The sequence below is a fragment of the Chlorocebus sabaeus genome, chromosome 13, assembly GCF_047675955.1.
Source record: "Chlorocebus sabaeus isolate Y175 chromosome 13, mChlSab1.0.hap1, whole genome shotgun sequence".
NCBI lineage: Eukaryota > Metazoa > Chordata > Mammalia > Primates > Cercopithecidae > Chlorocebus > Chlorocebus sabaeus.
Window position 1 is genome coordinate 79,129,245 of NC_132916.1, and position 71,127 is coordinate 79,200,371.

Here is a 71,127-nt window from a genome sequence, read left to right on the forward strand (position 1 = left end):
CTCAGGCTGGAGCCAAGAAAGATGCGTCCAATGTCAGAGAGATTCTAAGCATGAGAAGGATTCCATGCACTGTTGCTGGCTCTGAGATGTGGGGGCCATGAGCAAGACTGGAGAGGGGCCTCTAGGAGTTAGGGAAGGGCTGCAGCTGACAGCCAGCAGGGAAGCTGGGACCTCAGTCCCACAGGTCCAAGGACTGGATTCTGCAAGCAACCTGAATGCACTTGGAAGCAGATGCTTCCCAGAACCTCCCAATCAGAGCCCAGCGGGTGGACACCTTGATTTTGACCTTGAGGACTGGGAGCAGAGTAATCAGTCATGCCATCTCAGGCTTGTGACCTAGAGGACTGTGAAATAATAAAGATGTACTGATTTAAGCAGGTAAGTATGTGGCAATTTGTTATGACTGCAGCAGAAAAGATAGCTTCCTATTTAAATGAGAATTTGACTGGATATAAATTTCTAGGCTCAAGTTCTTTTCCTTCATATTTTAGAAACAATACTCCATTGTTATCTTGCAACCAGGGTTGCTGTTGTGTAGTCTGTTGGTCAAGTGTTTCCTTCTTCCTTCCATTGTTTCTCTGGAGTAAGTTGAGAAAGGGAGCCAGAAGCCTTAGCTTCTTTCCTGTCTTCATCCAGTGGATTTGTACCATTCCAGGCTGTTAATCACAGCCTTAAGGAGGTAGAAAATGGGTTGACTTTAACCTAGCTTTTCACAGATGCACTTGTAGATTGGAAAAGCTTATTGTTTTTCTCTTATTCGACTAGTGCTAGTCTCCTCCTATCTTTTATAAATATTAAACTTATAGAGATGTAATTTACTGACAATATTCCTTTCTGAACTTATGAGCTTAAAGTCTCTTATATTTAGGAGTATATTGAAACATGTAGCCTTTTGGCCATATTATAAGGCGTGTTCCCAGGCTATAAACGTTAAACAGATGAATGATACTACTTCAGTCATATATCATCTTACCAACCTGTCAATTCTGTAGAAAATCATGTTTCTAGCATTACTTACTTCAGGTTTTCAGAAGAGAAAAACAACGTTTTCACTGAACATTGGCTTTTAGACAAAATAAATGCTAGAACTATGTTAAATTCATTTACTTCCTATCATTTCTATATAGATTTCATAAAATTGGCCCACAGTCTTAAATTTATTATAATTATGATGGATATATTTAGTAAAATACTCCATCCCTTTCAGTTTATTAGAAGCACTAATGAATTCTAGGTTTAAATAATAAATAGCACATTGTAGAACAGTAGTACTGTTTAAAAACTGAACTCAGTTGAATTAATCAGACATGACGATATTTTTATGATTTTAACAGAAGCTTAATGAACAATGTTGAATAGATTTAAACACTTTTTAAATAATATATCTAAATGGTGTGAATTATGGTAACACTGCCTTTGAGAACAAATCATCAATTTTGGATTTAACATACAGGATGGCATCCTAGGAAAACGTTAAAAAGTCAGGAAATTTGTACCTTTAAGAGTGGAATTGACTAATGAAAACATACATTACCAGAGTCACCTCCTGGGATGCCTAGATATTTACTTATGTTGCGAGCATTTTCCTGCCTAGAAACAGCAAAACTGACTGTTTAGCTCTAACTGGCAGGCCCCACATGCCATAGCAACAACAGAGCAAGAAAACCAGGAAAATGTTTTGCTCAATGATTTTTTTCATTTTTAAAAAGCTATTGAAACATAGTAAGCATAGTTATTTTTAAATCCCTGCCTGATAATTCTAATTTATTTATTTATTATTAATTTTTTTTTTTGAGACAGAATCTCACTCGGTGGCCAGGGCTGAAGTGCAGTGGCATGATCTTGGCTCACTGCAACCTCCACTTCCTGGGTTCCATTGATTCTCATGCCTCAGCCTCCTGAGTAGCTGGGACTATAGGCGTGAACCACCATACCCAGTTAATTTTCGTATTTTTAGTAGAGAAGGGGTTTCATCATGTTGGTCAGGATGGTCTCCAACTCCCGACCTCAGGTGGTCCACCCGCCTGGGGCTCCCAAAGTGCTGGGATTACAGGGGTGAGCCACCGTGCCCAGCCAGATAATTCTAAAATCTAAAGCTACAAAGTCTAACCCAGCAGTTACTAGCTACATGAGGCTATTGAGAGCTTGCAATACAACTAGTTTAAATTGAGAAGTACTGTCAGTATATGGTGCACACCAAATTTCAAAGGTTTACTATAAAAATGTGAAATGTCTCATTATTCATTTTTCCATTGATGATATGTTGAAATAATAATTGTGGTTATAAATATTCAGTTAAAACATACTGAGTTAAAAATGTTGTAAAAATATATTTCACCAGTTTCTTTTTATTTTTTCAATGTGTTCACTAGAATATTTAAAATTCCCTGTGTGGCTCATACTTGTGGCTTGCATTTTATTTCTATCAGAGTGCTGATCTAGAGGTTCCATGTATTTTCTGTCTCTGTTGCACATTTCAGTTGGTTCTTGTTGTTGCTATCTTACTTCCCTATGTGATTGGTTATCTTTGTCTACATTCTGGATACAGTGTTTTAAAAATTGCTGTTGACAGAATATAAAGTGTAGGATGGGCTGGGCATAGTGGCAACCAGGGCGAGTCATTCTGCCAGGCTTGGGAACTGTGCTACTCAGGAAACTTTTCTTATCACCGACCCCAATCCTGTCCCAGATGGGAGAAGCAGTGAGTGCTGTGCCTAGGCTCCCTGCCTTCCCAGTGCTCCCAGCATCACACCAGCTCCTCCCCAGTTGTTGTGGGGTCCCGACTCTCCATGTTCACCATACTCCCAAAATTGGCTCCCCATCTTCACTGCCCACCAAGCATCATCCCAGGCCCTCCAGGGTGACTGCCTGACCAGGTGGGGGTTGGGTGAAGAGGCAGAGATCAAGACAAGACACCTGGTCCAGTTTGACTTTAGGTTCCTCTCTGAAATGCGACTGCATTCCACATCCTGTTCCTCCAGCAACCTCAGCTGGGAGGATGTGTAGGACTGTGTAGAATCTTGGCGGGTGATGACCAATTCCTGCAACCATGGCTTTTCAGCTACATTGATTTTTCCTAAAACGGACAAAGAGACTGGCAACAAGTTATGGAAATACTGTTTTCCTTACTAACAATAGAGATGTGTACATGTATCAATGATGGTTTTTAAAACAAGTATAAGCCCATAGGCACTCTGCTGAATGCAAACTCTATCTCAAAATAACACACTTCGAAGATGTTCCAATACCCCCACATACAGATACTTTTCCTTTTTATCTCTGCATGACATTACATAGAATGACTGCCTCATGACAAATGTAACCAACGTCTGTGTGTGAAGATCCAGATGGTCTCCAGTCAGTTACTTTTAGAAAAATGAAATGCTGCGGGAACTGTGCTTGCATGAATCTCAATTTAATTGTGTGGAATAGATTTGCAGACACAGAATTGCTGTGCAAATTAATGCACCGTTAAAGCCTCTCATGTCACAGGATGGCATTGCAGGCGACACTCTTGTCTGTGATTGTGAAGACCCAGCTTGGGCAGAGGATGGTGAAATATTCACTATAAAGGGAGGGGAAACTGAAGGACAGGGTGACAGGTTTCATCAAGAGTAAAAAATATCCAAGTCTGAATTAAGAATATCTATACATACGCATTTGAAATGGTATAAAGACTCCCTGGAAAGATTCAAAGAATCCAATAATGTCTCATTCTGGGCTGTGGCTAATGAGAGTGGACCCAAGCAGGGGCGGGGGAGCCTTTCACACATGACTTTTCATGGTTTCGATCCTGAAACAGGTGAAAATATGTAGGTGAAGAAGTAAGAAAGAGTGGGGCCGGGAGCCCCAGGGAGGGTCACCGGATGGACTCGCCTGATCTGTTGTGGGCCCCGAGGGTCCTGGGACGGGAACACGAGCAGGGGCGTGCGGGGCTGCCTCAGTGAGGAGGCACTGGTTCTAGATATCTACCAAACGGTGTTGTCACAGGGGGGATATTATAGGCGATTGCTGATTTCAACCACAGATGACTTTGGGGGAAAGTTCCGTTCCTGGGAGTTTCAGTTTCCACCCCTCCGCGTCCTCTCTGGCTTCTGCGGGCTCCGCCCAGGGCGTCTGCTTCCCTGGAGCTCCGGACCCAGGTCCCGCCCTGTGGAGACCCCGGAGTGGGTGCCCCGCTGCCGGCCGATACCCCCGGGCCTCCGGGTCCACAGTGTCCGGAAAAAAAACGGCCTTTCAAAGACCTGGGATGACTCGCTGGTCGCGGCAACGGACCCGAGGTTCCCGTGTCAGAAGAATCAAGGAAATGCGGGGCCTGGTGGGGAGAGGAGCACGAGGTTCCTGCTTCATCCTCGCCGGGACTTTGTCACCGGCTCAGTGTGTAGACCTCACCGTCCCGCTCGAATCCATGGGGCTCCGACAGTGTGGGCCCCGCGAGGACCCCCGTCCTCCTTGCCCTGGGGCTGCTACTAGGTCCTGAGTGTCCAGGGTCCGGAAGGGGCGTCAAGTTGTCGCCTCCTGGATCCCGCCGCTCGCGGTCCAGGGCTCCTGGTTTATACGCTGGGCTGGGGACCCGGAGCATGGATGTCGTGGGGCGGAGAAAACCTTGGGATGGTTGGAAATGAAGGATGGGAGGGAGAACCAGAGAAAGGGAGAGGAAGGAAGCAGGTAGGGCCATAGAACAAAGGGAAACCTCTGCCAGGAAAATGGGAAGAGGATGACACACGCATAACCCCACACTCCACCAACTCTCCCTCTCCTGCTCTCTGCCTTGTAAGGAACGCAGGCCCCACCCCCTCCAGCCTCACTGTGTTCGGGGTCACCCGTTCCAGCGGGGTGAGGCGTCCCCTTGTGGGTGCGGTTGGCATTTCCCTGAGGGCTGTGGACACTGAGCACCTTTTCCTGGGTTCACTGCCATTTGCATTCTTCTAATGCCAGTGGGCAAGGGGAGGTCCCCAAACGCTGGTGGGACCGCGACTCCAGCCGGTGCGGGGCTGTTGGCAGCGCATGGGGAAGTGAATTCGAAGACCAGTAGGAAAATAGAGAAAGGATGGAGATTTATTGTGAAAGGAAAAGTAAATACTCAAATAAAGGGAGTGCAGGGGAACTCAAGAGAGAGGCAGGGCCAAGGGGGCTTGGGGCTGCCACCTTTCTGGGTTTCTTCAACCAAGGGGTGTAATACTCATGAAAATTCCTGGAAGGACAGGTTTTCTCAGAACTCTGGTGCCTCGAATTTTTATACCAAATATGAGTATTCTCAGAACTGCTAGGGTGCTGACTAGTATGTTAGTCAGCATGTAATGAGGTCCTACGTGAAATCTGGGTCAAATCCAGGGCCATGTTGGGTCCACTCATTCTTAGCCTGGTCCACACGCTGTTTTTCAGCATCTTATCAGCCCACAGCCGCTGCAGATATTTCAACAGATTCCTTTTGCTCGTCACCTGAAACTGCTGCCTAAAATTTTCTGTTCTTTTGAGACCACCGTGCAGTTTACCTGTCTCACATTGGAGAAATGTCTATTCAAATTCCTTGCATATATTTAAATTGGCTTACTTCACTTTATAATATTGAGTTGCAAGAGTTCTTTATATATTCAGAATAACAATCCCTTACCAGATATATGATTTTCAATTATTTTCTCATTCTGGAAGTTTTTTTTTTTTTTTTTTTTTTTTTTTTTTTTTTTTTTTTTTACCTTCTAAATGGAGTCCTTTTTGAAGCACAAAAGTTTTACATTTGCATGAAATGAAATTAAACTACTTTTTATTGTGCTATTTGTGCTACTGACTTCAGGGAAGGAGGGGTGGGCAGGAAGCCCCCTAGAGTCCCTGTCTCCCTCCACAGCAACTCAACCAGAAAATCCATTCACCATTCATACAGGCATGTTACCACACACACACACACGCACACACACACAAAGACATGCAGGCACAGTCTCTCACACACACTCACACCACGCAGGCACACACACTCTCACACACACACACACACACATACACAAATGCATGCAGAAATACAGACACAACCATGCACATACATGGACACATACAAAGACATACAGAAACACACGGGAGAAACACGCGTGTCATCTTGAGAGTTGTCATCCTGCCCACGCACCTTTCACCTGGCCAGCTGTCTCCCAGTTCATGAAGGAGTTCTGAAGCCCTCAAGCAGGCAGTCACTGTGTGATCTGAAACACTCAGACAGCTCTTCACTCTGACCTATCTTCCTGGTCCCCCCGGGATGAAGCAGCGTCCTGTTGGTTTTCACTGTAGCAGAAGAGAATTCTTCCCCGGAGCAGAACTGCTGGGCCACCAGAGAGCACCCCTCTGCTCTTTGCCCTCAGGGCATCTTGATCTGCAGGGCAGAAGGAACTGCCTCAATCCTCAAAAATGAACTCTTTATGGATTTCTCTTCCACCATGATGCCAGCGTCTCTTGTCTTCTCTGTAGCCCTTGGCTGTGGATCCCAAGCTGTGTGCCAAGGAGCTCAGGGCACAAACTCGCTGTGAGCAAACCCTCTGGGCTTACTGAACTATTTGCAAGATGAGCAGTGCCGTCTGCTGGAAAACACTAGAAAGTACCAGTCTAAGGTATTTTATAGTTTCGACATCAGACTATGCACCATTACAAGTTACAGGTGTGCGCCACCATGCCTGGCTAATGTTTGTATTTTTAGTAGAGACGGAGTTTCACCATGTTGGTCAGACTGGTCTCAAACTCCTGACCTCGTGATCTGCCCACCGCGGCTTCCCAAAGAGCATTTTTTCATGTTTGCTGGCCACTTGCAGGTCTTCTTTTGAAAAGTGTCTGTTCACATTCTTTGTTTATTTTTTACTTGGGATTTTGTTCTTGCTTGTTGAGTTGTTTAAGTTCCGTGTAGATTCTGGATATTAGAGCTTTGCCAGATGCATAGATTGCAGATATTTCTCCCACTCTATAGGCTGTTTACTGTGTTGCTAATTTTTTTTTTTTTTTTTTTTTTTTTTTAACTGTGGAGAAGCTCTTTAGTTTAATGAGGTCCCATTTGTCAATTTTTGGTTTTTGTTGCAAGTGCTTTTGGTGTCTTCTTCATGATATCTTTGTCAGGCCCTATGTCCAAAGTGGCATTTCCTAGCTTATCTTCCAGGATTTTTATAGTTTTAGGACTTACATTTAAACCTTTAATTCACATTGAGTTATTTTACATATATGGTGAAAGGTAGAGGTTCAGTTTCATTCTTCTGCACATGGCTAGCCAGCCAGTTATCCCAGCACCATTTGTTGAATTAGGACTCTTTCCCCATTGCTTGTTTTTGTTGATTTTGTTGAAGGTTAGAAGGTGTGAAGGTTTCTTTCTGAGCTCTATTCTGTTTCACTGATCTAAGTGTCTATTTTTGTACCAGTACCACTCTGTTTTGATCACCGTAGCCTTATATTATAGTTTGAAGTCAGGCAATGTGATGCCTCTAGCTTTGTTCTTTTTGCTTATGATTGTTTTGGCTATTTGGGCTCTTTTTAAATTCCAGATAACTTTTAGATTAGATTTTTCTAATTCTGTGAAAAATGACATTGGTATTGATAGAGATAGTGTTGCATCTATAAATTGCTTTTGGAAGTATGGCCATTTTAACTATGTTGATTCTCCAATCCATGAGCATGAAATATTTTTCCATGTATTTGTGTTGTCTCTGATTTTTTTCAGCCATGTTTTGTAGATTATCTTTTTCCACACAAAATCTGGTAGAATCACTCATTTATTACTCCATATCATGGAGGAAAAATGAAGTAACATTAATCCTCTACTGATTAATACAACAAAATTCCAAACTCAGTAGGTTTTTGGGAAATATAACTTTTTATTTAAATATCAGTACAGAACAATACATTACTAAAGGAAAGTATCATTAATATAAAATTTTTTGTTATTAAATAATTAAACATTTCTCTTTCAAAACATGGAAGGAATCCCTGGAGGTCCGAAGTCTAACATGATTGTTTTACTGACAATATCATTTGCAAGAAAGAGATCATCATTCAAAGAAGTACTTGATTTTCCAAACAAAAGCAGAAGAAAGAAAATGTTGACATATTTTGTTTAGTCAGCCAGAACCTTAAGTGCAAAAATTCCATCAGGTAGTACCAAGAGAAAATTGCAAATATGTTAGGAATAACCACTGGTAAAATCGTTGGCAAAAGGAATCAAGGCAGTGAATGAGCTATTGGGTCCATGGTGTCATCATGATCTGCTGGAGGCCTCTGGACATACACAGTAGGTGGTGGGCAAGTCGCCAGCCAGAAGGGCGAGTTTGATCGAGACCGTGCTCACAGGGGCTTTTTGGTGTCATCTTTAACCTTCAGAGGGGACACAAATGTTGGTTTAACAGGCAGAGAACCCGGATCACTTTTCCAGGGTAATCTTTCCCTGGTCACTCCATGTGTCAGATCCCCCTGCACTAAGGGACCTATTTTTCCCTTGAGCCCCAACGCTGGCGACTGCAGCTTGGACCAACTTCTTTCCTCCTTTGTCACATCACAGAGTCAGCCCAGGCCCTGCACCTGACCAGGGCATGGAGTGGAGGGGCCCACAGGTCTGAAGCTGGTAGTGATGGGCCCGCACCCTCACTCAAGGCCCTCTCTATGATCTGATGAGAGGACCTAAAACATGGCAAGGAGTGGGACAGACATCCAAAGACAGGGTTCTGTATTCCTGTGCCCTTGGCCTTGTGTGGACCTGCAGGCAAACATCATTCTTTCCCCTTCTTCTTGAGCCTCTCCTCACACTGGGAGCAGCACCCATAGCTCTGAAGGTGTCTGTCCCTGTTCTACCTTATCCTTTCCTGGATAGCTGGCCCAGTGGTGCCCGTGGAACCCCAGCAGCAGCTCAGACCCCCCTTCTTCTGAGTCCACTCTGCTCCTGACAGGGCCATCAGCGGGCTCAGGATCTGGGGTGTGTAGGAGGATGATGGCAGGGGAGCTGCCTCAGGGCCCAGACGCAAACCCCACGGGTTCATGTAACTGACTTTTAAAAAATCCTTCTCTTGAGCATCCTCTACTCTTCACCTTCCACCTTAATTCCTGGAACCCAAGCCACTTTCTGTAGGAAGGCAGTCGTGCACTCCCACCTTTTCCATTAGTTGTACCAAGGCTCTCCCAGCCCCCTCCTCCTGGGATTACACCCAGGTCTCTCTCTTAGCCTCAGAGATGGAATCCCCCTTCCCTTGTCACACCTCATGTAAAACTACCATGATGCACCTAACTCAATTAAGAGGACTGCCCATATCTGAATTCCTGCTGCCTGCAGGCTACACACCCTTCCTGAATAGGAACCTGCTCTGAATCATGCCCGAACTTGCTAAACCTCAAGCTCAACAGACTCTGAGCCTTGGTATGGGCTCCTCCATTTCCTTCTGGACTCTGAAGGTGAGACTCCATCAGTACTCAGGGCTGAGCTGCCCAGGTCATTGCCAATAGGTGACACAAGGTCTCATTCACCTGTCTCATGTCAGGATGAGAAGGTCCCAGCCACGGGGAGGGGTAGGACTCTGGGAATTCTCTTTTCCCGTCCTCCCTCCTCACCCACCTGCTCCTTGCTCCACTTGCAATTCTGCCCACAGTACCTGTCACTCTAAATGACTCTCCTCAGATGCCAGCTAGGATGAAGCAGGGGAGGATGATGAGGAGGCAGCAAAGGATGAGGGTGGTGGCCGTGGCCCTGAGTTGGGTTGTGCCTGAGGACATGGTGAGTGGTGCTGAAATGGAAACACAAAAGTGACAACCCTTGTCCAGGCCCCAAATCTGAGGAGACACCTCCTAAGTGCCTGCCACCCCAGGTCATCCTGGAAGGCAAAAGTTTTGTCCCCTCCCTGCTGGCGTGGGGCAGCCGGTGTGACAGTTCCTGGGGTAGGAAGGGAGAGGGGGTGTCCCTTGTCCTCAGGGAGCTCACACAGCTGCTGAGGGAAGCAAGGTGACAGCACACCCCACCCTCCTGCTGTGGTGGAAAAGGAGGTGATGCTCCAGAGTTGGGGAAGGGAGGGTCTCTGGGCTGGCATTGGAGGTGGTTTTGATGGATTTCCAGCAGACAAGGGAAAGGAAAGGAAAAGTGATTATCAAAAGAGGAAACACTAAGGAGAAAGGTCTGAAAACACAGTGACACCTGCAGTTTCAAGGCTGGTGAGAAATCCACAGTGCGCGGAGCAGAAGCAAATGCAATGAATAATAGGAGTCAGGAGGGAGAAGGGAGAGGAGGATGGGAGAGCACAGGCACACCAGCACCCCCAGGAGGAGCGCCCATGAGGGGGTCATTTTAACATAAACGTGTATACTGGGATGACTGAAGCTGAACTCAAGAACTAGTTTCTTGAGATCACCATTTCTGATCTCATTCCAGATCCCCGTTTCTTTTACAGCTGTTACCTCCTGCACTTGGCTCCAGGGTGCTGTCCATGCCCGTCAAGAAGTCCCCAAGCCACCTTGTGCAGTCTCCCATTGAGATGTAACGGAAGGACATGGTCACATCCTTGTCATTCTCCCACTTTTCTTTCATCTTTCTGGCTCCAGGATGAACCGTTGTCCACATTCTGTTCTCTGAGTCAAAGAGGAGGAAGATCTGTCCATCGAAACTGAACTGCCAAGATCCACTGCTGTGTCCTTCGGCTTTCTGCTCACAAGACATCCTGGCCTGCAGGGTGAGGGGTTCTGCCCCCATCAGAGAGAGATCAGCTCTGGTCTTGACAAATTTTATACCCACATCCTGTTCCCCTCACAATTTCCTGGCCTTACTCTCTCTGCCACATCTTGGCCTTGCCTCTAGACCTCTTGAGGGGTGAGATGACCCTCCCTTTTTTTTTTTTTTTTTTTTTTTTTTTTTGAGACAGAGTCTCATTCTGTCACCCAGGCTGGATGGAGTGCAGTGGCTCACTGCAAGCTCCGCCTCCCTGGTTCACACCATTCTCCTGCCTCAGCCTCCCAAGTAGCTGGGACTACAGGTGCCCGCCACCACGCCTGGCTAATTTTTTGTATTTTTAGTACAGATGGGTTTTCACTGTGTTAACCAGGATGGTCTCAATCTCCTGACTTTGTGATCCGCCTGCCTTGGACTCCCAAAATGCTGAGATTACAGGCTTGAGCCACCGCGCCCGGCCTTTTTTTTTTTTTTTTTTCTGAGATAAAGTCTCACTCTGTTGCCCAGGTTGGAGTGCAGTGGCATCACCTCGGCTTTCTGCAGTCTCTGCCTCCTGGGTTCAGGGGATCCTCCTGCCTCAGTCTCCCAAGTAGCTGGGATTACAGGTGTGTACCACCACACCCAGCTAATTTTTGCGTTTTTAGTAGAGACAGTGTTTCACCACGTTGGTCAGGCTGGTCTCAAATTCCTGACCTTGTGATTGGCCCACCTCGGCCTCCCGAAGTGCTGGGATTACAGGCATGAGCCACTGTGCCCAGCCCCCATTTGTATTTTTACGTGAAAACTATAAATGCCTCTAACCTACCACTGTATCTGCTCCCTCCTGTCCTGGGCCATCTGAAACTTACCCTTGGGTGTGTAATTCTCCAGCTGAATGTCAAGTAGTTGCTCTGTGAGCATGTCCACCACCTGTCTCAGTACTGGGTTCTGTGTTTTCCAGGCCTTTGTGACATTTAGTTTCTTCCCCAGGGGACTGACGGGTGTGACTGTCTTGTTGCCACAGTCATAGTGAAGAAAAGTCTTTTTATCTGCCTGGCCTTGAACCGCACACCACTGTGGTCCAGGTCTGAACTTAGGGATGATGGTGATGTCATAGCAAAGAGAGTGAAGGTCTGTGGAGAAAGGCAGGTGAGGGGTGGGTGGGGAGAGAAAGACCCCTAGTTAGCCCCTCCTCCACACTGTGACAATAAGAGGTCACCTCTGGCAGGCTGGGCTGGCCCAGGAAGGAGTGCCCCCTCCAGAACTGTGGTGTCCACAAGATTAAGGCAAGTGCTTGCCCCTCACATGAGGACAAGGAAGAGGAGGAGGAGGAGGAGGTCTCTGCCTGCTGAGAAACCACATGTCCCCAAACATGTCCCACTGCTCCTCTGCCCACATTGGTCAACACATGACCTTGCTAAAGGGGTGCCAGGACTGCTAGTGGAGGAAGGTCCTGGTTGGCAGAGGATCTTCAGCAACAGCCCATGTGGACTGTGGGAGGTGGGAGAGGGTGTGGGGGCTGCCCCTGAGTGTGCTGGTGCATGGTAGGATGGACTGAGGATGGAACCAGTTGGATAAAGAAGAATTAATTATCATGGTCACAAGATTTAACATGTTGGCAAAGCCCCTGGTGATGGCGTGCATCTGCTATGAGGATGCCTTCCTGAAACCCTGGATAAAGGGATGGTCCACGCAGCAAGAAATAGAAAATCTGAATATCTAAGGCAGGTAGTAGAGGGAGGGATCACAGGCTCAGAGAAGTGCCCATGCCAGAAGGGTCTAAGTGTGAAAATCCAGAATAATTTCCATCCACTGTGCTCGTGGGAAACCTGGAGGACTCCTGTTTACCCAGCATATAAAGAAGGCCCCATGAGAAGGCACCAGAATGGAATGAAGCTTAGGGATGCCTATTGCTGAAGACCAGGTTTGGCGGTAGGAGATGCTGTTCCCGAAATGGGCTCCCAGTAGTAATGGGATGAAAAATTCTGAAATTATAGATTCCAGGTGGAGGCTGTCAACTGTCAGGAGCAAGGAGGGTGCAATGATGGAAATGATTAGAGAAGTCACAATGCCAGCTGGGAACCTCAGTTATACAAAGTTATGCCCATGGCTCATAGAACAAAGGAGTCCAAGGTCCAAAAGAGGTGGAAACCCAACCTGGATACTGCTGGATTTAAATAATTACAAGAAACAGATAAAACAAATGATGGATGACCAGGAGGCTGAAAGTAGCCAGTCCTTCAAGAACAAGGCGGCTTTGCCCAATTTGCAGAATGAAGCCACTTCTCAGACCCTGAACCCATGACTAGAAGAAGACACCAGTTTCTAGTGAGGAAGGACCCTTTAACCCCGCAGCAAGTACAATGAGTCCTTGTGACCTTCTACAGAGATATTTATGGCAACTAGAGTTTGCTGTGAAGGGCAATTTTGTAAACATGTAAAGGTGTGCAGGGATATATTCTCCATTTTAACTACTCAACTCTGCTGTTGTAGCTCAAAAGCAGCCATAGACAATCCATGAATGATGAGCGAGGCTGGACATGCCTTAAGTGCCCAATGACCCAACACCCCCTAAGATCCTAGAGGTACATGTGCTTACAATGTCGAATTGGAAAATCACAATGTAGATTCCGTGTGAATGTGCAGAGGCAAGGCAATGCCACTCACAGCAAGGAAATCTCAACATTAAACAGTTGCTTCTGTAGAGTACTGCGCCTTGGCAAAGATGGGACCTTTGGCCATGGAAGGACAGTGACCATCCAGCCCCAGAGCTGCCCATTACTGGTGGGCTTCTCACCCTGTAGGTCATTAGGAAGGTAGGCACGGCAGTGAGAAGACACAGGTGGGTCTCCTGTGATGGGCAGGAGCAGGGCCATTGGGAACCAAGAAACTGCACAAGCAGGTGGCCCCGATCCCCAGGACACCACGTGGCTGTACCCTCTCACCCTCAGATCACACCTGAGGCTTCAGGGAAGGTCCCTGATGGTCCCCATGGACCATAGATGCCACTCAGCAGCAAAGGAGGGGAGAGTAAGCCCCCAGCTATGGGACCCCCACTCCCATCACATCCACACCACCCAGAAGCCACAGGTAAGGTAGGACCGCTCTCCAACTGGCCCCCGAGACATCACTTGGAGATGACACTCTAGGGGATGGGACACTATTCACTGGGACACTGTAATCCCCTCATCTGGGATCAGCAACCTAGGACAGGGTCCAAATCTGGTCCCCCCTCATTTGCGGGTTGCCATTGCCTGCTGTTGCTCTACAAAGGGACAGGACTGGACACAGAGACGGAGAACCCAAGGCCTGCAAAGATCACAGGGCATCCTTCCTCCCTTTCTAAAAAGGCTTTGCTGACCCCTGTCTACACAGTGACTGTTCTCTATGATGCTGGCGCCCAGTAGGAAGAACAGGCGGGTCTGGGCCCCAAGGGCAGAAGTAGGCACCTCTACTCACCAGAGTTCCCAGAGTCTCCTGGAGGGAATGGTGCTTCCCATCCCCCCTGCACAGGTTCTGAGGGAGCTTAGGGTGTGTTTGCTGGGGTGTGTCCTCAGGCAAGAGGCAGAAGGTGCCACATGGTGTAGGAGGTGGTGAGGGCCCCTTCATGGATGGGACACCTCTAGGGTGGCGAGCTGGGCTGAAGTGGGGAGTAAGAGGAAGTGACCTGGGTGGTGGCAGTGGATGGTGAGTGGAGGGGTGGGGGTGTCTGCTGAGCCTCTGGGTGCAGGTGAATGTCTGCAGGAAAATGCAGGGAAACATTCCAGGGCAGGGAGCCCTGGGCGTGCTGGAGGGTTCGTGTGGTGGAGAGCCGGTGAGAGCAGAGCAGGCCTGTGTCCCTGTGGAACCCTGCTTCACCCGTGTCCTGTCCCCAGCTTGAGTTCCAGGGGCTCTGATTTTTCCTTCCCGAGGGCGATGGGGCTGCCAGGTTGCACCAGGGATCCCAGTCCCACCTCGCTCTCTGCAGCCCTCTGGCCCCTCCACCCTCCTGTCAGCCTCCTTTCCACCCTGCTCCTTTTCGCCTCTCCCCTGGCAAGAAGCAGCCTCGGGGAGTGGACCGGGCAGGAAGGAGCCGCCGACCGGAACTGAACGCGGGCTCAGTTCGGGGAGATCTCCCCCGTGCTTCCAGAAGCCTCCCCTCCTCTGAAACCCGCTGCCCCCCAGGTTTGGCCCCCGCCCCACTTAGGCTCCATCCACTAACTCACCGTCTCGCCCAGTCTGGGACCAGCGCGGCAGCAGGAGCAGAAGCTGGAGGCACAGAAGGATCTTGGTAGCGGCGGCAGCTGCCATTGGGGAACCAGAGCGCTGGGGACGAGAGACTTGATGGAAGGGGAGCCTGGAAGATGAATCACCTCAAGGTTGAAAAGTCGGCTTATATATGGGGGCGCTCCATCCACGTTTCCCGCCGTTACAGAGGTTAGAAATACGGTTGTCTGCCCTGCCGGTGTCCCTCCCCTTTCCGGGTGTCCCTCCCCTTTGCCCCAGCCCCCTTCGGATTGGTGTCTGGGTGTCGGCCCGGCCCCTGCCAGGACACGGTTCCTTCCACGACAGATTCATTTAATCATCACAGCATTTTTTTATTGAAGGTGAAGAAACTCGCAGAGGAATATTCAGCGGGGGCGGCGTCTCCCTGTCCCCGCCTGGGCCCGCGACACTCTCCCTCCCCCTGCTTGCGCCGCGGGGTCCTTGGCTCACCAGGCTCTGGGCGCAGCCACAGGCCTGATGGCGTCCCTTCCACTACTTCCCCAGTTCCCAGTGGACGTGATTACAGTCCGGGCTAGGTTTTCTTATTTGTTTATTTATTTAGAGACGGAGTTTCGCTCTTGTTGCCCAGGCTGGAATGCAGTGGCCTGATCTAGGATCACGGCAACCGCTGCCTCCCGGATTCAAGGCATTCTCTGGCCTCAGCTTCCGGAGTAGGTGGGATTACAGGCGCCCTCCGCCACACCCAGAGAATTGTTTGTATTTTTGGTAGAGATGGGGTTTCACTGTGTTGGCCAGGCTGATCTCAAACTCCTGACCTCGGGTGATCCACTGGGCCTCCCAAAGTGCTAGGATTACAGGCGTGAGCCACCGCGCCTGGCCCGGGCTAGGTTTTATTACAGGAACAGCAGGCAGGGTTTCAGAGGTTTAAAACAACATATTGTACACTAAACAATTGGTCAAGATGGTAAATTTTATCTTCTATGTTTTTACCAAAATTAAACAGCTTTAAAAATTATCTTAAATATTTATGTCTTGCTCCTGCTCTGCCCAATGCAGATTGGTCAAAAGAGTCTACTCATTAAAATCGAGGACAACATTGAGGACCTCGTCCCTAAAATCTCAACCTGTGACACACTTGCTGATTTAGAAAGCTCCTCAGAGAGATGGGCCCTGAGCTCCCAGTTCAGCAGGTCCAGGGATGGCGCAGGGGGCTCAGCAGAGCAGGTTCTAGAGAAAGTTCCTAGTGGTTCCCCACTGTCAGCGCATTCCCCCTGGGCCAAGGGTCAGCCACCCTTCAAAGCTGGGCACAAATACCCCCTTCCACGTGTGTCCCCCATCTTCCCACAATACAGAACACCCTCCTGCTTCCTGAGACCTGGATCCACAGTGAGCGCATCCGGATCTCCCTGTGTGAGAATTGCTCATGCAATTTGTGTGTGTGAGCATGTGTGTGACAGAGTCATGCTCTGTCACCAGTCTGGAGTGCAGTGGCATGATCATAATTCACTGAATCCTCAACCTCCTGGGCTCAAGGCTTCCTCCCCACTCAGCATTGGAGAGTGTGGGGCGAGGTAGTCTGAGCCACTTGCTGAGCCGTCCTCTAGTTACTGTTTCCTACGCCCTGGCAGATGGCTCAGTAGTATTCACTCCCGAATTTACCATGCCCTGTGTTAGACTGGTCTGGGGGCCAAGTGGGTCTTGGCTGTAGTGCAACTGGGGTGAGTCATTCTGCCGGGATTAGGAACTGTGTTACTCGGGAAACTTTTCTCATCACCCACCCCAATCCTGTCCCAGATGGGAGGAGCAGTGAGTGCTGTGTCCAGGCTCCCTGCCTTCTCAGTGCTCCCAGCATCACACCCAGCTCCTCCCCAGATGGTGTGGGGTCTGAGCTCTCCATGTTCACCATGCTCCCACCATTGGCTCCCCATCTTCACTGCCCTCCCAGCATCATCCCAGCCCCTCTAGGGTCACTGGCTGACCAGGTGGGAGTTGGGTGAAGAGGCAGAGGTCAGGGCAAGACCCCTGGTCCAGTCTGACTAGGTTTCTCTCTGAAACGTGACTACATTCCACATCCTGCTCCTCTGGCAACCTCAGTTAGGATCATCTGTAGGGCAGTGTAGAATCTGGGCCAGTGATGACCAATTCCTGCCACCATGGCTTTTCAAGTATATTGAGTTTTCCTAAAACGGATAAACAGACTAGCAATAAGTTATGGAAACACTGTTTTCCTTACTAATAATAGAGATGTATTTATGTATTAATTCTGGTTTTTAAAACAAATATAAGCCCATAGGCACTCTACTGAACGCAGATTCTATCTCAACATAGCACACCTTGAAGATCTTCCAATACCCACACATACAGATTCTTTTCCTTTTTATCTTTGCACGACATCACATAGAATGACTGCATCAAAACAAAAGTAACCAGAGTCTGTGTCTGAAGATCCAGATGGTCTCCAGTCGGTTACTTTTACAGAAACGAAGTGCTGCAGAAACTGTGCTTGTATGAATCTCAATTTAATTGTGTAGAACAGATTTCCAGATGCAGAATTGCTGTGCAAAGTAATGCACCTTTAAAGCGTCTCATGTCACGGGATGGCAATGCTGGTGACACTCTTGTCTGTGATTGTGAAGGCCCAGCTTGGGCAGAGGAGGGTGAAACATCCACTGTAGAAGGAGGGGAAACTGGTACAGGCTTCCTGAGGGACAGTGTGACAGTGTTCATCAAGACTCAAAAATATCCAAGTCTGAATTAAGAATATGTATTTATATTCGTTTGAAATGGCGTAAAGACTCCCTGGAAAGATGAGAAGAATCCAATCAACTTTCCTCCTAGGCGTGTGGCCAATGAGAGTGGATGCAGGCAGAGGCGGGGAGCCTTTCACACATGACTTTTCATGGTTTCGATTCCGAAACACGTGAAAATGTGGAGGTGAAGTAGTAAGGAAGAGTGGGGCCGGGAGTCCCATCGACGGTCACAGGGTGGGTTCGCACGATCTGTTTGGGGCCACAAGGGTCTGGGGACACGGAACCCGGGCAGCGGCGTGAGGTTCTGCTGCAGTGACGAGGCACTGGTTCTAGATATTTACCCAACGGTGTTGTCACAGGGAGTATATTATAGGTGATTTCTGATTTCAACCACAGATGACTTTCGGAGAAAATTCGCACAGGGAGTTTCAGTTTCGACTCTGCTGCGTCCTCTCCGGGTTCTGCGCGCTCCTCCCAGGACGCCTGCTCCGCCCGAGCTCCGGACCCGGGTCCCGCCCGGTGGAGACTGCTAAGAGGGTGCCACGCTGCGGGTCGATGCTCCCGGGCCTCCGAACAAAACGGCTTTTGGAAGACCTGGGAGGACTCCTGGTCGCAGCAAGGAACCTGGCAGGAGGAGACAGGAAACGCGGGGCCTGGTGGGGTGAAGAGCGCGAGGTTCCTCCTTCATCCTCGTGGCGACTTTGCCACCGGCTCAGTGTGGAGACGTCACCGTCCGGCTTGGATCCCTGGGGATCCAACAGTGTGGCCGCCGCAAGGATCCCCATCCTCCTTGCCTTGGGGCTGCTGCGGGAGGGCGCCCGGGGCGCACTAGGTCCTGAGTGCCCAGGGTCCAACAGGAGCTTCCCGTTGTTGCCTCCCCGACCCCGCCGCTCGCGGTCCAGGGCCCCTGGTTTCTCCACTGGGCTGGGGGCCCGCAGCAATGACGTCGTGAGGCAGAGAAAACCTTGGGATGGTTAGAAATGAAGAATGGGAGAACCAGAGAAAGGGTGAGGAAGGAAACAGGTAGGGCCAGAGAACAAAGAGAAACCTCCGCCAGGAAAATGGGAGGAGGATGACACACACACAGACCCTACACTACACCAACTCTCCATCTCCTGCTCCCTGCTCTGTAAGGAACGCGGGCCCCACCCATCCACCCTCACTGTGTTTAGGGTCATCCATTCCAGCGGGGTGAGGAGTCCCCTTGTAGGTGCTGTTGGCATTGCCCTGAGGGCTGTGGACACTGAGAACCTCTTCCTGGGTTCACTGCCATTTGGATTCGTCTTCTGATGCCAGTGGGCAATGGGTGGTCCCCAAACTCTGATGAGACCTCGACCCCAGCAGGTGTCGGGCTCTTGACACCGCCTGGGGAAATAAATTCTAGGACCAGTGGGTAAATAGAGAAAGGGCGGAGAGTTCTTTCTAAAAGGAAAAGTACACACTCACAACAAATGCAACCGGTGTCTGTGTCTGAAGATCTAGATGGTCTCCAGTCAGCTACTTTTACAGAAACGAAATGCTGCAGAAACTGTGCTTGTATGAATCTCAATTTAATTGTGTAGAATAGATATCCAGAATCTATTCTACATATTCTTAATTCATTCTTAATACATATTCTTAATTCAGACTTGGATATTTTTGACTCTTGATGAACTCTGTCACACTGTCCCTTAGGAAGCCTGTACCAGTTTCCCCTCCTTCTACAGGAGTGCAGGGGAACTCAAGAGAGAGGCAGGTGCAAGGCGGTTTGGGGCTGCCACCTTTCTGGGTTTCTTTAACCAAGGGATGGAATATTCACGAAAATTCCTGAAAGAAGGTGGAGATTGCTCAGAAGTGTGGCGCCACTCAGTTTTACACCAAATATGGGTGTTCTCAGAATTGTCAGGACGCTGGTGGGTGTGTGTTTAGTATGTGAATGAGTGTATAATAGGGTCCTAGGTGAAACCTAGGTCATACCCAGGGTCATTTTGGGTCCAGTCATTCTTAGCCAGCTTGGTCCATACTCTGTCTTTTAGGGTCTTATTAGCCCACAGCCTCTGCAGATATTTCAACAGATTCCTTTTGCTAGTCAACCTGAAACTGCTGCCTAAAATTTTCTCTTTGGTGGCCACACTGTATTACACCTGTCTCACTTTGGAGAAACATCTTTTCAAATTCTTTGCGTATATTTAATTGTGCTATTTCGCTTTATAATGTTGGGTTGCAAGAGTTCTTTATATATTCAGGATACCAGTCCCTTATTAGATATATGATTTTCAAATGCTTTCTGTCATTCTGTAAGTTTTTAACCTTCCTAATGGAGTCCTTTTTGAAGCACAAAAGTTTACATTTGCATGAAATGAAATTAAACCACTTTTTATTTTGCCATTTGTGCTATTGGCATACAGTACTTAAGAAGCATTTGTAAATTCTGGGGTCACAGAAATTTACTTCTCTGTTTTCTTCTGAGACTTTCATTGTTTCATGTCTTAGGTGGACATCTGCCATTCATCTAGAGCTAGTTTTTGTGTGTGCTGTAAGGAAGGGGTCTGCCTCAGTCTTCTGCATGTGGCATCCAGTTGTCCCAGCACCATTCACTGTAGTGTAGGATGCACCTGCCCCAACCTCCTGTCCCTCCCTCCTGCACTTGGGATCAGAATTGCATCCTGCTGAATGGTTCTCCCAGGGTTTCTCCCAGTGAAATCCCCTCATGTGAATCCCATGTAGGCACCTGCTTCTCAGAGGACCTGGACTAAGGAGTGGATTCACCAGAGGAAATGGTATTTCCTGAGATGGAACATTCTGGGAATACTGACACTCAGCAGACCCTTTAATTCATCAAAAGTGAAAAATCGCATTCTTTGGTCATTTGGGTCCCACAGTTCTTCCATCAATTTAGTTTATTGGGGGTTAAATTTTGTTATTTCTGCTGCAATTGTTGTTGTTTTCTTTGAGATGGGCTCTCATACTGTCGCCCAGGCTCAAGAGATCTTCCTACCTTAGCCTCCTGAGGAGCTGGTACTACAGTAACATGCTACTACACTTGGTTAATTTTTAAAATAATCCATAGAGACAGGGTCTCACCATGTTGCTTGCCGTGGCTGACCTCCAACTTCTAGCCTCAAGTGATCCTCCAACATTGGCCTCCCAAAGTTCTGGGATTACAGGAATGAGCCACCACTCCTAACCCAAAAAGTGATTGCTTTTTAGTTTTTACTTTTCACATGGTTGTATGACATTATGTAGATTAAAATTCTATATAAGTAATTTGTGGAATGTCATATAATAAAATGCTTTATTCAGCCACAGCTTCCTACAAGTAGATGTGGCATTAAAATGTGCATTCGTCAAATCTTGAAGATGTTTCAAATCTTTAGAGTGATTCCGACCTCTCGTTTTGGTTGACACAATAATCCATAAAAACAAGTAAAGCACCCACTCCAATCTGAAAGCTGTAAGGAGGTGAAAGCATTGATAAGTCAAAGTGACAGCCTCTTTTGTAGACAAAATCCTGCCTAAATTTCTCATGCCCCACAAAAGAGGGTCCTGAACTCCCCGCTTCTCCAGTGCTCCATGCAGTCCTTGAAGCACTCTCTGGCTGTCTCCACAAGTGGCTGAACAGCTCCTGCTGGTCTCTGTGGGGCTGCGGAGGCTCCAGGTCCCCTACGCCCAGGGACTGTCATGCTCACCAGGTCCCACCAAGGGTGCACTCCACCGTGGGAGGTGGAGGAGACCAGGTGTAGCTGCTCCTGCCCCTACCCCTCTCCTGACCTGCGAATGTTATTAGGGGGAAGGAGCAGGGATGAGTGGAACCATGGAGGTTGGTGCTGGAAAGAATAGAAATGAAGACCTTTGTTCAATCCTCCAAATTACACAGATTCCTTTCTGAGTTCTAGCAGCCCTTTGGTAGTCTTATGATTGGATTCCTCTGATGTGTTTTAAATCCTATCGTATGGCAGGCACTGTGCTAGGTGCTGGGTTTACATGTGGGTGATGGATGTGTCCAGTCCTTCAGGAACTTAGAATCCAGGGACAGAAACAAACACCTACGTGGCTGCTGCTGCTGATGTGATGTCCTCGAGGTGGTTGGCGGTATGAGAGGGCAGAAGAGGGGGTGACTCTTTCTGCCTGGGGAGTTGCATGGAGGCTTGTTGGGAGGTGGCATTTCACATTATTCTTGTAGGAATTGGAGGAATACAGCGTGGCCAGGTGGGAGGAGAAGACAGGGCACCAGACAGAGGGGCAAGCATGAGGAGGAGGCCTGGGGGTGGAAATATCATAGAACTTTGGGGAGCTGTGAGAAGTCTGCAGTAATGAACCCTCAGTTACTGGGTAGACTCTTTCCACAGGGAGGAGGGAATGTCTGGAGGGAAGATAGGGAAGGAGGGGTGGGCAAGAACCTGTCCTGGGGTCCCTGTCTCCTTTCACAGCAAAGCAATCAGGAAATCAATTCACCATTCATACATATACATATATCATATGCTCCCCCACACAGACACACACACATACACAAGTTCATGCACAAATACAGACACACACACACGTGCACACACGGACATACATAAACACACGGGAGAAACTGGGTATCTTCTCGAGAGTTGTTGTGTCTGTCCCTTCCCGCCCACTCACCTGTCACCTCAGGGGCTGTCTCCCAGCTCAGGGAGGATTTCTGAAGCCATCAAGTAGGATGTCACTGTGTGATGTCACTGTGTGATCTGAAAGACTCAGACACCTCCTCACTCTGACCTTCCTTCCTGGTATCCTTGGTTCTGGGATGAAGCAGAGTCCTGTGGGTTTTCGCTGTAGTAGAAGAGAAACCTCTCCCCTGGGGCAGAACTGCTGCGCCACCAGAGAGCACCCCTCTGCTCTTTGCCCTCAGGGCATCTTGATCTGCAGGGTGGGAGGAACTGCCCCAACCCTCTAAAATGAACTCTTTATTGACCCATCATCCACCATGATGTCACAATTGTGTGCCAAGGAACTCAGGGCACAAACTCACCGTGAGCAAACACTCTGGGCTTTTTGAAATATTTGAAAGATTAGCAGTGCCATCTGCTGGACACCACAGGAAGCACTGGTCCAAAGTATTTTATAGTTTCGGCATTAGACTATGCACCATTGCTTTAGATGACATTGTAGTTTTACAATCTGTGATTCCAACAGTTGCTGTGATTAAAAAAAAAAAAAAAACAAGAACCCCTGCAAAAATAGGTATGAAATAGGAAATGAGGGTGGCTGTGTCCAATCCGCTTCCAAAGTTTGAGAAGTTGTTCATGCCCAGTAGGTACTCATGTCCATTAGTAAACATTTGTGCTTATTTAAGAAAGACATGCACATACTACTTTTTCAATTTATGTGAAATATTTTCTTAAATGGCAATAAAATTGCTAGGTCATAAATATTCATTGTTTGCTCCTGACTACTTAATGAATACATTATTGGGTATTTGTTTTGTTATAGGGTTGTCTTGAAAATGTTACAAAGGCACCTTCTGGATTTTCCTTGGACCACTCCAGTATATTTCGTGGGCTCTGCCTCCTGCGGGAATACTCACCTCCATGAAGCCAGGACACACAGGTTACTTTTTGGGGAATCCTTCCTGTTTAGGCTATTGAGGACCTGGGGACTCCCCTCCCACTCTTCCTCTCCACTACCTTGCTCCTCGCCACCTGAATCATCTGTCACCTTCCTACGTCTGATGCAATGCACCTGCTCATTATGTTCACCTGCTGCCTCCACTGGAGCAGGGATTTTGTCTGTTTTCCTGAGAGAAGTGTCCACAGCACAGCTCACTGTTGGTTCTGAGGCTGTACTAACCCTGTGAGTGAATAAATGAGAGGCAGTGATTGGGGCAGGGGCCTCTTTGTTGTCCATTTATTCACTACACTTTAGATGGTAACTTAGAACATGGTGAGACCAGTATTTCCTGGGCACAATAAATCAGAATATATTGTGACGACAAGAAGTAGAAAGAAATATTAGGTGGAAGAATATGCATTTTCAAGTAGGAGTTGGGAAGAGTGAGAAACCAATCAGGAAAGGGGTAAGTTTGACTTGCTTGTAGATGACACGTGGAGAAATGCAGCCATTTGCAATGGAGACTGGGTGCTGTTAAATTAGTCTGCAATGCTGAGAACATCTCCACTACCTGCCCTTGTCCTCCTCTCTCCTGAGGCTGAATGCAGTTCTTGTGCCTTCAGTGCCAAGGAAGCCACAGTTTCAGGCCAGAGAAGGGCTGGGGTGGACCCTGGAAAAGGAGAGGGTGGGTGTAGAAGGGGATGACTGGGAGCAATGACTTCCGGAGGATAAACAAAAAATGTCACTTCAAAATGAAACAAAAAAGAAGGATATAAAGAACAAGGTGGAAATCATCTGAAATTCCATTATGCACAGTTTAATGTTAGGGTTTTTGTAGAATCATGTGTAATTTTTATAAAACTATGATCACACACCTTACAATTATTTTAAATTACTAGAGTTTATTTTCATAGGGCAGGGTTGGAGTTTATAGTGCAGAGTTCTCTCTTGCCTGAGTCAGTTAAACCCACTTTTTTTTGCCTCATGTCAATTTATTCATTCATTTTTTATGTTTTCATTTTACTTTAAGTTCTTGGACACATGTGCAGAATGTGCAGGTTTGTTACATAAGTATACATCTGCCATGGTGGTTTACTGCACTTATCAACCCGTCATCTAGGTTTCAAGCCCCACATGCATTAGGTATTTGTCCTAATGCTCTCTCTCCCCTTGCCCCCAACCCCCTGACAGGCCCCAGTGTGTGATATTCTCTTCCCTGTGTCCATGTGTTCTCATTGGTCAACTCCCACTTTTAAGTGAGAACATTCAGTGTTCGGTTTTCTGTTCTTGTGTTAGTTTCCTGAGAATGATGGTTTCCAGCTTCTTTCATGTCTCTGCAGAGGACATGAAGTCATTCTTTTGTATGGCTGCATAGTATTGCCTGGCACATATGTGCCACGTTTTCTTTATCCAGTCTATTATTCATGGGCATTCCGGTTGGTTCCAAGTCTTCCCTATTGTAAACAGTGCTGCAATAAACTACCTGTGTATGTGTTCTTATAGTAGAATGATTTATGATCCTTTAGGTATATACCCAGTAATGGAATTGCTGGATGAAATGGTATTACTGGTTCTAGATCCTTGAGGAATAGCCACACTGTCTTCCACAGTGGTTGAAATAATTTACACTCCCACCAACAGTGTAGAAGAGTTCCTATTTCTCCAAATCCTCGCCATCATATTTATTCATTTTTAATTTCAACTTTTTTTTTCTTTTTTTTTTTTTTTTTTTGAGACGGAGTCTCACTCTGCCGCACAGGCTGGAGTGCAGTGGCGCGATCTGGTTCACTGCAAGCTCCGCCTCCCGGGTTCACACCATCTCCTGCCTCAGCCTACTGAGTAGCTGGCACTACAGGCGCCCGCCACCACTCCTGGCTAATTTTTTGTATTTTTAGTAGAGACGAGGTTTCACCGTGTTAGCAGGATGGTCTCGATCTCCTGTCCTCGTGATCTGCTCGCCTCGGCCTCCCAAAATGCTGGGATTACAGGCGTGAGCCACCATGCCCGGCCTGTTAAGGGTTTTTATTATAAAAGGATGCTAAATTTTGTCAAATGCTTTTTCTGTGTCTGTTGAGATGATCGTATAATTTTTATCCTTCATTATATTTATATGGTATGTCACATTTATTGCTTTGCATGTTGAGCCATCCTTGCATCCCAGGGATAAATCCCACTTGATCATGGTGTATGATCCTTTTAATGTGCTGTTGAATTCAGTTTGCTGGTATTTTGTTGAGAATGTTTGCATCTGTGATCACTGGGAATATTGGCCTGTAATTTTCTTTTCCTATATTTTTCTTATCTGGCTTTGGTGTGGGAGTAATTCTAGCTTTGTAAAAGGAGTTTGGAAGTGCTGCCTCCCCTTCAATTTTTTTTGGAAGACTTTGAGAAAAATAGATGTTATTTCTTCTTTAAATGTCTTGTAGAATTTACTCATGAAGCCATCTGACCCTGGCCTTTCCTTCCTGAGGAGATTTTTATTATTATTATTGTTATACTTTAAGTTCTAGGGTACATGTGCACAACGTGCAGGTTTGTTACATATGTATACATAGGTCATGTTGGTGTGCTGCACCCATTAACTCTTCATTTACATTAGGCATATCTCCTAATGCTATCTTTCCCCCCTCCCCCGACCCTACAACAGGCCCCGGTGTGTGATGTTCCCCTTCCTGTGTCCAAGTGTTCGGTGAGGAGATTTTTGATTGTTGATTCAATCTTCTTATTCACTAATCGTCTATTCTGATTTTCTTTCTTCACGATGCAGTCTTGATAGGTTATGTTTCTAGCAATGTATCCATTTATTCTAGGTTATCCAATTTGTAGGCACACAATTGTTTATAGTAGTCTCTTATGATCCTGTGTCTTTCTGTGATACCAATTATAATGACTTTCTTTCATTCATAATTTTAATCATTTGAGTCTTTGTCTTTTTTCATTAATCTAGTCTAGGTCTGTCAATTTTATCTTTTCAAAAAACCAACTCTTAGATTTGTTTATCTCTTCTGTTGTTTTTCATTCTCAAATTCATTTATTTCTGCTCTAATTTTTATTATTTCCTTCATTCTGCTGACTTTGGGCTTAACTTGCTTTTTTTTTTTCTATTTCCTTGGGGTTTAAAGTTACATTATTTGAGATCTTCCTTTTTTCTTTTTTTATTATTTATTTATTAGACTTAATATTCTTCTGAATCTTTTTTCTTAATCTAGGCATTTATTGCTATAAACATCTGTCTTAGTCTGTTTTGTGCTGCTATAACAAAATACCTGAGATTGGGTCATTTATAAATACCATAAATTTATTTTCTCACAATTCTGGAAACTGAGAAGTTTAAGGTCAAGGCACTGGCATTTAGTGTCTGGTGAGGGCCTTCTTGCTGCATCCTCACATGGTGGAAGGCAGAAGGGCAAGCTAGCCGAATGGTACATGGAACCTCTTTTATAAGAGTAGTAATCGTATCAAGGAAGGAGGAACCCTCATGACCTAATCAACTCTTAAAGGCCCACCTCTTAACACTGTCACATTGGTAACACCTGAATTTTAGAGAGAACACACGCAGACAATAGCAGCATCCATCTTAGAACTGCTTTTACTGCATCACATAAGTGTTACCATGTTGTGTTTCCATTTTTGTCTGTCTCAAGATACTTTTTGCTCACCTGGCTTTGTATCCTCTATAAACTGATGATCCTGCCTTCTATGTCTTCATGCAAGAAATCTATGTAAAATATGGACTATGAGAAGGCCAAGGGGAGAGCCTTGAGACACTTCATGAAAGACCTATGCCAACGTTGATATCAATTCATTAATTTGAATCCTCTGACTATGATTATTAGGTACTTATTTATTTATTTATTTATTTATTTATTTATTTATTTTGAGAGAGAATTTCGTTCTTGTTGCCCAGACTGGAGTGCAATGCGTGGTCTTGGCTCACTGCAACCTCTGCTTCCTGGGTTCAAGTGATTCCCCTGCTTCAGCCTCCTGAGAAGCTGGGATTACAGGCATGTGCCACCATGCCTGGTTAATTTTGTATTTTTAGTAGAGACAGGGTTTCTCCATGTTGGTCAGGCTGTTCCAAACTCCTGACCTCAGGTGATCCACCCGCCTTGGCCTCCCAAAGTATTGGGATTACAGGTGTGAGCCACCGTGCCCGGCAATTATTAGGTTATTAATCCACCCAGTTGCCCTTATCCAGCCCATATATTTCCATCTTCTCCACAAACATATCATGCAAAGTTGTCGAAAATCTTGGAGTTGAGGCTATTGTATTCTCATACTTGCCAATTTACAACAGCAATTAAAAAAATAAAAATATACTGGGAAATTTAGCAAGCAATTTAAGGTTCTGATGAGCATTGTTTCTGTTTTTCAGAATTTTCCAAATAAACCCTCAAAAACTGTTGCTGGAATATTGTACAGGATTGATAGTGGACACGCTTATATAGTCTTTGCAAAATAAACAACACTCCCCTCTTGACGTTGGAATAACTTTTGCTCATTTCCGTAGTCTAGACACCTTTGATAATGTCCATCATCTCTCAAAGGTCACAAACAATGGTCCAGTCCTCTCATTTGCAAATTGGTATCTGGGGCTGTCATTCATCTAGATTAGGAAACCTGGGCTCTCCGAGAGCAGTTAGGACTCCCTGATGTTCGTTCCTCCCCTAACTAGTGTTTGTTCTCTCTGGTTAGTCTGAAGATCATTCCCTTCGCCAAAAAAGAAATACTCAATGCCCAAGCACCTACGTTTCCATGGCACCTATAAAATACTGGAAGCTGACAGTATTTCTGATTGAATAGGTGATAGGAAAGGGGTAGGGACCAGACACTGGAGAGGACTGGAGAGAAAGAAAGAAAACTGTTTCTCTTTTCAGATGACATGAATGACTGTGTACATAGTAAAACTTTGTCTGCTAAATCCAACATCTGGATTAGTTCAGAGTTTGTTTTTATTGACTGCTTTTTTCATTGAGTAACATTTTCCTGCTACTTTGCAGGTTGCACTGATTATTTTTGCTTTGTAAAACAAAACAAAACAACTACCCCAAAGCTTAATGGTTTAAAACAACAACTGTTTTATGGGTTCTCATAGATTCTGTGGGTCAGGAAATTTGGAGAGGGCAGAATAAGTATTGTTTGTCTCTGTTCCGTGGCTGGGAAGACCAGAAAGTGGTGACTCGATTCTTGGTGGAATTACATGGACATTCCCTTACTAGCATGTCTGATGCCGGGGTTAGGATGATTTGATATCTAGGCCCACTGGCTTTACTACCAACATGTGGCTTGGTTTTCTCACACCATTGGCCTGAGTGGTCTGACTAACCATCTCCCAAAATGCCTCACATCCCAACACTGTTGCACTGGGGATTAAGTTTCTGACACGTGAATTTTGGGGGACACATCCAGACTATAGCACCCACCAAGAGTCAAGGGGAAAGACAGAGACTCTGCCTCTTGATGGGAAGTGTGTCAAAGAATTGGCAACCATTTCTCAAAACCGCCATATTGTCCAGAGATTTCTCATTATTATATCTTGGCTATCACTGATGACACATTGTAGAAACTCTGGATTCTGTTATTTTCCTCTGAACTGTGTTGATTTTTGTTCCAGTAGGCAATTCAACGACCTGTTAACCATCTTGAACTTTAGAAGGCTTGGTTTTATGCTCTATTAGGTAAATCTGTGGATAGATCAGTTCCTGTGACTTTCTAAATGCAGCCTCAAAACTCTGTCTCCCCTCCTAATCTTGATAGGGATTGATTTTATGCTTTGTTGGATAGATCTCACTCTGGGACATGACCCTTATTTCTAAGCAATGGCCTTAGGATGTTCATGGTGTTAATAAAGTATTAACAACATCTCTCCTCTCTCCTCCCCCAGTGTCCTGCAACACTGCTCTGCCTCTACTGTCTCTGTTTCAACCTCATAGCAGTGGTTCTCTGGTAGGCTTTAGGAGGTCTCACTCTGAGCATGCACCACTTGGCCAAAGACTCCCACGCAGACTTCTGCCCCTCCTCTCCACTTATCAATTCCCTCTTCAGTGACCTGTCCTGCAAATTCCAGCCACTTCAGCTGCCCCAAGCTCTGATCTCTCCCTTCTATGCCTAGTGAGACCCCAGTGCTCTGCTTGGACTTCAGCTCATTGCACCATGGGGAACTGTCTCCAGGCAGACAGTTGTAGGACTCACCATGGGAATTTCCCCTCTCTCAAGGATAGCAGTCTTGCACTGTCTGTTGTCCACTGCCTGACAATAGCTGCCTATTTTCTTCATTCCTGGGATGCAAGGTGGTTTAACATACGCATAGTAATAAATATGATTCACCACATAAGCAGAATTAAAAGCAAAAACCATATGATCTTCTCAATAGATGCAGAAAAAGCTTTCAATAAAATCCAACATACCTTCATGGCAAAAACTCTCAACAAACTAGTCATTGAAGGAACATACCTCAAAATAATAAGAGCCTTCTATGACAAACCCACAGCCAACATCACACTGAATGGGCAAAAGCTGGAAACATTCCCCTTAAGAACAGGAACAAGACAAGGATGCTCACTCTCACCACTTCTATTCAATATAGCACCAGCAGTCATAGCCAGAGCAATCAGGCAACAGAAACAAAGAAAAGACATCCAAATAGGAAAAAAAAATCAAGCTCTCTCTCTTTACTGTTCATATGATAATAACTAGAAAACCTTAAAGAGTCTGCCAAAAGACTCCTAGAATTGATAAATGATTTCAGTAAAGTTTCAGGATACAAAATCAATGTACAAAAATTAGTTATTCTATACACCAATAACGTTCAAGCTGAGAGCCAAATCAAGAATGCAATCCCATTTACAACATACACACACCACTAGGAGTACATCTAACCAAGAAGATGAAAGATCTCTACAGGAATAACCACAAAATCCTGCTGAAAGAAATCATAGATGACACAAGCAAATGGAAGAACATTCCATGCTCATAGGTTGAAAGAATCAGTACCATTAAAGTGGCCATACTGCCCGAAGCAATCTAAAGATTGAATGCTATTCCTATCAAACTTCCAATGTTGTTTTTCACACAATTAGAAGGAAACTATTCTAAAATTCATATGCAACTCAGAAATAGCCCCATTAGCCAAAGCAATCCTAAGAGGAAAAAAAAAAAAAAAAGCAGAGGCATCACATCCCCTGACTTGAAGCTATCCTATAAGACTATAGTAACCAAAACAGCACAGTACTGGTACATAGTGAGAACATGCAGTATTTGGTTTTCTGTTGTTACATTAATTCACTTAGGATAATGGCTGGAACAGAATAGAGAACCCAGAAATAAAGCTGCACATCTGCAGCCATCTGATCTTTGACAAAGTTGACACAAACAAGCAACGGGAAAATGTACTCCCTATTCAATAAATGGTGCTGGGATAGTCGGCTATTTGTATGCAGAAAAATGAACCTGGACCATTAACTTTCACCATATACAAAAATCAACTCAAGATGGATTGAAGATTTTTTTACTTTTTAATTTTTTTGAGGAAACTTGCTCTTGTCACCCAGGCTACAATGCAGTGGCATGATCTCAGCTCACTGCAACATCCGCCTCCTAGGTTCAAGCAATTCTCCTGCCTCAGCCTCTTGAGTAGCTGGGATTACAGGTGACTGCCACTATGCTGAGCTAAGTTTTGTATTTTTAGTAGAGATGGAGTTTCACCATGTTGCTCAGGCTTGTCTCGAACTCCTGACCTCAGGTGATCCACCTGCCTCGGCCTCCCAAAGCGCTGGGATTACAGGTGTGGGTCACCACGCCTGGCCGGATTGAAGATTTAAATATAAGACCTCAAACTATAAGAATCCTAGAAGAAATTTTCAGAAATACCATTCTGGATATTGGCCTTGGGAAAGAATTTATAACAGGTCCTTGAAAGCAATTGCGACAAAACCAAAAATTGACAAGTGAGACCTAATTAAACTGAAGTGCTTCTGCAGGGCAAAAAGAAACCATCAACAGAGTAAACAGACAACCTACAGAATGGGAGAACATATTTGCAAACTGTTCAGCCAACAAAGATCTAATATTCAGAATCTATAAGAAACTTAATTCAACAAACAATAATCAAATAATCCCATTAAAAAGTAGGCAAAAATCATGAACAGACAATTCTCAAAAGAAGATATACAAGTGGTCAACAAACATGAAAAAATTCTGAACATCTCTAATCATCAGAGAAATGCAAATCAAAACCACAGTGAGATACCATCTCATACCAGCCAGAATGGCGATTATTAAAAAGTAAAAAATTAGGTGGGTTGCTGGGCAGACCGGTCACAGAGAAGAGAGGAGAGTAACAGGCTGCTGAATAAGCTTCCAAAATGATGCCCACACTAGTTATCCTATTGAAAGAGGGGACTGATAGCTCCCAAGGCATCTCCCAGCTTGTGAATAACCTCAGTGCCTGCCAGGTGATTGCTAAGGCTGTAAGAACCACCCTGGGTGCCCATGGCATGGACGAGCTTATTGTGGATGGCAGAGGCAAAGCAACAATTTCTAACGATGTGGCCATAATTCTGAAACTTCTTGATGTTGTCCATCCTGCAGCAAAGACTTTAGTGGACATTACCAAATCCCAAGACACTGAGGTCAGTGATGGCACCACCTCACTGACGTTGCTGGCTGCAGAGTTTCTGAAGCAGGTGAAACTGTAGGTGAAGGATGGTTTACACCCTTAGCTCACATTCGAGCTTTCTGCACAGCCACCCAGTTGGCAGTTCACAAGATCAGAGAGATTTGCTCTGACTGTGAAGGAGAGAGATAAAGTGGAGCAGAGGAAGCTTCTGGAGTAGTGTGCTAGGACCGCTCTGAGCTCCAAGCTGATCTCGCAGCAGAAATTTTCTTTGCTAAGATGGTGGTGGAGGCAGTGATGATACTCAATGATTTGCTGCAGCTTAAAATGATTGGAATCAAGAAGGTACAGGGTGGAGCCCTCGAGGATTCTCAGCTGGTAGCTGGTGTTGCATTCAAGAATACTTTCTCTTATGCTGGGTTTGAAATGCAACCTCCTCAAAAATACTACGACCCCAAGATTGCCTTTTTTTTTTTTTTTTTTTTTTGACAATTGTTACTTAGTTTTTATTTCATAATCATAAACTTAACTCTGCAATCCAGCTAGGCATGGAAGAGAACAAGGAAAACATGGAACCCAAAGGGAACTGCAGCGAGAGCACAAAGATTCTAGGATACTGCGAGCAAATGGGGTGGAGGGGTGCTCTCCTGAGCTACAGAAGGAATGGTCTGGTGGTTAAGATAAAACACAAGTCAAACTTATTCGAGTTGTCCACAGTCAGCAATGGTGATCTTCTTGCTGGTCTTGCCATTCCTGGACCCAAAGCGCTCCATGGCCTCCACAATATTCATGCCTTCTTTCACTTTGCCAAAGACCACATGCTTGCCATCCAACCACTCAGTCTTGGCAGTGCAGATGAAAAACTGGGAACCATTTGTGTTGGGTCCAGCATTTGTCATGGACAAGATGCCAGGACCTGTATGCTTTAGGATGAAGTTCTCATCTTCAAATTTCTCCCCATAGATGGACTTGCCACCAGTGCCATTATGGCGTGTGAAGTCACCACCCTGACGCATAAACCCTGGAATAATTCTGTGAAAGCAGGAACCCTTATAACCAAATCCTTTCTCTCCAGTGCTCAGAGCACGAAAATTTTCTGCTGTCTTTGGAACCTTGTCTGCAAACAGCTCGAAGGAGACGCGGCCCAAGGGCTCGCCGTCGACGGCAATGTCGAAGAACACGGTAGGGTTGACCATGGCTAGTAGCACAAGACTTTCCTCGGCGGCAGCGTCTGCAAAGCGCTTTTTTTTTTTTTTTTTTTTTTTTTTTTTTTTTTTTTGAGACGGAGTTTTGCTCTTGTCGCTCAGGCTAGACTGCAGTGGCCTGATCTCGGCTCACTGCAACCTCTGCCTTCTGGGTTCAAGTGATTCTCCTGCCTCAGCCTCCTGAGTACCTGGGATTACAGGCATGCGCCACCACACCTGGCTAATTTTTGTATTTTCAGTAGAGACGGGGTTTCACCATGTTGGTCAGGCTGGTCTCAAACTCCTGACCTCATGATCTGCCCACCTCGGCCTTCCAAAGTGCTGAGATTACAGGCGTGAGCCACCATGCCCGGCCAAGATTGCCCTTTAGAATACTGAGCTCCAGTGGAAAGCTGAGAAAGATAATACTGAGATAAGAGTCCACACAGTTGAGGATTATCAGGAGATTGTTGATGCCGAGTAGAACATTCTCTATGACAAGTTAGAGAGGACCCATCATTCTGGAGCCAAAGTTGTCTTGTCCAAACTCCCCAGTGGGGACGTGGCCACCCAGTACTTTGGTGACAGGGACATGTTCTGTGCTGGCCGAGTACCTGAGGATAATCTGAAGAGGATGGTGATGGCCTGTGAAGTCTCAATCCAGACCAGTCCGAATGCTCTCTCAGCAGATGTGCTGGGTCGATGCCAGGTGTTTGAAGAGACCCAGATTTAAAGGTGAGAGGTACAATTTTTTTATTGGCTGCCCCAAGGCCGAGACATGCACCTTCATCCTCTGTGGCGGTGACAAGCAGTTTATGGAGGAGACAGAGTGGTCCCTGCATGATGCCATCAGGAATGAGTCAGTGGTGGCTGGTGGCAGCGTCATTGAGCGGGAGCTCTTTAAGTACCTTTGGGATTCTCCAAGGGCTATTCCAGGAAAACAGCAGCTGTTGATTGGGGCATATGCAAAGGCCTTGGAGATTACCCCACACCAGCCGTGCAATAAGGCTGGCTTTGATGCCACAAAGATTCTTAACAAGCTGCAGGCTCAGCATGCCTGGGGGCACGAGATATGAGGTGGACATCAACAATGAGGACATTGCTGACAACTTTGAGGCCTTCTCAAAGCTGGGAGACAGCTATGGTATGGATCAATGCCCTGGCAGTATTCTTTCTGTTTTGGCTCAGTTCACCTTTCAGCCTTTCCGACTGCTCTCCATGTGGCATCCATGACTGGAAGATTTGCTTTCCCTGAATTCATTCTATGCATCTCTGCTTCTGTGCCTTTGTTTATGTTTCCTACCAGCTGGAGTGTCCCTGCTGTCCTCTGAATTAGTTGTATTTATCCTTTGGACCTCCACTGAGCTTTACCTTTCATGTCACTTTTGTTCTTTCTTCTCAGGATCTGGTTTTGTCCTCACCATGCTGAGATCCCAAATTTCAGAGATGGTTTCCTTCCTCTTTCCCTATAGCACAAAGCCATATTAGTAAACAGTTGCTCAGGAAATATTTGTAGCCTAGGTGAATCAGGCTCACCTGGTAAAATGTAAGGATATCTGCATTTTCACTTTCATAGCTCCCTCTGGTTCTCACTAAGGTGTTTTTTTCCCCTTCAGCATATTTCATTTTCTTTTGAGCAGTCCTCAACTTCCAGAAACGTACCTGAAGAGAAAATATCTTCTTTCCTCTATTCAATGGGGAGACTTGGCAAACACCCAAGCTTTGTCCAAGGCCTGGGACCGAATGAACACCAAGATCCTGTACAAGGTACTGGATTGTGTTCTTCCTTCAGGTCTCCTCTCCTCCTTTCTCTCCCTGTGGCTCACCTCTTTGGAAGCACTAGAAAGATGCCCTTGCTGTGCTTCTGTGTGTTCTATGTTCTCGGGAGAGGTGATAATGCCAGTTTTTCTCTCTGTCTATTTCACACATCCTATTCAATGTTTCCTTCTTCCTGGAAGAGTGAGGAAGCTGTGTTTATCTGGAGACCACGGACACCACAGTTGAAGACTGACATTGCTGCACCCTGATATTTCTAAAGAAACTTCAGTATTTCAATCTGACATATTTGAAATATCAATGTCTCGAACCTGAGAACTGGGTCTTGGGGAGAATTAGTGCTTAGATGTCTGATGTTGGAGCTGCTGCACACCAGGCCATGGCTGAGAGTATGTGAGCCACGCCTTGCCCTTTTCTGAGGCCAGGGACGTGGATGGAGAGAGACAGCAGGCAAGGTGGTGCTGAAGAACACAGTGCCTTGCCTCCATTGTAGACTTGAATAGGTGGAAGGCAAGCACAGGAGGCAAAGAGCCCCACTGCCTTGGCATCATCCAAAGCGTTGTCTGTTGAAAGCAGGTCCTAGTTTTGTCTTTTGTCAATACCTGAATCCTTGACAAAAGAAAAGTGGTTTTGATGATTTGAAGAAGTAAGGGTGATTTTGACAGAAAATATATTTTAAAAATTTTAGTTGGGCATGGTGGCTCACACCTTTAATCCTAGCACTTTGGGAGGCCAAGGCGGGCGGATCACAAAGTCAAGAGATTGAGACCATCCTGGCCAACATGGTGAAACCCTGTCTCTACTAAAAATACAAAAATTAGCCAGGCATGGTGGTGCGCGCCTGTAGTCCCAGCTACTCAGGAGGCTGAGACAGGAGATTTGCTTGAACCCGGGAGGCGGAGGTTGCAGTGAGCCAAGATTGGGCCATTGCTCTCCAGCCTGGCAACAGAGAGACTCCGTCTAAAAAAAAATTTTTTTTCTTTTTTTGACCAATTGCAATAGTTATCATCAAGCCAATTTCCATAGCCTGCCACCAAGGGGAGGTGGTATAGCATGAATCATTCTGAATGCTTCATCTTTGAAGTGTTTGCCTATTGCTGTTGCCATCTCAGAGGAAGGAAATGGGCATGGTGAGACTCCGAAAATGACAGGGTTTTCTTTTGGCCAAAGCTGTTATCTGACTTGCCACATTCCTCTGAGTCTGGAGCAGCTGCAGGGGTGGGAGAACGCCAGCCCAGAGTCAGTCCATCGGGGTTACATTTCCTAGGACCACTGCCTTCATCTATGCAAGGCCTGTTACTTTCAGAACTTGCAGCTTCCCAGGGTGTGGTAGAAATCTTGGTCATTGAATGTAAAGGGGCTTAATAAAGGGCATAGATATTTTTCAAAAATGAAAATAACTATTTTCTTATTATAAGTGATATGCTTTTATAAAGATCATAGGAAAACTAGAAAAAATTAGAATGTAGAAAATTGCAAAATAAACTTCATTAGAGATATTTTGATATGTATCTTTTCAGTGTCTTCTAAAAAAAATTTTTAAATAGAGATGGGGTCTCACTATATTGCCCAGCTGAAACTCCTGAGCTCAAGGGATCTTCCCACCTCAGCTTCTCAAAGTGTTGGGAATACAGGTGTGAGCCCCCATACCCAGCCAATTCACAAAATTTTTTGAAGAACAAATGTGGTATCATCAATACATTCTGTTAGATTGTCTTTTTAAAAAAACCTAATGTAATTTGCTCGTCTTTTTATATCTGTAAATGTAGCTCAACACAATTATACCTTTTGTGAATGTATTATATCTTAAAATTTACATTTTATCTTACATTTTACATGCATTTTCCCAAATCTTCATGTTTTCCATCTGCAAAGGTAATACATTGATTATAAAAAATTAAAACGTTACATAGAAATATACCATTATCTACCTACCAGATAACTATTATTAATAATGTGTATTTATTTTTCCAGAAATTCAAAAAATCTATCTGATGCATGAGTATTGTAAATAAAGCTTTAAAAACATTTGAGTGTCAAGTCTTATGTTGGGCTCTGGGGACAGAGATGAAAGAGAGCCCTGGAAAGGTTTACAGTTCAACCAGGGAAAGATTAATGTGCCAATAAATCACTGATATCTTGTTAAAATTCAGATTCTGATTCTGTAGGTCTGGAATGGGGCCCACGTTCTTCATTTCAAACGAAGTCCCAGCTAATGTCGATGCTGACAGTCCAAGGACCAGGCTTTGGGTTGCAGAGATTTAAGTTGCGATACAATAATAAAAGTGTTATAGTTAAGGTAAAAACAGGTGCTGTGGGAGACTAGAGGCGATAACTAATTGCCTGTGGGACTCCTTGGTGACAGTGACATTTGAGGTAGGCCTTGAAGGGAATTTTACGTGGGGCTTGGAGAGGGGTGCAGGGCATTCCATGCACAGGGGACAGTCTAAGCAAAGGCAGTGTTTGAGGTAGGATGCAAGCCAACACTGGATGAAAGTTTGCTGCATGCCTGCCAGACATTGTGCTTGTTGCCTTTACCCTCCAGAACTGGCAAATAATAGTGCAGTATCGCAGATAACGAGTTCATGGAAGGATGGAAGGATGGCAGGAAATGGGTCAGGAAGGGTGGACTGGAACCAAATTGCGAAGAGGATTGTGAATCCCAGCTCAAGCGTTCGTATTTTGCTCTACAAATGGGAGTTGCTTGCTTATGTGTATGTATGTATAATAAAGAGGTTTATTTATTTATTTATTTATTTGAGACGGAGTCTCGCTCTGTCACCCAGGCTGGAGTGTAGTGGCGCGATCTTGGCTCACTGCAAACTCCGCCTCCCGGGTTCATACCATTCTCCTGCCTCAGCCCCCCCAGTAGTTGGGACTACAGGTGTCTGCCACCATGCCTGGCTAATTTTTTGTATTTTTAGTACAGACGGGGTTTCACCATGTTAGCCAGATGGTCTCAATCTTTTGACCGTGTGATCCACCCACCTTGGCCTCCCAAAGTGCTAGGATTATAGGTGTGAGCCACCTCACCTGGCCAATAAAGAGATTTTTAAACTTCCCTCATAGAAACAAGAAATGGCTAAGTAGAAACAAGCATGTTTATAGTGCTCAGTAATAACTATATAGTATTTAAGTATAGTTGTTATTCTTTTTATTTTGTTCCCTCTTAGCTTTTTGTCTGTTAAAATGCCATCCTTTTCACTGTTCTTTTTAAATTTAAAATCCTTTTTGTTTATTTTTTTGAGATGGAGTCTCACTCTGTCACCTAGGCTGGAGCGCAGAGGCGCAATCTTAGCTCACTGCAATCTGTGCCTCCTAGGTTCATGTGATTCTCCTGCCTCAGCCTCCCAAGTAGCTGCAATTACAGGTGACTACCACCATGCCCAGCTAATTTTTATATTTTTAGTAGAGATAAGGTCTCATTATGTCGGCCAAGCTGGTCTTGAACTCCTGACCTCAAGTGATCTGCCTGCTTCCGCCTCCCAAAATGCTGGGATTACAGGTGTGAGCTACTGCACGCCGCACCCGGCCTGCTTTATTTTTTGAGTAAGTGATACATCAATATTGTAAAAAAGGTATGCAAGAGCATATTTAGACTGGGCACAATGGCTTATCCCAGCACTTTGGGAGGGCGAGGTGGGAGGGTGGCTTGAGGTCAGGAGTTTAGACCAGCCTGAGCAACATAGCGAGACTCTGTCTCTACAAAAAAATAAAAGAGGGCCGGGCGTGGTGACTCATACCTGTAATCTCAGCACTTTGGGAGGCCCAGGCTGGCAGATCATGAGATCAAGAGATTGAGACCATCCTGGCCAACATGGTGAAACCCTGTCTCTACTAAAACCACAAAAATTAGCTGGGTATTGTGGCGCGCACCTTTAGTCCCAGCTGCTAAGGAGGCTAAGGCAGGAGAATTGCTTGAACCTGGGAGGTGGAGCTTGCAGTGAGCCGAGATCATGCCACTGCACTTTAGCCTGGGCGACAGAGTGAGACTCTGTCTTAAATAAATAAATGAATAAAATAATACAAAATAAATAAATAAAAGAGTCATGTGTGGTGGTGTGTGCCTATAGTCCTACCTATTTGAGAGGCTGAGGCGGGAGGATCACTTGAGCCCAGGAGTTTGAGGTTACAGTGAACCATGATCACACCACTTCACCTTAGCCTGGGCAACAGAGTGAGGCCCTGTCTCTAAAAGAACAATGGTATATTCAGTTAAAAAGTCTTCTCCCCCAGTTTCCCAATTCCCTTCCCTGAAAGCAACCCATATTGGATGTTTCTTGTGTATCCTTCCAGAAATACTATTTGCCTGTGTGAGTGTGGTGGGCAGGTGTCCTCAAAGGCAGCCCCCAGTGCTCCGACCTGTGGTGTTCATGCCCCTGTGTACTCCCCTCCCCTTCCATATGGGCTGGACTTACAGATATACTTCTCATGAATAGAATACTACACAAGTGTTGGATGTCTCTTCTGAAATAGGTAAAAAAGACTGCAGCTTCCATCTTGGGTGCTCTCTCTCTCTGGGATCAGCCATCCTGGGGAAAGGCAGCTGCGATGCTGTGAGGCAGCCCTGTGGAGAGACTCATGTGAGAGACCATTGCCTGCCGACAACCATATGAGTGAACTTGGAAACAGATCCTCCCTCCCAGCTGAACCTTCTGATGGGTCCACAGCTGCAGCTGACAGCTTGACTACAGCTCTTGAAGATCCCAGCCAAAGGTGGCCAGCCAAGCACTGCCCAGATTCCTGATCCATGTACACTGGGATAATAAATGTTTCAAATCACTAAGTTTGGGGGCCATTTGTTTCACAGCAACAGATAATCACTACAACAAAGAAACCTCCCTTCATTTTATATGAATGGTAACATACCATATACCCACTTTTGCACCTTGTTCTTTCCTACTTACTGTATCTTGGAGTTCATTCTATATAAAGAGCTTCCTTACATTTTTTTTTAAAAACAGTTGCACAGATTTCTGTTGTGTGGGTAAACCATAATTTACTTAAATAGCCCCTTAGGGTAGACATTTGTTTCCAAAGTCTTAATATCTATTGATTTTATAATAGCAACCCCCCTGCACTCCCACTCTTGTTCATTAGGCCTTCCCCCGATCCCCTGGAATTTTCCATTTAGCTAATCCCACCACCTTCCAACAACAACAAAAAATTGTCAGTGTTTTTACTGGAATCATTAAATTGATAACTAATTCAGGGAGCGTCACCACAATGGGAATACTTCTGGTGCTCCTCCTTTATGTATGCCACTGGCTTATGAATGAAGACATCAATGTGAGTTTTGTTCTCTGTTTCTCCTCAGCTGGGTCAGAACCTCTTGCTCTGTCTGTGTAAGACAGTCTTGGGATGAAATGAAGAGTTTTGGTTTCCCTCTATCCTGTCCCTCCCCATCCACATCTAGAAACTGACCTTCAGATTCTTCTCTCAGAGAAAGGGTTGTCTCAAGCTGCTGGGTTGCCTGGGCCCTAAAGAGAAGGACTCCTGCCTGCCCAAGGAGAGCCCAGGCTCTGTGGGGATTGTATTACATCTGACTTTAATTGGGATGAGAAGCCAGGTACCTTCCCAACCTGCTCAAACATTGGATCATTTATAATTCCATTTCCCTATGAGAAGGGAGGGAGAGTGCACATTTCAGGGAGCAGGTTTGGGGATAAGGGGAAGGAGAGAACCTAGACATGGGTTCAAGTCTCAGCTCAGCCTTTAGCTAGCCATTACTTGGGCAAATAATTTCCCGTAAGTTTATTTTCTCATCTGTATAGAAGAAGTGATGATATGTCTTTACAGGGTTGTAAGGTTTAAGTGAGAGGAGTAGTGAGGGCTTTTGGTACATTTATCAGCATTTAAGGGATTGAAATTCACTTAAGCTTTATTAGTCACTCACCAAGTGTATAGGTCTGTGCTAGGCTCTTTAATATCTTCTTAAACCCTCAACAAGTATTGAAACAAGTATACTTGTTTCTAGTAGGTAGATGAGGAGACTGAGACAGAGACCTGGTAAGTTTTCTAAATGCTCGTAACGTGATGAAACATCTGCAAAACTCAACTATAAATTCCTGGCCACTGCCAAGCAGAGGATGCTGTTTTCCAGGCACGTTTTGTCCAGCTGGCGGCTCTGTCCCCTTACCCAGTTTGCATTTTTGCACTTGCCTCTTTAAACTTTTGATTTGATTTGTCAGTGTTGTTGCCAGAATTTGCACCAGGGCTTGTTGGTTCTGGTGCAAGGTGCTTTCCCCCACATCACTGATCCCTCTCTGCCACGGAAGGCAAGAGCATGTCTAACATCTACTCAGCTGTAACAAGAGTGAGGTTTTCTGATACCCAGCCCTGCACAGGACGTGGATCCTGCAGTGCAGAGCTACCCCCATCCGACTTGGCAGTGACACATGAAGTATCCAAGCCTCTTCCAGGACAGCTGCAACCTTGCCAGTTACCCTCCCTTCTGATCCCATAACCAAGAGGGTTGGAGCAAATCCTGGCATGGTTCACCAGAGTCTTACACTTTTGCCCTTGATGCCAGGGCCTGGTAGGGGAAAGCCAGTGCTTCTGAAGGAATGACAGGGGCACCCGTTCCAGGCACTCTCCTCCTCCCCATCCTTCCTGGAAGGCTTCTTCTTGGTTTCCACATAGAGCAAAGGAAAGTCATTTTTCCAAGACTATAGGGCCCCAGCCCAGAGATTCCGATCTAGTATGTATGGGGAGGGGCCAGATATCTGCATACTTAGTAAGTACCCTTCATTCTGTTGCAGGGCCATTCCTTAAGAAAGAGACTTCATCCTGAGAAAAAGCAGCAGTTAGCACAGAGACTGATGGCTGGGTAGAGTAGCCACAAAGATGGCCCTTCTCTGGGGAAGAAACACCTTCATAATGTCCTCACTACACCTCTCCTCCCCTTTTTGTTGACAGTCCTCAAGTCCAACAGGTACCTCGGCATTGCTCCCCCCGCCCCTCCATGCTGTTTGGGTGGGATGGTCATAACCTATGTATATGGGGCTTTAGAGCCTGTCGCATCCATATCCATTCATTCTGAGGCCTCCCTGTGTGCCCAGCACAGAACTCATCATTAGCAATACAGAGATAAATCAAAGAAGTCCATGATTTAGTAGGCCAGGCAGATCTGCAAGCCCTTGATAAGAAGGGCTATTGTGAAGGATGTGTGGGGAATGCAGTGGATGGAGAGAGTGACTGATTATTTCTGTGGGTTTTTGTGGGAAGAGAGATAGGGGAATGTGAAACTAGATCCTCTGTGACTTAATTTCAGCAAGAATCTTCCCTCTGGTCTCTAGTAGAGTAAGTGATGGGGTTGGGGTCATTGTGGCTTGTTGGCCATCATGTGAGCGGGGAGCAACCCTATCTGCTCTGGCTCGTCTCTTCTGATTGAAACACGTGGAGCAGTTCTTAATTTGTACAGAGAGCCCAGACTAATAAATCCTCTACTCAATTGCAATCCCCACAGTGTGTTTATAGGCAACAGCTGACTTTTATCAGCTAGTTTGTTCTTTCACATAAGCAGAATTGTGTGGGTCTCCTGAGCTGGCTCATAGTGTGACGAAACGTCTGCAAAACTCAACTATAAATCCCTGGCACCCGCCAAGCAGAGGATGCTGTTTTCCAGGCATGTTTTGTCCAGCTGGTGGCTCTGTCCCCTTACCCAGTGTGCATTTTTGCATTTGTCTCTTTAAACTTTTGATTTGTTTTTCAGTTCTCTGTGGCCTCTTTAAAGGCAACTGAAAAATGAGGGGTAGGGAAAAGGAACTAGAAAGTTCTGTCTGTGCTAAAAATTACCCCTGGTTTATGTTGCTCTGAAAGTCAGTTTTGATCCCACCGTTGAAACAGAGACATCAGGCTTCCCAGCCACATGAACCCCAGGGCAGGGGACAGGAGGCCAGTGCCAGCGGAGCCCATTGTTAATACTTTGATTCTTTTCTGGGCCATCACCCTTTGTACTTGCCAAAGGCCCCTACCCTCAGTTGTCAGTTCTCTAAATTAAAGAAACAGCTCCGGAGGCCTTTTCCTCAGATGGTCTCCAGGCTTGACATCTTTTCCCAGCATTTAGAGCTCCCCCAACACAGAGAGGTGAAATTTAAATGCCTTCTCTCTGCCAAATAGGGCGAGACCTGGACCCTTGGAGAATGCTGGTTGGCCGGGGTGGACTGGGTGGTTGGGAGAGCTACAAAGGCCTCAGTGGTGCATCTAGGAAAGGCTGAGTGTGGCCCTGGCTGTGTCTCAGGGTTACTCACCTGTGTTTATGGGTTCTCTTCATTTTGATCAGTCCATTAGGTCAGAAGGCTCCTGTGGCTGCTCTTCCTGTGGCCTTATCCCTTGCTTGCTCTCCCTAGCCCACACTTCAGGGCTGGCTTCATGAGCCTGTGACCCACGCTTACAAGGGTTCCCAAGGTGGGTTTCGTGCTCTGCTGTCATTCTCAAAATTCTGAGCAGTTTTTGAATAGATTTTGAACCGATTTTCCTTTTGCACTGGGCCTTGCAAATTATGTTGCCAGTTCTGCCCAGCTTCTCTGTGGGTCCTACTGGTTGTAGCTGCCCCAGCACTGTGGACAGACCCTTTCTTCTCCAAGTTTAAGTTTGAGCCTTTGCGGAGCAGGTTAGTTACCTGTCATTGAGGAATCCAGCCTTGTCCCCCTCCCAAAGGCTCCCTGTTATCCACTCTTCTGGCAACAGCCAATCCCTGTTATGTGACATTATCTCTACAGGCCCTAAAGAGGTGCCTGCCAATCCCAACTCGCTAAGTCATCTGCAACTGCTCTGGCCCCTTCTTATCATTTTCTAGAAAATATTTCTAGTCAATGCACTTGCTTGGAGGAAGCTGCCTGCTTTTATGGAGGAGCTGGGGTCTTTGCTAGAGAAAACATCCCCTAACTCCCACCTCCACCTCAAAGGCAAGACATTGTTTCCTGCTATGGGAAAGGAGACCTACTTTCTTATTTTTCCAAGCCCAACTCAGACACCATCTCCTCTGTGCTATCTCATCTTACACCCCTAGATGGAAATCACCCTTCGTTTCTCAGCACAGTGCTTGCAATTCTCTTTACCACTTATTTTTTAAATTTTTTTTTTTTAAATAGAGACAGGGTTTCACCATGTTGTCCAGGCTGGTCTGAACTCCTGGGCTCAAGAGATCCACCTGGGATGGGTGCGGTGGCTAACACCTGTAATCCCAGCAATTTGGGAGACGGAGGCGGGCAGATCGCTTAAGCCTGGAGTTTGAGACCAGCCAGGGCAACATAGTGAGACCCCATCTCTTAAATAAATAAATAAAAGATATCTGCTCACCTTGGCCTCCCAAAGTGCTGGGATTATAGGCATGAGCCACCACACTCAGCCTATTTTTATTTTATTTTATTTTATTTTATTTTATTTTATTTTATTTTTTACATAAATCCAGCTCCTGCAGGAAACTTTATTTTTTCTTATCCATTCTTATATACCTACCAGCTCAGTAAGGGGCTCAGCCCCATCTGGGAATTGAACCAAGTGGTAGAAATGGTGCAGGGGCCTTTGCAGCTGCCTGGCATGGAGAAGGTGGGCCCTGCTCTACCCAGTGGGATGGTGCAAGGGGTGGCAGTGGTCTCTGGCAGAGCAGGCTGGCTGCTGGTAGCCATGGCCTCCGGTAAAGTCACAGTGTCCTAGAAAGATTGTGAGCTTTGGCATAATCCTGGCTCCACCACCTGGGATGTGGGCCTTGTGTTTTACCTCTCTTACCTATGAGAAGAGGATAAGAAGACCTGAGGCACTGAGCTATTTTGAAAATGAAATACACTAATTCATTTAAACCACAGAGGATGAAGCCCAGCACCCAGGAGGTGCTTAATTAATTATAGAGTTTTTTTTTTTTTTAGACAGAGTCTCACTGTTGTCGCCCAGGCTGGAGTGCAGTGGCCGGATCTCAGCTCACTGCAAGCTCCACCTCCCAGGTCTATGCCATTCTCCTGCCTCAGCCTCCTGAGTAGCTGGGACTACAGGTGCCTGCCGCCTCATCCGGCTAGTTTTTTGTATTTTTTTAGTAGAGACGGGGTTTCACTGTGTTAGCCAGGCTGGTCTTGATCTCCTGACCTTGTGATCCGCCCGTTTCAGCCTCCCAAAGTGCTGGGATTACAGGCTTGAGCCACCGCGCCCAGCCTAATTGTAGGTTTTATCCTCCCCCTGGGGGAGGACTTGGGGCTGAGGCCCATTTCCTCCTCTGCCAGGTACCTCCTTCCCAGAGAACCCAGGGTGTAACCTCTCCTTGAGGCCAAGGTAAGCCACAGCCCTCCATGGCTGCTGCTGTGTGGTGAAGGTCCTGGGCAGGGAGTTGGGTCATCTGGGTTCCTGACCCAGCTCTGCCACCTCAGTGGGACCTGCGCATGTGACTTGACCTCTCTAGACCCTTTGTTTGTCTTGATAAAACAAAGAGGGCAGGTAGGCAAAAGTTTCAACTTCGCAGAGCTGCTTCAAAAATGAAATGGGCTAATGCACGTAAAAGAGCTTGAAATCAGGGCAGGGCGCATTGGCTCACATCTGTAATCCTAGTACTTTGGGAGGCCAAGGCAGGGAGGATTACTTGAGCCCGGGAGTTCGAGACCAACCTGGGCAACATATCAAGACCCTGTCTCTACAAAAAAATAAAAAATAAGCTGAGTGTGGTGGCACACACCTGTAGTCCCAGCTACTTGGGAGGCTGAGGTGGAAAGATCACTTGAGCCCGGGAGGTCGAGGCTGCAGTGAGCCATGATTGTACCACTGCACTCCAGCTTGGATGATAGAGCAAGAGCCTGTTAAAAAAAAAAAAAAAAAAAAAGAAAGAAAACTTGAAATCATGTCATAGAAATAGAAGCGATTTTCCTCTGAGAAGCAAAAGGATTTGGGAGCCAATGAGAATAACAGTATAATTGCCACCTGTGGAAGGTTCTCAACTTTACGCTTACTCTCAGTGCTTTCACATCCATTAAACAACCCTGTGAGGTAGGTGCTATTTCCCCCATTTGACAGACACGGATGCTGATTTGGGGGTTGTTGGTCAAATGACTTCTCAAAGGTCACATAGCCAATCTGAGATTTTAATTTTGATCGGACTCTAGGCAAATCACCTACCGTCTCGGTGCCTCAATTTCTTCCCCTGTGCAATGAAAATCATTATTCCCCTCTGAGAATCAGGCATCATTTCATCCATGTGGCACAGTGCTGGGCGAATTTTCTTCTCTTGTTGGAATCAGGAATTCCCACTAGGCATCTTAGCCTTAAGAGCTGCTTTGGGTTGGACGGTGGCTAACTCCAGCCTTTCTGGGGAGTTCTAGTGATTGCTGAGTGCGGGAAGCATTGACCAGGTGGGAGCATAGGCGTGTCAATTCCTGGCTACACTTCAGCCCCCAGGCCAGCAATGTGAGCCTCCTTCTTGCCCAGGGGAATCTGGGGACCTGCATCATTTCTATCTCTGTCCACTGAAATCATCATCGCTCCCTGCGAGTCTCCAAAGCACCAGAACCCTGCATCACAGTAAGGGGAAACATGCTCCCAGTGCAGCAAGCCGTGCAGACCTGTTTGAGAGAATAACCAGCGCCGTCTGTGCAAGCGACTGATCCCATCTCTTTGATCCATGGCCCGGGACCAAGAAGGGTAGTTCTCACCCACAGAGAGCTGAAGAGCTTCCTCCATCTAGTTGCCCTTGGGCCTGGCTGCCTGTCTAGCAAGACAGAGTTGCCCTTATTTATATCCTGTGTATGTCTGGCCCAGTGAGGAATAAACGTCTCTCCATCAGTGAGGATTTAAGAATCTAGACCATTGGTTCTTATTTTTAGGGGCACGTTGGAATCATTTGGGGAACTTTATAAAACACTGATGCCTGGGTACTCGGGTTCACCCCCTGAGATTCTGGTTTAATTGGCTGGGATGCAGGAATTTAAAAATCCCCCTCCCCTACAAGTGATTCTAATAGAGAGCAATGGGGAGAACAACTGCTTTGATACTATTCATTCATTTAAAGATCTTTGACACTGTGTGTCAGGCACTATGCCGGGCTCCAACGTGAACAAAATAATCTGGATTTTGTCCCCATGGAGCTTGCATTCTAGTGGGAAGGAACAAAATAAATAAGCAAGAAAACAATTTCAGATGGTAATAAGTTCTATAAAGACCATGCAAACCAGGCACGTGGCTCACACCAGTAATCCCAGCACTTTGGGAGGCAAAGGTGGAAGAATCACTTGATCCCGGAGTTCAAGACCAGCCTGAGTAACACAGGGAGACCCTTGTCTCTACAAATAGTTAAAAAAAAATTAGCCAGGCTGGGTGGCACAGACCTATGGTTCCAGCAATGCGGGAGGCTGGGGTGGGAGGATCACTTGAGCCTGGGAGGTCGAGGCTGCAGTGAACTGTGGTTATGCCACTGCACTCCAGCCTGGGCAACAGAGCAAGCTCCTGTCTCCAAAAAGAAAGAGAGAGAGTGAGAAAAAAAAAGAAAGAGACAGAAAGAAAAAAAGAGAAAGAAAAAGAAAGAAAGAAAGAAAGAGAAAGAAAGAAGAAAGAAAAACATGCAAGCAGTAATGGGATAAAATGACTTGAGGAGAGGGTGAGGGAGCGGAGAGGCTTTCTGAGGAGGTGACTTTTGTCCTTAGGCCTAAATGAAGTGAATGAGTGGCACGTGTGGCTATCTGGTGCAGCTGTGCTCAGCGCCATCTGAGCACTCCAAGACCCTTTCAGGGGTTTTGCAAGTGAAGACTTATGATACTGAGATGCTATTTGTTACTCTCATTCTCTCACCAGTCTACAAGGAAGTTTTCAGGTGCTCTGTGATGTATGATGATGTCATCACTCTGACAGCTAATGGGATTTGTTCTTGAGTATTCTAATTTTTGTGTTTTTTTTTTTTTTGTTTGTTTATTGAGACCAGTCTCACTATGTTGATCAGGCTAGTTTAGAACTCCGGGAGTCAAGCATCCTACTTCCTCAGCCTCCCAGGTAACTGGAACTACAGGTGCACGCCACTGAGCCTGGCTTGCATTCTGTTTTTAAAAATCCTCAAATTTAATTTCTATGTTGGTAAATAGTCATGGATATAACCCATATGAACACAAACAGACACTCAATTATTTTTTTTTTTTAACTTTTAATTTTTTGGAAACAAAGTCACCCTGTTGCCCAGGCTGGAGTACAGTGGCACAATCATAGCTTACTGCAGCCTCAACATCCCAGGCTCAGGTGATCCTCCTGCCTCAGCTGAGACCACAGGTGCATGCCACCACACCTGGCTGATTTTCTTTTTAGTAGAGATGGGGTTTTGCTATGTTGCCCAGGCTCGTCTTGAATTTCTGGCCTCAAGCAACCCTCCCACCTGTGCCTCCCAAAGTGCTGGAACTATACACATGAGCCACCATGCCTGGCCTGGAGTCCTCAATTCTTTTTCTTTTTGACCTCCTGGGATCAAGTGCTCTTCCCACCTCAGCCTCCTGAGTAGCTGAGACTATAGGCCCTCCTGAATATCTGGGACTACAGGTGCATACCACCACATATGGTTAATTTTTGTAGTTTTTGCAGAGACAGGATTTCACCACATGTTTCCCAGGTTGGTCTCGAACTCCTGAACTCGAGCAATCTACCCGCCTTGGCCTCTGAAAGTGCTGGGATTACAGGTGTGAGTCACCATGCCCAGTCTGTCAGTTCTTAAAAGTGTATTGGAGTCATGGGAACAAAAGGTTTGAGAATTGCTGATCTGGCAGGAGAGCCTTCCAGAGAGTGCAGGGCTGGGAACCAGCTTGGTGTATTCAGGAAAGAGTAGAAAGGCAGGGGGACTGGAATGAAGAGAGAAAGGGGATGTAAGCAGATGTGGTCAGAGGGAAAGGCAGAGACCAACTCTGCAGGGACCTAGTGGGAGGACGATTTCAGGCAGAGAAGTCTGGGAGACTGTCCAGGTGTGAGATTCAAGAATAGGCTAGGGTGATGACAGTGGAGATGCAGAGAAGTCGATCCCAGGGATATTTGGAAGGCTGAATCAGCAGGACCTGGTGATCCATTGGATGCAGGGAGAGTAAAGGTGGATGGCTCCAGTTTGCTGGCTGTTCAGCAAGGCAGGGGACAGGTGGGGGATGGGTGGGTGCAGGAGACAGGATATGAGACATGGGGTGGAGGACATGTGCTGGCTTCTGGATAGATGGGTTTGGAGGTCACTAGAGAAGTCAGGGCTGGAGTAAGGGTCAAGCTTCGGGAGAATGTTTGCAGAGAGAACAAGAGGCTTCCAAGGGGCTTTGCTGGGGAAGCCCAACCTGCATGACATTGCCCAAGGAGATGGCAGAGAGGGTGAAAGTAGAACCCGTAGGTACTGGGCAGCAGAAGCCAAGGAAGGAGACAGGGGAGGGAGGGAAGGAAGGAAGGAAGGAAGGAAGGAAAGAAGGAAGGAAGGAAGGAAGGGAAGGAGGGAGGGAAGGAGGGAGGAAGGGAAGGAGGGAGTAAGCAAAGAAGGAAGGAAGGAAGGAAAGAAGGAAGGAAGGAAAGAAGGAAGGAGGGAAGGAAGGAAGGAAGTGTTCAAGGTGATAAAAGTGCAGAGAGGACACGTAGGATGAGGACAGGCCCGTACAGGCTGTGGCCTCTGTAAGAAGAGTTTCTTGGAAGTGGGGGCACAGCAGCTAGTTTGCAGTGGGTGGAAGGGTGAAAGAGATGAGGATATGGAAGTGATGCATGTAGAAAGCCCTTTAAGAGGGAAAGGAAGAAGGCAGTAGCTTGAAGCAGATGCAGGAGGCACTTTGGAATGGAGGAGACAGGACCCTGTTCTGTCAGCTGAGGGGCAGGAGACAGCAGCATGAGAAGGGATGGTTGATGGCACAGGGTCCCCAAGCACAGGTGAAGAGGCTGGCTCAGGACCAGGTTAGGGAAGAACAGAAACCTGACAGTGAGTTTGAGTGGTGGGAGTGTCTTTGGGATGGCAGGTAAGAGGCAAGGTCATTTGCTGAGGGGTACCATGGAGGCTCATTTGCCGAGGGGTACCAGGGTTGCATGGAGGCTCTGGGGGAGAGGAAATTATGGAAAGGCCCCCAAGGATGTTGGATGAGGAAGCTGCTGAGCTCAACAGCAAGCCTGGGTTTGAGATTTTCTGTCCCTCACCCATCATGGACCAGGTGGGCTCAGAAAATCCAAAGAGCTCCTCACACCTTCCCCGAATGTTTCCCGGTTATCTTCTCCATGCTGGGGGAAGATGGATGGAAGAGGGGTGGGAATGAGCTTTCTGACTTGGTGTGGGGAAACAGGTGCCTGGTAGAGAAGAGCAGCTCTCACAATGCTTCGGGAAGCAGCCAGGATCGTAACACGGACGTCCTGGGTCCCTGCATCCTAAACACTGGGCAGCCATGCCTGGAGCAGGATCCTTCTTCCCCTCCCTGTGTGGGCTTCCTCTCACCCACCAGCCTCATGGTTCCTGACTCTTTCTTCTTTTTTGCCTCCTCACCGCTCCCCTCTATATCCCATTCCAGCATAGAAGTCCCCAAGATGGTGGTACTGTCCAAACCTCTCATGAATCTGCCCTTTCCTCTCCCTTCTCCCTGCTTGGACAATTGCTGGCCTCTGCCTCCAACCTGTCCCTCCAGCACACCCTTTGCCAAGAGGATTGCTGTAACATGGAAACCGAGCCATGTTGTCTTCTTGCCCCAAAAGACCTTCAGACATTCCCGGGGTCTTCAGCCTGGTGTCCAAGGCCCCTTGTGAGCCCCTGAGCCCCTTGTCGTCCTGTGCTCTGCAATATGTCCCCCTCTGCCCCCCACCTTTGTCACGGGGGATCTCCCGCTAGGGATGCCCTCTCCCTTCATCCATCTGGGGAGGTTCTGCTCACCTTTCAGTTTAAACATCACCTCCTCTATGAAGTCTTCCTTGACCACCAGCCCAAGTCACCTCCCTCATCTGAGTCCCCAGAGTACAGTAAATCCTCACTTAACGTTGTTAGTAGGTTCTTGGAAACTGTGACTTTAAGGGAAACAACATACATCAGGTCCTTAAATAACAGCATTTTGTTTCATTCAATGTCCATGAGGAAAAAATTAGTTTTGTTCCATGTCATTTTGCTTAAAGTCAGTTTCCAAGAACTGATTTATGGTGTTAAGTAAGGACTTACTGTATTATACACTCCAGTATAATAGCCCATCCCACTTTCGGGTAACCAGCTCTTTATACGTCCATCTCCTTTCCCTGGACTCCTCCAAGACAGAGGCCAGGTTTGCTCCTCTTTTCTATCCCAGCCAGGAACAATTTGGAGCCTTGTGGGCTCTGGAATGAATGAATGAATGAATGAATGAATGAATGAATGAATCAATGTTCTCATGGATCCTGTGTCTTCAATGTAGGAAACTTTTCTATAGCTATCTTTTAGAAAATGTGTTATCTGGTTTTATACAATCCAAAAATGCATAGGGGCTCAAAGACCCAGTGAGGACGCTTTGCAGTGCATGTGGAGGAGGACTCGGCCCCCCTGGAGTGTGCACAGAGGACCACTGGCAGCTTCCCGTGTTCCCCTGCAGAAGCCCTCCCCAGGCCATTAACCAGGACCCCTGGGGAGTCCCACCCTACCAGCTGAGCCTCTGGACAACACAGGCCTAGGAAGCACTGATGGCCGGGAGGCCTAAGTGCGGCAGCAATTACTCATCAGCCCAGACTGGCACAAGTCTGCCTTGCCCAGAGGCAGGGGCTGCATGGGAGGAACCCTGCTCCATGAGGCCCTGGCTCCCTGAGCCTGGTGACAGCCTGGACAGTCACAATGGCTGTGCATAGTCACATCTGCAGGTAATTTCTTCATCCATCTGCATTGGAACGGATCTCATTCCGTTCATTAGAACAACACCCGCTGTCCCATTGCCGTCTCTCGGGCGGGAGGGGATGCCGCATGCCCTGCGGAGTGTGCTGTTCAGGCTCAGTGTTGAAACTTTCTGTCTCTTCATGGGCTCTAATTGCAGTAGGAGTAACCATGAGGTCAGCGGGCATGCTTGTTATGGGCGGCCTGGCCTGCAGCCACCTGGGTGCGTGCACAAGTCGCTCCCAGGCTATGCTGCCTGACATTTGCGATCGTTTAATGGAAATAAGTTCCATCTCGGAGCTCTGCTCAGCAGAGACCTCTCTTCCTCCAAGAAGACTTCCCCATCCCCTCTAGACCTAGATGAGGTGTCCTGACCTGATTCTTTGTCTATCACAGCACTGACAATGCACACTATCTTGAAGTTTTCTAGTCACTTGTTCCTGGAGGACAGCCAAACTGTCCTCATTGGACAGGACATAAATCCTGCTGGCAAGTCGCAGGGCCAGCTCACCTCCTGGAGCTGGTTCCCTCCCAGAGCTCGCCAGGGTGCAGCTGTTTGCACCCCAGTTTAGGAAAGGTCCTGGGTACTGATGGGGTGCAGGGGATAAGACAGCACTGTTTTGGGGGCCAAAATCCAGAGAAGCAGCTTCCAGGCTGGGCAAGTTATTAATGCTTAACTCTCTGAGCTTTGGTTTTTCTCATTTGTAAAAGGGGAAGATTGATACCTGCTTCTCTTAGTTATTCCAAAAACTTAAAGCCCCAGTGATGCCTGAGACCCTGGAGCTACACAGAATGTGATTTTTTCCATCATCCATGTACTAGCTGTGTGACCTGGGGTGAGGCACGTAACTTCTCTGTGCTCCTATTTCCTCACCTGTAAAATGACATTATGGCAGTGTCCATCTCATATGGCGTTTGTGAAGATTAAGTGGGGCAACGTGGGTAAAGTGATGAGAATGGTGCCTGCACATGGGAAGCCCTCAGTGCACATTGCTGTCACTATTTTTACTTCTTTTTAGGACACAGCTTTGGAGCGAGGCCTGGTAAATACATGACTTGGGATGGTTTGGCAGCTGATCCTCTCCTGGCAGAGCTCTAAGCTGAGCTCTGTTTGGAGGAGAAAGGTTTTGCAGGTTTGGAGGAGAAAGAGGGCCAGTGAAGAATATAGAGTTCCAGACTGACCAAATATCCTGTTCCTTTAACAAATGCTTATGGAGGTCCTACTGTGTGCCAAACACTGGGCTAAATATGTCAAATTGACAAGGATGCTTACCGGGTTACTGGATATTCATGTGATCTGCTGATTGTATTTTTCTCTTCATTGGGCTATCCATTTAAAAAATAATTTAAAAAAGGCTCACTGATGCTGCCCCAGCTGAGCTACTGAGTGCACCTGCATGGCACACAGGTCCTGGGATTTTAGAGTCCGGCTCTTGCTCTACTCACCGTCTACCCCTTTTTCCAGTCTCAGCAGAAACCTCTTCCTCCAAGAAGACTTCCCCATCCCCTCTAGGCCAGGGTGAGGTGTCCTGACCTGATTCTTTGTCTATCACAGCACTGACAATGCACTATCTTGAAGTCTTCTGGTCACTTGTCCCTGACCTAGGATGGACGGGCACTGGGTCTCTTGCTCCCTGCTCTCCAGAGCCCAGTGAATGCCCAGCACTGAGCAGATGCTCCACCAATATTTGTCACACAAAGGGATAAGCATGGACTTTGGGCCTGCAGCTGGGCTTAGGACTAGGGCTCCTAAGAGGTGACCTACCTGTGTCTAAAATAGCCCATCAAGCCTCTCCACACACCCAGTCTCCATAGAATGTCTCCAGGGCCAACAAATTCACCATCTGCCTCATACTCCCGTTTGTTTCTAAGCCCCTGTTGGTCAGGAAGTTCTTTCCAATGTCTGCCTAAAGTCTCCAGGAATAACTTAGGCCAATTGTCCCAGAGCCAAGCAGCATGGAGGCAGAGGGGTGTCCTCCCCAAACGCCTCCCCTTGCTTTCCCAAGGAAAAGAAGGCACGAGGAACCAGCACAGGAGAGTGAGGAGGATGGGGGCAGGTTGGAAATCGAACTGACAAATGTCCAGTGCATGTTCCCAAGGAAATACAATGTAATGGTAGTAAATAGGGCTTGGCAAAGAGGGCCTGTCTCTGATCTGAAACTTAAGAGCTCTCCTAACGGAGAGGCACTGGTAACCAAGAAGGATGAGCTTTCAAGTTATAAGCAGCCAGGCAACCCTCGAGCATTGCAGGTCCATCGGGAATCCTGGAATACCTACCAGGCCCAGTGGAAGAAGCAGACAGGGTGGGGGTTTCCAGACCCTTAGCCTTCCTGGGCTGGGTTGAGAGAAGACACCCAGGCTAGCCTGGACAAACAAAGGACCCTGCAGCCTGGGCCAGGACTACTCACTATCGGGCAGGCCAGAAAGAAGAGGCCTCCAGCAGGGCTGCCCTGCAGGGAGGAAGGACCTCATCTGCAGCCTGGGTCAGCCTCAAAGGCAGGGGCCCTCCAGCCCAACTGCACACAGGTCCCTGCCATCCTCACTGCCCTCACCCTCAATGTTCAATGCCATCTCTCCCATGCAGGCCTTACACAGGGCCCAGAGAGATGAAACAACTTTCCAGGGGCTCCGGGAACACCAACCAAATTCTTCCCACCTCTCTACTCCCTAAAGGACCATTTCTAGCCTCTCTCTGGTTTTCCTGAAGTCTCACTGGGACCACCTCTGGCCAGGAGGCCAGTGACTTGCAGCCAGGTTCCAGCTCTGCATGACCTTGGCAAGTCCCATCTCTCTGAGTCCTGAGTTATTTCACCTCCATAGAGTGGGAAAGAGCAAAGATTTTTAAATGCTTTTTATTTTTTATCATTATTTTTTTTTGAGACAGAGTTTCACTCTTGTCACCCAGCTAGAGTGCAGTGATGCGATCTTGGCTCACTGCAACCTCCACCTCCCAGGTTCAAGGGATGCTCCTGCCTTAGCCTCCCAAGTAGCTGGGATTACAGGTGTGTGCCACCATGCCCAGCTAATTTTTGTATTTTTAGTAGAGATGGGGTTTTACCATGTTGGCCAGGCTGGTCTTGAACTCCTGACCTCAGGTGATCCACCTGTCTTGGCCTCTCAAAGTGCTGGGATTGCAGGCGTGCACCACCACGCCTGGCCTATTTTTATTTTTTAAGAAGTAGAAACCTTAGTATTTGGAGAGAAATGTGAGGAATGTCAATAAGTAAAATAAGGCGGGACTGCACTGGTTGGAGCAGGGGAGCCTGGGGTCCGGCCTGCTTGGCCTCCCGTATGCCCCTGAGTGCCTCTCCCACACCCACAGCCTGAGAGCCACCGCACTGCAGGACTGCTAAGGGACTTCTTGCCCTCAAGCTTAATAGGAGCTTCCAAGTGGGCTAGGGCTGGGAGGTCCAAGAGCAGTGCTATCTGTTGGAGAGACAGCTGGCTGCCTAATGGGGACAGGAGAGGGCAGACCCATTGTGCCTTGCTCATGAAGACATTTCTCGACGAGAACTAGCTTGCCAGGGGTGGTTGCGGCTCTAGCCGAAGGTGCAATATGAACCACCTCCCTCCCAGAGCTGTGCATGGGGGGAGGCAGCTACCCAGACATCCCTCAGGAAGCTGCCAGGGTCACACTGACTGGGGACAGGAGACCCGTGTGATGACCCCCACTCCCACCCCCCAGGTGCCTGCACCTTGGGCAGGATAGAAGGAAGCAGATGTAGAGGAAAGTGTGGAGCATGGAGTCCACTACCTAGAAGTGATTGGAGTCCTCGGGTCCAGCTTTACTGTCCCAAGGGAGAGCAGACGTTGAGAGCACCAGACCAGGCCCTGCCTTTAGCCTCTGTTCTGAAAACCCCCTCATCCCACAGTGTCTGCTTAATCCATGTTAACAGTGGACTGACCTCCCGCCTCCGTGGCCTCACACTGGGCCTGCCCCAGATCCTCACAGGCCTCCTTCGAAAAATAAACACTTTCTCCATTATCCCATCAGCAGCTTCACAGGATTTTCTGCTATTAGTTCCCATCTCCAGTGAAGTGGAAACACATGTTCCAAAGAGCCTCTGCTTGCCCACCAGCCACCATGGGGCTGGAGCTGTGCCTGGCCACGTGCAGCTGCCCACTGGGGAGAGAGGCGGTCAGAACCCCCAAAATTCTGCCACCTCCAGCATAAACCAAGGGTCTCCACACAACTGGGCAAGGAGCTGGGAGACACAGCTTCTGTGTGATGCTCTTCACTGGCTGTGTCTTCTGGCTAAGCTCATTACCTCTCTGGGCCTCAGTTTCTATTTTATTGCAGCTTATTATTTTGAGACAGAATATCGCTCTTTTGCCCAGTCTGGAGTGCAGTGGCGTGATGTTGGCTCACTGCAACCTCCACCTCCTGGGTTCAGGTGATTCTCATGCCTCAGCCTCCCAAGTAACTGAAATAACAGGCATGTGCCACCATACCCAGCTAATTTTGTGTGTGTGTGTGTGTGTGTGTGTGTGTGTGTGTGTGTGTGGTATTTTTAGTAGAGACGGAGTTTCACCAGGTTGGCCAGGCTGGTCTCGAACTCCTGACCTCAAGTGATCCACCTGCCTCAACCTCCCCAAAGTACTAGGATTACAGGCATGAGCCACCATGGCCGGCCTCAGTTTCTATTTTAAAATGGAGATTATAACTCCTATTTTAAGGACTAGAGGATCAAAATTATCTGAGAGGACAAGGAAGGGTCTTCAAGTGCTTTGCCAGTGGGAATGGGGTACCTGGAACATGTCTTACTCTTCTGGCCTTTTCTGATCATCTCTCCTTCTGTAGATGTAGTAAAGGAAGTAGCCAGGCCTTCCCTCACTGCACTGCCCTACACCCTAAGAGAGAGCCTTTGGAAGCTCAAACCCCTGGGGTTGGCTGCCTCCCTTTCGGTGCCTAGTGCATTCCGCCCCCCACGGCCACAGTTCTCTGAGAAGGCTCTAGAATGCTCCATCATTGGCTCCTAAAGGTGGGGCAGGGCGCTGCCCAGCTGGCCTTGGCTAACACCCCCACAATGCCCATTGCAGGCGCTGGCACAGAGCAGAATCAGGCTGGGAGCTGCAAATGTTTGTCCCTTGGTTCCATCTCTCAGCTCCTTCTCACTTCCTCTGCCTGTGGAGTTCGAGATCAGCCTGAGCAACATGAAGAAACTCTGTCTCTACTAAAAATGTAAAATTAGCCAGGCATGATGGCGCACGCCTGTAATCCCAGCTACTCCGGAGGCTGAAGCAGGAGAATCTCTTGAACCTGGGACACGGAGGTTGCTGTGAGCTGAGATCTCCCCACTGCACTCCAACCTGGGCAACAAGAGGGAAACTCCGTCTAAAAAAAAAAAAATAGTAGTTCTTTCTATGTGTGTGCGTATCTCTGTATCAGATTCTCACCAGAAAAAAAATATATAATATATTTCTAATTTAATTCATTACTGAGTACATACCTGACGGGGAGTGCCACCAGTTTGTCAAAACAATAATGAAAACTGACACCTCTACTTAGTTTTCTAAAATTTTTTTTTGTTGTTGAAATGTGACAACCTTACTACCCGTAATTCAAAAATCTTAACATAGTCCGCTCAATGTATTTTTTAAAAAACTAGGACTTGGCCTGCAGGAGGTGAGCCAAGGCACTGAAGGAGAGGTGGGTGAAAGAGGCCAGGACAGTGATGAAGAGGGGCAGGGCGTGTGGGTCTCCCCAGAAGTCCATGGTCCCCACAAGGAGGGCCAGCCGCAGCAGCAGCGGCTGAACCGCATGCGGAAGTAGAAGCGCCAGGAAGCGCCAGGTCTGATGCAGTGGCCGGTAGCCCGTGTAGACGTACAGCTTCCAGAAAAGGGGCGGTACCTTGGCTCTGTCCCTGGTGAAGACAGGCTCGGGCTGCAGAGATGGCTGAGGCTCCTGGATGGCCTGCCGCAGACTGGGCAGGAGGTGGCTGAGCTCCTGGGCCATGGCCATAGCTGTGGGCCTGGGCAGGGAGCTGGGAGAGAGGCCAGAGCACAGTCAGGGGCCTGGTGTCCTCACCCCCACGAGCAGCAGCTGGGGGACTCTGATGCCCAGATCTTACTCCCTCCTCCCCGATGGCCTTGTCTTTACACTGGATTTAAGAACAGAAGACTCATCCTGTGGAATTCCCCATCTCTGACCTCGGGACAGCAAGCATCCCTGATGTATCCCAGGTACCTAGAACAGTGCCTGACACATAGTAGGTGCCCAATAAATGCTTGAGGAATGTATTTAAAAAAAAAAAAAAACCTCTAGATAGGCCAAGGGGTGTGACGCCATCGGAGCACAGGCGACCTCGAAGACATTGCTGCCCTGGCCCTGATGCTTTTCCAGCATTCTTTCAATCAACATGAGTCTGAAATTGACATGGCTAATCATGTGCTGGGGTTGTCCTTCTTGAACAGGTTGTAGGAGTTCAGAGCTGTAATGGTTAGAGGATGGTGAAAGGATTTCTTATACCACACCTTGTGTGTTATCTGGGAGTAAATGCTGCAGCCACAAGTGCCACCAGCGAGTCTTCTCAGGGTGAACGGGAAAAGGGGATGGAACCTTGCTGAGCTAAGTCATGCTAAACGCAGACAGCAAACAAACTTTCCATCAAAGGGCTGGGGGAACCCTGGGCTGGTTGGTGAGGAGACAACACCCCAGGCAGGTGTTCCAGATCTTGGACCTTGCCCCTCCTCAGGAGGAGTTGTTTGCTTCGTCCCTCCTCTCACTGCACGTTTGTGCTGCCAGCCCTGCTGTGTAGTGTGGGGGCTCAAGACTAAGGCAGTGCATCATTTCTGTGGAGGGAGATGGATCGGGGAGGGGGCTTGGGTGAGACCCATGGCTCACCTCTCTCAAGTCCTTACCAGACTAAGACATCCTCAAGGGCCAGAGACCAGCCTGCCACTCACCTTTTTGCCACTTGATGTTGAAGGGGGCCAGCCCCTCCACACCTGTGGGTATATCTCGTCAGGTGAGACAAGAGACTGAGAAAAGAGATAAGACACAGAGACAAAGAATAGAGAAAGAACAGTGGGCCCAGGGGACCTCACCGGCACGGATCTCTGAGTTCCCTCAGTATTTTTTGATTAGTATTTTCACTCTCAGCAAGAGGAATGCGGAAGGAGAGCAGGGTGATAGTAGGCAGAAGGTCAGCAAGAAAACACGCGAGCAAAGGAATCTGTGTCACACATAAGTTCAAGGGAAGGTACTATGCTTGGATGTGCACATAGGCCAGATTTATGCTTCTCTCCACCCAAACATCTCAGTGGAGTAAAGCATAACAAAGCAGCATTGCTGCCAACATGTCTCGCCTCCTGCCATAGGGCGGTTTTTCTCCTATCTCAGAATAGAACAAATGTACAATCGGGTTTTATACCGAGACATTCCATTCCCAGGGTCAGGCAGGAGACAGTGGCCTTCCTCTATCTCAACTGCAACAGGCTTTCCTCTTTTACTAATCCTCCTCAGCACAGACCCTTCATGGGTGTCGGACTGGGGAACGGTCAGGTCTTTCCCATCCCACAAAGCCATATCTCAGGCTATCACATGGGGAGAAACCTTGGACGACACCTGGCTTTCCAGGGCAGAGGTCCCTGTGGCTTTTCACAGTGCATTGTGCCCCTGGTTTATCCAGACTGGAGAATGGCGATGACTTTTACCAAGCATACTACCTGTAAACATTTTGTTAGCAAGGCACATCCTGCATGGCCCTAGATCCCTTAAACCTCGATTCCATACAACACAGGTTTCTGTGAGCTCAAGGTTGGGGCAGAGTTACAGATTAACAGCATCTCAGGGCAAAGCAATTGTTCAGGGTAAAGGTCAAAACGGAGTTTCTTATGTCTTCCTTTTCTACATAGACACAATCACAGTCTAATCGCTCTTTCTTTTCCCTACATATCCCCATTTGCTTTTTGACAAAGCCACCATCGTCATCATGGCCCGTTCTCACTGGTCGCTGTCTCTTCGGAGCTGCTGGATACACTGGCAGACTAACAACAGACAGAACAGACATACAATGATTAATATGAAATTTACAATAGTGGAACTTCCGATAGTTTTAACCCACATGACCGGGTTAAGATTTGCGAGGCCATTAGCAGCTTTCATGATTGCCTCAGTTTCTGGCACCAGATTTAAATGGGCTTTAGATGCCTCAAAAATTTCTTCTTTTAATTTTGAAATATCTAAAGTAAGATTATCTTTTCTTCCTTGTAGACGGTGTCTAACCATGTCCCAGTGATGCTCAGACTCATTATAGGCTTGGGGTATGATACAAAAATCTGACGTATTCCAGTCACACTGTAACTGAAAATGATGTTCCAAGCCCATGAGCCTTCTCCCATCCAAATGACAGCTGGTCTAAGATCATTAATTTGGTTTGCCAATTTTTGATCTATTTGGGTCTGAGAATTCCACAATTTTGAGGAATTCTTTTGCCAATGTTTTACATATTCTGCAGTTTGAACCCAGCAGTGTAAAGCAATTCCAGCAGCCACAGCAGTAGCTGTGACTGCAATAAGACCCATAATCACTTCAATCAAAGTAAAAATGAATCTTTTGGATCTAGTTAGAACTCCTTTTAATACTTCCGTTAAAATATGGACGGATGGGGAAGCCTCTCCCACGGCGGGTCCATGGACACAGGGATCCATACACCCTCTCTTGCCCTCACTAGTAGAATGCAGTGCTGCCAATCAAAAGTTGAATCAATGCAAGTAAACAATCTATAATTTTCACAGGTTATAGTTTGGGAATCTGGTTTAATAGCTATGTTTGCTACAGCTAACACATACGGAGGTTTTACACAACCTTGCAAAGGAATTGTCAGATTGGAATTTAGGTTAATAGTATAATATGGCTTAGGATCTCTTGTTCCTATAGCTTGATTTCCAGACCAAATTCTAATGTGGTGCGAGGCCACAATAAACTTCCATAATTCTGGATGTTCAGGACCAGTAACAGGACTAACTGACTTTGGTCGAGGTGATGAGATTCCCTTTTCACTCCATTTCCATGGATAGGGTGATTCTAACCTTCTATAAACCTGGTCCAGCCTTTCAGTTAAATCACTATCATAGTCCTGATTAGCGGGCCAGACGGATGGGGCCTGTGAACATGAGTGGGTCTGGCCCGTACAATCATAATATAATTGGCCTCAAGGGGCCTGGTCCATAATAGTTCCAAATTCATTGTTTTGTAATACCACCGCAGTATCAGCCACACATTCTTCCCAAACTAAGACTTCTGGGCCTTTTCATCCTTTGGGAATTTCCTTGGGGCAAGGCTTCCCCTTAGGCCTAATTTTTAATGATCTTTGATAAGAAGAATTCTGTAAATTATTTATCTGTGGCCCAAGTGACATTCCACTTACCATGTGATAAGTCAATCTACTGGTGGCCCTGACAGTAGGTGCTTCTACCAACCAATTCTAGGTTGTAGGCATTAAATATCCCGGTGCCTTCCCTAGGCAAATAGGAGGATAACAATACCCAATGGAAATATTCATCATCATTCATTCTTCTTCAGGTTGGGCAGGGCCACGATCACCTGTGGGGCCTGGTGCCCGTGCACTATTATTAACAAATACTTCAATAGGATTATCCATCCAAGTGACTGCCTGAATTAAGGGCAGGAAAGGCACATAGGCCCAGTAAGTGTAATTAGCTGCAGCTGCTCTGGCAGTCACAGGGAGACTTACCACCGTTGATACAATCATCAAAGCTGCAAGTAGCATGTTCTCTGGAGTTTGTGTGACCCTTGTTTTCTTCAGGCTTTTTTCAGCTAACTGTGACAGCTTCTTTAGTTGGCCCCAGGTCGGCGGCTTCACTTCCTTGGTGGATGGCAACTTCATTTGTTCTTCTGATATCACCATTTTGTTCACCTGGCGAGTTGATGATGCTCGATTGCAGGTTTTCTGTCTCCACGGAGGCACTTTTCTTTGCATCTCTGATGGGTTCATTGTAGAACTTTAAATGTCTAGTGGGTATCCAAACAGGAAGCTGATTTTCTCCTGGTGAAGCACAAGCAAAGCCTCTCCCCCATGTTATCACCTTCCCTATTTCCTATGTCTTATTTTTGATGTCTTTCCACCAAATCAGTTTTCCTTCATGCGGGCTGTTCTTTTTACCAGTGAAATGTTCTGCAGAAGTAGTGGTCTGATTTCTATAAATGTTTAAAAAGTTTAAAATATAGAGTGCTAGATTAAGTTGCATCTGGGGAGTGTTATACTCCTTGCTGTCTTTTTCCTTTTTTTGTTTAACCAATTGACCTTTGAGTGTTCTGTTAGTTCTTTCAATTATGGCCTGTCCTTCGGAATTATAAGGGATTCCTATGGTATGTGTAATTTTCCACAGATTTAAGAATTTTTGAAACATTTGACTATAGTATACTGGCCCATTATCTGCTTTAATTTTTTCTGGAACTCCCATGACAGCAAAACAAGATAATACATGTCTTTTAACATGGGAAGTACTTTCTCCTGTCTGGCAGGTTGCCCATACAAAATGTGAATAAGTATCAACTGTCACATGGACAAATGACAATTTTCCAAATGAAGGTACATGTGTGACATCCATTTGCCTAACACATTAGGACATAGACCTCTGGGATTAACTTCTGCCTCCTGAGTGGGCAGGTGTAGGACTTGACACTGAGTGCAGTGTTGCACAAAGTTTTTTGCCTGTTTTAATGTGATATCAAATTTATTTTTTAGTCCTGTTGCATTTACATGAGTCAGGGCGTGAAGTTCTTGTGCTTCCACGAAGGCAGGTGACACCAGCAAGTCAGCTTGTTCATTTGCTTTAAAGGCCCTGGTGAATTAGTATGTGCTCGAACATGAGTAATATAAAATGGGAAATTTCTTTTTCTTACAGTTTGTTGTGACAAATTAAACAGCTGGTTTAACTGATCATACTATATTTGATTAGGGCTGTCTCAACATCCTTTGTAGCCTATACTACATATGCAGAACCTGATACAATGTTAATAGGTTGATTAAAATCTTGTAACACTGAAATGACAGCAACCAAACATTGAGTTTCAATGACTCGTTCTTTTGGCCTGGTGTAAGCCATGTTTTCATTGCTGGAACCATCAGCAAACACTGTCAGAGCATTTTCTAAAGGTTTATATCTAGTAATTTTAGGTAAAATCCAAGTAGTCAATTTTAAAAACTGGAAGATTTTTGTTTTTGGGGGTAATGAATGTCAATAATTCCCACAAAATCACCAAGACCAATCTGCCATGCAGTAGAATTGATAAAGGCTTGTCTAACCTGTTCCTTGTTTAAAGGAACAGTGATTTTTATCTGGGTCACTTCCATACAATTTTACTATTCGTAATCTTGCCTGACAAATTAATGTAGCCAATTGATCCAAGTACAATGTAAAAGTCTTAATCGTACTGTGAGGAAGGAAGGATCACTCCACAAGACAATAATGCCTGTTGGAGAATGTGCAGTAACAAAAATCAAAAGTTGGAGTGGGGCTAAGGGATCTATTCTATTTACTTCTGCTGACCGAATTTTTTCTTCAATGAATTCAATTTCTTTAGTTGCCTCTGGAGTTAATGCTCTTTTGCTATTCAATTCTGGACCCCCTCTCAAGATAGAGAACAAAGTTGACATGGCATAAGTAGGGATGCGTAGAGTTGACCAAATCCAATTAATATCTCTTAGCAATTTTTGAAAGTTATTTAATGTTTTTAATGTGTCTTTTCTTATATCTATTTTTTGTGGTTTAATTTTCCTTTCCTCTACTTGCATTCCCAAGTAATGGAAAGGAGCAGAGGTTTGAATCTTATCAGATGCTGTCGTCAGTCCTGCAATTGCAACCTGTCTGCAGAAATGTGTAACGGTCAATTAATTTGTCTCTCGTTTCTGCAGCACACAGAATATCATCAACATAATGAATGATATAACAGTCTGAAAACTTGTCTTTAACTGGTTGAAGAGCTTGAGCTACAAAAGTCTGACAAATAGTTGGACTATTTAGCATTCCCTGAGGCAACACTTTCCACTGAAACCTGGTGGCTGGTTCTTTATTATTTATAGCTGGTATAGTAAAAACAAATTTTTCAAAATCCTGTTTTGCCAGAGGAAGGGTAAAAAAGCAATCCTTCAGATCAATAATAATGAAAGGCCAATCTTTGGGGATCATGGCCGGAGAGGGCAATCCGGCTTGGAGAGCCTCCATGGGTTGAATTATGGCCTTAATGGCTCTTAAGTCGGTCAGCATGCGCCATCTGCTGGAATTTTTATGAATTGCAAACACAGGAGACTTCCAAGGCAAAAATGAAGGCTCAGTATGTCCCTTTTCTAATTGTTCCTTTGCCAGTAAGTGTAAAGCCTCCAGCTTTTGTTTTGGTAGCAGCCACTGATTTACCCATACAGGTTTTTCTGTTTTCCAAGGTAATGGAATGGGTTTTGGAGGCTCTACAGTGGCCGCCCCTAAAAAGGATACCCTACTCCTTTTCTTTCTTGATTTCCTTCAGCCTCAATTGGGACTTTAATGCCATCTCCATTCTTCCCTAGTCCTTTGCCAGGGAGATATCCCATTTTAGTCATGACTTTTTGACTCGTGGGGCTGTATAGGGAGGCTGGGATAGTCATCTCTGCATGCCATTGTTGTAACACGTCTTGGCCCCATAAATTAATTGGAATAGAAGTGATCACAGGTTGAACTGTACTCTCTTGATTATCAGGTCCTAGACAATGTAAAATCATGGCACTTTGATACCCTTCTGAGGCGGTGCCCACACCGACAAATCCTGTAACAGGCTTTTGTTTAGGCCAATTTTTTTGGCCATTGATTAAAGGTGGTGATAGAAACATCAGCCCTGGTATCCACTACTCCTTCAAACTGCTTTCCCTGAATAGTGAACACAGGTCTGTTCTCTGAGACCTGACTGGCCCAATAAGTGGCTTTTCCAACAGGGTTGGTATTCCAAACCCTCCTGTTCTTTCTGGTTTGTTTTCTCCAATTTTAATATAAGGCAAAAGCAGTAAGTGAGCAATTCTATCCCCTGGATTGGCACTCCAGGGAACAGCTGATCACTAACCGAATTTCTCCTTTGTAATCTGAATCAATTACCCCAGTATGAATTTGGACTCCCTTCAAATTTAGACTTGATCTCCCTAAAATAAGGCTTACCGTCCCTTCTGGCAGCGGGCCTTATACCCTTGTAGGAATCTTTTGCGGGGGCTCTCCAGGAAGTAAAGAAACTATTTGAGTGGAACATAGATCTGCTGCGCTGCCTGCTGTGGTGGGGGACAGCTGCTGTATTGTTGTAATGGGCTGACTCCCTGAAGTGGTGGTATTTCCTGTGGGGGTTGCTGTCCCTGAAAACCCTGAGGAACAAATGGCTGAGTTGGGAATGCCCCAGTTTGTTGTGGGGCCTCCGTGCCTGAGGCTGGCCCCTCTTCCTGTTTCCCAACAATGGTTGCCCATTTTTATCAAATTTAGAACGACATTGATTAGCCCAATGTTTTCCTTTTCCACATCTTGGACACAGGCCGGGTGGCTCTTTATTTTTACTCTGTTTGTTTAAGACTGTGCAATTCTTTTTTAGATGACCGATGTGACCACAATTATAACATTTTCCCCTAAATGTTCTAACTTGTCCTCCTAAAGCAACCCCGTAATTGCTTGAGCCATTAGCATTGCCTTATGCATAGCTCCTCCAATCCCATCACAAATCTTCACATATTCTGTAATTACATCAACTCCTGCTGGAACTTTTCCTTTTAATGGCTTTATGGCCAATTGACATTCTGGATTTGCATTTTCATAGGCCATTATTTCCACAATAACTTTTCAGGCGTTATCTTCTGTAATAGATTTTTGAGTGGCATCTTGCAACCTTGCCACAAAGTCTGGATATGGCTCTTTAGAGCTTTGTCTAATTGAACTAAAAGAAGGGTAGGTGGTTCCTGGGTCCTGAATTTTTCCCCAGGCCCCGAGGCAAATAGTCCTTAGTTGTTCAATAGCCTCATTCTGCATCACTGATTGTTGGTTAATGGTGCTCCAGTTTGGACCTGTTCCTAGCGTTTGGTCTGCATCTATATTAACAGCAGGATAAGTAGCCTGATTTTTTTGTACCTGTTCTTGTATTCCATCAGTCCATGAGGTTTCAAACTGTAGAAACTGAGAGGGTGAAAGGGAAGATTTAGCCAAATTTTCCCAATCATAAGGAATAAGTCTATTTCCATGAGGAAGGGAATCTAATAATGTTATCATATAAGGGGAATTGGGTTCATATTGTTTAACTCCTTCCTTAATACCTTTTAACATTTTCATGGTGAAAGATCCATATCTAGCTTCAGTTCGGACAGATGCTCCTGCTTGACTCCCTTTCCCCGGCCTGTATCCGTATCGGTTGGAACTGCCATGCCTCAAGATCTCCGTTTTCTGGCTTTATCAATGATTTCATGCAGTGTACCACCTTGTCCACTAGGTGGTGATGTAGGATTAAACACCACTGCCGTGGATTGCTGGCATGGTGCCATGCTATTGGCCCGGGACACACTGCTTGAGGTCTGTACTGAACCTCTGGAGGCGGCCAATACTGAAACTCGGCTGACAGCCGCTATGGATAAACTACCGGTGGTTAGGTCTTATTTTCTACCGGCTGATATTGTGGATACTGTATCTGAATCGGCATTGCTGGGATAAAGACTCTATCCTTTTCTACTTGATATTCTCTTGGGGTTTGCACTTGTCTAACTTGCATTTGAGGTTGTAATGTTACAGGCATCTGAACCGCGGGAGGAGGAGTTGATGGCCATTGTGGTTTAGGCTCTGATGGCCCCAGTAATTCTGGACTTCCTTCCCCCAGTTTTGATGATTCAGGATATATTAACTCCTGTAATTGATTATAGTCAACATTTTGCGTTGACTGAGCCATTACAGACTCTGCTACATTTTTATAGTGTGAACTTTCCATTCCTTTCTGGGATTCTATCCCTGCCTCTTCTTCAGAATCTATTACACAGCTTTCAGAGGCATCAGAAACTGAAACACTATCTTCTTCTATTTGAAACGGTTCTATATTTGCTTTCATAATGGCCCAATCATTCCATACTGTAAGTGGGATGATTTTACCTTCCCTACTTGCTTGTTTTAATTCTTTGCCAATTTTTTCCCAATCTGTTGGATCTAAAGTTCTCTGTTCTGGGAACCATGGGCAGAATTGTCCTATTTTTGGAAATAGCGTAATTAGATTTTCTGTAGAAGCTTTAACTCCCCCTTTTCTTAAAAGAATTTTAATGACGCTGAGATAAGAGGCATATTTACTTTCAGTTTGTCCCGTTGTTACCCCGGGTTCCTCCTAGCGCACAAGCTTGCCGCAAGGCTGACCTGACCGTGGACGTACTCGGGAATCTTGTCGACTGTCCTCAATGCTCACATTCTTAGCGTATCTCCACCCTAGAGAAAGGCACCCGCATTGGGCGGCAGATGAAGGGGACCAGCCCCTCCACACCTGTGGGTATATCTTGTCAGGTGGGACAAGAGACTGAGAAAAGAAAAAAGACACAGAGACAAAGAATAGAGAAAGAACAGTGGGCCCAGGGGACCGGCGCTCAGCATACAGAGGACCTGCACCGGCACCAGTCTCTGAGTTCCCTCAGTATTTATTGATTAGTATTTTCACTCTCAGCAAGAGGAATGTGGAAGGAGAGCAGGGTGATAGTGGGGAGAAGGTCAGCAAGGGAACATGTGAGCAAAGGAATCTGTGTCACACATAAGTTCAAGGGAAGGTACTATGCTTGGATGTGCATGTAGGCCAGATTTATGCTTCTCTCCACCCAAACATCTCAGTGGAGTAAAGCATAACAAAGCAGCATTGCTGCCAACATGTCTCGCCTCCTGCCATAGGGCAGTTTTTCTCCAATCTCAGAATAGAACAAATGTACAATCTGGTTTTATACCGAGACATTCCATTCCCAGGGTCAGGCAGGAGACAGTGGCCTTCCTCTATCTCAACTGCAACAGGCTTTCCTCTTTTACTAATCCACCTCAGCACAGACCCTTCATGGGTGTCGGACTGGGGAACGGTCAGGTCTTTCCCATCCCACGAAGCCATATCTCAGGCTATCACATGGGGAGAAACCTTGGACGATACCTGGCTTTCCAGGGCAGAGGTCCCTGTGGCTTTTCACAGTACATTGTGCCCCTGGTTTATCCAGACTGGAGAACGGCGATGACTTTTACCAAGCATACTACCTGTAAACATTTTGTTAGCAAGGCACATCCTGCATGGCCCTAGATCCCTTAAACCTTGATTCCATACAACACAGGTTTCTGTGAGCTCAAGGTTGGGGCAAAGTTACAGATTAACAGCATCTCAGGGCAAAGCAATTGTTCAGGGTAAAGGTCAAAATGGAGTTTCTTATGTTTTCCCTTTCTACATAGACACGATAGCAGTCTGATCTCTCTTTCTTTTTCCTACATGACGTAGATGAGAAAATTTCCCATTAAGACTGTCAAGATGAATGTCCCCAGGATGAGCCATGTATCTGGTAGGCTAGAGGAAGACCTGTGGATATCTGAAGCATTTACTGGTGACACTAAACAACAACAACAACAAAGCACAAGCCCTGTGACACCTAAAAATACGCTTTCCTCAGCCCCTGCTTTCCCCAGGAACACATGGTGCCCCACATAATCACTGGCTCATGTGACAGCCACTCCACCAGACCCTGGGCCATGAAGATGAATGATGTTGTGCCTTGTCCTTATGGAGCTCAGATTTCTGCTGAGAGAGGTGGCAAATGTCCATCTGATTATCACACAATTTCAGATGATTACTGTAGTTAGAACTGTTTGGAGGATGACACAATGGGTCTTGCTCAATTCTGTGTGGGGAATTTCTTAAGAAGTGGCATTAGACCTGGTGGAAGGGTAATTATAATAAAGGAAGAGAAGGCCTGGATGTTTGCAATGACGCAGATAGACTTGGGACCATTTAGTGGTGGGTCATTGGTGACTGGATCATTGGTTAATGGGAAGGGGTTTCTATACTGAGGAAGAAACAGTGGAAAATGGGATGGGAAAGGGAGGATGGTGGGAAATCCTCATGGCCGTCACTGGCTCTCCAGTCAAGAAGCCCACGGAGAAGTCAATCAAATTTTCTATTGCACACACACTGACACTCACACAGGGAAGGCTTTTGACCTTTAAAGGGAGCTGCCTCATTCTCCCTCCCGGCTCAGTTACCTGTCGGTTCTGGCATCGCCTCCCAGTGCCCTGAGAATTCCCTGAGCCAGTGATCACAGTCTCCCACTGACAGCTTCCTGAAATACTTTTCCAGCCCTCTGTCTTTCTTCCATGTCTCCTTGATCTTGCAGGCTTCATGATTAATTACTGTCCAGGTCATGTTCATTGCGTCAAAGAGGAGGCATTTCTCTCCATTGATGCCGAACTGCCAGGATGCACCAGTGCATCGTTCTGCTTCACGTTGACAAAGCATCTCGACCTGCAGAGTGGAAGGACCTGCAATCCAGGCACAAAGCCATCATCCTCCACTCTTGAGAGGTCCATCGTCTTCCAATAGGTCAAGTGTTTCTCTGAATATTTAGGGGCCTGTATTCTTTCTGCCCGGACTTGCCCTTTCCTGCCCATTGGGTCCCCTGTGTCTCTATGGTTGGGCCAACGATCAATACACAAATACACCTAAAGACCCTCCCCACCTGTGCTCTTCCCTCCCCTCTCTTGCTGCCTGCCTCCGTTTCCCCACCCCATTCCACACTTACCACTGGTCTTTATCTGGGGTTTGACGTCAAGAAGGAGCATCCTGAGGTCTCGGCCCACTTCTCTCAGTGTTTGGGTCAATTCTCCCCATGTGCTGGTGGCATTTACCTTCTTCCCCAGGAGACCCAGAGGCTTGACCATGTTGCTGTCACTGTCGTACTGAAGGAAAAGATTTTTATTCATGAAGACCTGTGCTTCACACCAGGGCTGTCCAGGTCTGGACCATGATTTTATAGTGAAGTTGAAGCAAAGAGAGTGAGCACCTGTGAGAGAAAGATGCAGGTGAGGTCCAGGACAGGGGAAGAGGCCCATTAGAACCTGTGCTTCTGTGACCCAAGACTCCCTGGACCAGGCCAGGCTGGCAGAGGGGGCAGTTCCATCCCAGACTCCCTGAACCCTCCGGATCCCTGCTCCCATCTCCCCCTGACTGTCTGGGGTGAGATACTTGATATTACCGGGGACCCCTGGGGTGTACTTAGTGTTAATGGTGTTAACAGGAGGATTCATGTCACAAATACTTTTAGCAACATCTACCAAGTTCCGAGGCACAAAACAGACAAACCTCTGTGTGACCTCCTGTGACTTAAAATCTAGCTGAACACACAGGACATTCAACAGAAAGGAAAAAGAGGCCTTTATCACGGGACACACGCTGAATTCCTCTGGGGTCCTGGGCGTTCAGGAAAGAGTCCTGGAGTAGAAGGTGGGAGGTAGCATTGTAGAACTGCCACATGTGAGCCCGTGCCTGGCCTAGGGCCTCCGGCTGGGGTCTCCCATCAACTGGGGGTAACATCCCAGGGATCCTCTCCTTCACATCATCCTTAAGAGCAGGTACCTGCTTGCCTGAAGCCTGCATGAGACCCCAGTCGCCTATCCCCCACCTTTCTCCCTCCTCCTTCTTGTTCTCAGCCAGGTCTTGAGATCTCAGGACACTCATCAACCATGATCTCCAAGGCTGTTAGTAGCAACAGTAGAAGCAAAAGAAGGCGCACAGGGCTACAAGTCAGGGGCATTCTTGGCACATTGTGGAGAGTAACAGGCAGGAAGCTGGGCATGGACACAAACACCGTCACTGGTATGGTGAAGAAATGTCCAACAGCGTGGGTGTGGGCACTGCCCCAATTCTTTACCCTGGAACAACTGAGGGCAGGCCTGTAGAGACCACATTAAAGAACAATTTTGTGAAGGGAGTGTTTTCCAAGTATTCAGAATATAATTACTTATTGAAAAATGAAAGAAGACATTTAAAAACAAAATTAACTTTGAATAAACTCTCCTCTGCCATCCCCATGGCCCCTGCAAAACCCCCTCTGGTGTGAGCAGGATGGTTGGAGGTTATGTGAGCTCCTTCTCCCTTCTTCCAATTTCCTCTTCCCTTCTCCTCCCTGCCTCTTTTGCTGTTCCCTTTCTTTCTGGTACCCCTCCCCATTCCCATATTTTCTCCCATCTCCTTTCTCCCCTCTCCCACTATCCCTAACCCATTCAAACTCTTTCCTCTTAAATGGTTGAGATTTTCTCTTACCAAGCACACCCAAATGTTAATTAAACTAGCTGCAAACAGGCAGCAACTGGTCTACCATAACAGATGGGTTTTATAATAGAGCCCAGCTGTCCTACTGGGGCCAAGACCTCAAGGAAAGCCAAGTCTATCACTGGGAAAAGTCTTGGGGCTCTAAGTTTTGAATTCTGAAAATTTGTCTTAGAACAAAGTTTTGTGTCATTTTCAAACTTCTCAAGCCACTTTTTGCACAAGGTTTCCTCTTAAAACTTAGTAGTCGTAGTCCTCCTTCCCACCTCACTTTTACACCTGTCCCATTTCATCATCAGACCCCGCTCCCTTAGTCAGTTCAGGCTGCCACAACAGAATAGGCCAGGTG

The 71,127-nt window shown here is 46.5% G+C and overlaps 2 protein-coding genes and 2 pseudogenes across 3 annotated transcripts in view; 1 reads left to right on the top strand and 3 right to left on the bottom strand.

Annotated features, from left to right (window-relative positions):
* Window positions 1-7,818: 7,818 nt before the first annotated feature.
* Window positions 7,819-15,034, bottom strand: LOC103240135 (UL16-binding protein 2). The gene is made up of 5 exons (XM_037995672.2): window positions 14,848-15,034; window positions 11,512-11,775; window positions 10,396-10,677; window positions 9,600-9,731; window positions 7,819-8,334 (listed from the first exon to the last, which is right to left on the bottom strand). The coding sequence occupies exons 1-4, from the start codon at window positions 14,930-14,932 to the stop codon at window positions 9,622-9,624; spliced, it is 741 nt and encodes a 246-aa protein (XP_037851600.2). The 5' UTR covers window positions 14,933-15,034; the 3' UTR covers window positions 7,819-8,334; window positions 9,600-9,621.
* Window positions 15,035-31,517: 16,483 nt separating this feature from the next.
* LOC103240134 (T-complex protein 1 subunit eta pseudogene) lies at window positions 31,518-34,207 on the top strand (annotated as a pseudogene).
* Window positions 32,301-33,006, bottom strand: LOC140713178 (peptidyl-prolyl cis-trans isomerase A pseudogene; annotated as a pseudogene).
* A 32,498-nt stretch (window positions 34,208-66,705) lies between the features above and the next one.
* The window catches only part of LOC103240133 (retinoic acid early transcript 1E-like), a 5,567-nt gene continuing 1,145 nt past the window's right edge, over window positions 66,706-71,127 (bottom strand). Inside the window, exons 2-5 of one of the 2 annotated variants that reach the window (XM_073022573.1) lie at window positions 70,182-70,402; window positions 69,253-69,513; window positions 68,717-68,992; window positions 66,706-68,067 (exon numbers count right to left, since the gene is read on the bottom strand). In XM_073022573.1, coding sequence (XP_072878674.1) covers window positions 67,946-68,067; window positions 68,717-68,992; window positions 69,253-69,513; window positions 70,182-70,305 — 783 coding nt within the window. In that variant the 5' untranslated portion in view covers window positions 70,306-70,402 and the 3' untranslated portion in view covers window positions 66,706-67,945. The other variant, XM_073022572.1, reaches the window with a different exon arrangement.

What these genes read in the sequence shown, in the direction of transcription:
- LOC103240135 (XM_037995672.2), bottom strand. Translation starts at nt 14,932, where the DNA reads ATGGCAGCTGCCGCCGCTACCAAGATCCTTCTGTGCCTCCAGCTTCTG. An exon ending in GTCCCAGACTGGGCGAGACG is followed by an intron (nt 11,776 to 14,847) that starts GTGAGTTAGTGG and finishes CTTTCTCCACAG; the next exon opens with ACCTTCACTCTCTTTGCTAT. An exon ending in CCTGGAGCCAAGTGCAGGAG is followed by an intron (nt 9,732 to 10,395) that starts GTAACAGCTGTA and finishes TTTCCATTTCAG; the next exon opens with CACCACTCACCATGTCCTCA.